Source organism: Pseudophryne corroboree, chromosome 6, assembly GCF_028390025.1.
Source record: "Pseudophryne corroboree isolate aPseCor3 chromosome 6, aPseCor3.hap2, whole genome shotgun sequence".
NCBI lineage: Eukaryota > Metazoa > Chordata > Amphibia > Anura > Myobatrachidae > Pseudophryne > Pseudophryne corroboree.
The window spans coordinates 18,203,432-18,275,520 of record NC_086449.1 but is presented as its reverse complement, the minus strand read 5'-3'; the positions used below and the strand labels follow the sequence as shown (position 1 = coordinate 18,275,520).

General features: G+C 42.9%; 2 protein-coding genes across 2 annotated transcripts; both read left to right on the top strand.

Annotated features, from left to right (window-relative positions):
• Positions 1-29,915: 29,915 nt before the first annotated feature.
• On the top strand, positions 29,916-31,863 carry LOC134934077 (olfactory receptor 1468-like). The gene is made up of 2 exons (XM_063929586.1): positions 29,916-30,826; positions 31,794-31,863. The coding sequence occupies exons 1-2, from the start codon at positions 29,916-29,918 to the stop codon at positions 31,861-31,863; spliced, it is 981 nt and encodes a 326-aa protein (XP_063785656.1).
• A 1,721-nt stretch (positions 31,864-33,584) lies between these two features.
• LOC134934076 (olfactory receptor 10A7-like) lies at positions 33,585-67,064 on the top strand. The gene is made up of 3 exons (XM_063929585.1): positions 33,585-33,693; positions 49,635-49,771; positions 66,141-67,064. Exons 1-3 carry the CDS (start codon positions 33,585-33,587, stop codon positions 67,062-67,064), a joined length of 1,170 nt encoding a protein of 389 aa, XP_063785655.1.
• Positions 67,065-72,089: the final 5,025 nt, after the last annotated feature.

Here is a 72,089-nt window from a genome sequence, read left to right as displayed (position 1 = left end):
CCGCAATGCTGACACCCCTGCACTGAGGACACCACCGGTACTCAAGCAATGCTGACACTTCCAGCACCCCTGCAATGAGGACATTGCTGGCACTCCTGCACTGCTGACACAATCAGCACCCCCACACTACCAACACAGCTGACACACCCCGGCACTGAGGACACCACTGGCAGTCCTGCTTTGATGACACTGTTGGCACCCCTGCAATGAGTACACTGCCGACACTACCAACACACCAGCAGTACTGACACCACTGGGAACCCGTCACTGAGAACACTGCCAGCACTGCCAACACTGTTAGCACCCCTGCAGTGAGGACACCCCTGGCACCCCTACACTGCCGACAAAGCCAGCAGTATCGAATCTGCCAGCAATTCTGCACCAAGGATCCTGCCGGCATCCCCACACTGAGGACACCACTATCACTGCCAACACCGCCAGCACCCCAGCAGTATGGACACCACCAGCAACACCACCCTGACGACACTGCCAGTGATGGCGATACTGCTAGTTCCCCTGCAGTGAGGACACCCCTTGTACCCCCACACTTCCAACACCGCTGACAGTACTGACACCCCAAGCAACTCTGCACTGAGTACACCACTGTCACTGCCGACACTGCCAGCACCCCAGCAGTACTGACACTGCCGGCAACCCCACACTGAGGACTCTGCCAGCACTCCTTCCCTGCTCACACTACCACAATGAGGACACCACTGGCATCCCCTGTCACAGTAAATGCACTATTGGTGTATCCACCCTGCACTGTACCCTGCATTGTATCCGACGCACACTGTATCCCGCACTATACCCATCCCACACTCTATCAAACCCACACTATATCCCGCACTGTATCCAACCCACACTGTATTCAACCAGCAATGTATTCTGCACTGTATTTTGTACTGTATCCAACCAGCAATGAATCTAGCACTGTTTCCGACCCAAACTTATCTGACCCACACAGCATCCAACCCACGCTGTATCCGACCTGCAGTGTATTCCGCACTGTATCTGACCTTCAGTTTAATCTGCACTGTATCCATCCCTCACTGTATCCAACCTGCACTGTTTCAAACCAGCACTGTATCCCACACTGTATCCAACCAGTAATCTATCCCACACTGTATCCGACCCGCACTGTATCCAACCCCCACATAGCATCCAACCAGCACTGTATATAAACCACACTGTATCCCACACTGTATCCAACCTGCACTATATCCTGCACTGCATTAAATCCACACAGTATCCAACCAGCACTGCATCCAACCCACACTGTATCCCACATTGTATCCAACCTGTACTGTATCTGCACTGTATCCAACCCATACTGAATTCAAGCTGCATTGTTTCTGAACTGCACTGTTCCCCACACTGTATCCAACCACTATTATATCCCACACTGTATCAAACCCACATTTTATCCAACCAGCACTGTATCCAATCCACAATGTAACCCACACTGTATCCAACCTGCACTGTCTCCAACCCACACAGTATCCAACCAGCACTGTATCCAACCCACGCTGTATCTGACCCACAATGTATGCAACTCATACTGTATACCACAGTTTAGCCAGCCAGCCTTTGGCCAATATTGGTGAAAACAATATTTTGAACTGTGAGGTGGTCAAAATTGAGTGGAAATTACTGGAAATCAATGTTATTGAGATTAATAATACTCTAGGAACACAAAAAGGCGCAAATTAAGTAATTGTAGCTTTTTTGTCAATTTTTTCACATAAATCCAAATCCAAACCCAAAGCCAGTCTCGGCGGTTTGGCAAATCTGAAGCCGGCTGATGAACCAGAACCGGATCCAAATCCAGCAAAAAATGGCCTGGCACACATCTCTACTACTGTATGAGTCTGCCTTCTGTCACTTGGCAATTATTGCAGGGGTTCATAAGGAGGCATTTGTAAAATATTTTGTAGACAGCTATTTCATAAGCCTGCTCCGGTATAACTGAAAGACTGGTCTAAATCAATATAATGAATCTTTTTTAAAACATATTCAGTAGGTTTCACCCTGGGATTGGTTATGCATTTGATATACAGTATTGATATACTGTATGTCAAGTTTGCAAAACCATTGAAAAATGTTTAACAATCTGATACATGAGTTCTAAATCTAGGAGAAATTGTGTATACAGTACATGGGTAGAGAGGAAAAGGTCAGGATTCCAAGAGTTGGGATTCTGGCAGTCAGAGTACTGATGCTGGAATACCAACACTACTTGGAATGCTGACACTAGCATCCCAAATAAGGTCACCAGCCCCGCACCTGAATTCTGACTGCTGTGAACCTTAATGATCATCTACCGAACCAGCTGATAGGTAAGCAGCGGGGTGCTGGTGGGGGGAGGGTTAGGGTTAGGCTTCAGACCAGGGTGGTTAAGTTTAGGCTGTGGGGAGGAAGGGTTCATTTTAGGCACCCTTGTGGAGGGTTAGGGCTGCTAAAAGGGAGGGTTAGTGATTCTGATCATTGGTCTAATCAAGTTGGGATTCTGATCATTTGTATGCCGTGGTCAGTATTCTGTCCGCCGGCATCCCAACTGCCGACATTTCAATTCCAACCCAGTTAGAGGAATGACTGGAGGTGCCATGACTATGTTATGGATCCATCACGAGATATTAGATCTCATTTAAATCTTTCAGTTTATTAAGTGTATTTATTTTCATTACCAGCATGGTGACCTGAAAATTCACCTTTAGGTGGATTTACTTTTAAAAATTATTGTATCTCTCCCTTGGCCTGCTTGGAGACAGGGGTTCGGGCAGATGTAGTGAGAAACTCACATCAAGGAACAGATAACAGTTTATGGGAAGGTCATAAAGTTTTGTATGGTGACTCTTGTTACTATTACAGATGTGTCCTCATACAAAAAACTAAGGTAGATGTTCTCAAACGCGGTCCTCAAGGCACCCAAATGGTCCAGGTTTCAATTATATTCATGGCTCAGCACATATTATTAAATCAAATTGACTGAGGTGCTAATTAAGTCACCTGTGGAAAAGCATGGATAAACTTAAAACCTGCACCACTGGGGTGCCTTGAGGTCCATGTGTGAGAACCTCTGAACTAAGGATCAAATAGGGTTGAAGTTACCAAAAGGTAAAAATGGGACAGACTTGATGATCCAAGTGGTTCTTATCTGCCATAAATTCTAAGTTTCTATATGTTTTCTATATGTATCACTCCTGCAATCATGCCATACAATCCCCCTAGGCACGACAGGTCCCATGAGTCTCTACTAGCTTCAGGCAACATTTTAGAATCTTTCTTGCCAAAAAGGTTTCTTACATGCAATGTGATGTGACAAGGTCACCCCAGGAGACTATGCTAATTAATTCAATGTGTGACACTGGTATATTTGTGTGTGACAAAGTCTCTAAATCTATGGGCCTGATTCAGACTTGATTGCTGCTGTTCATTTTTGCGTGGTCTGCGATCAGATAGCCGCCGCCCCATGGAGAGTGTGTGCAAGTGTGCAAATGCATGTGTACGCCACGCACAAATTCCACCAGACAGCGGACATCTGCAAATCCGTTCGCAACTCACTCATCTGCAAATCCGTTCGCAACTCACTCACCATCTAATGTTTTTTCCAGTATGTGCAGTGTGTACGTAGCCCAGGACTTACTCCTACAGTGCGATACAAACAGGCCGATTGTGCCAGAGTTGACATCACACACCAGCCCTGAAAACGCTTGGGAACGCCTGGATTTTCCCTGACACTCCCAGAAAACGTCCAGTTACCACCCACAAACGTCCTCTTCCTGTCAATCAACTTGTGAAAGCTGTGCACCATTCTGTCGCTGTTTGGCAATGCGCCTGCGCATTGTGCTGCATACGCATATGCAGTCATTAGATAATCGGCCGCTGTGCAATTGCACACAACAGTGATAAGGTCTGAATGAGCCCTATATACAGTACAGTATGAAATGCTACAAAGTAGCAGCAGCAGCTTTTTTCTATACAAGTCTCATTGTGCTCCATATACAGACTATGGGGGTCATTCTGAGTTGATCAGTCGCTAGAAGTTTTTAGCAGCCGTGTAAACGCATAGTTGCCGCCCACAGGGTAGTGTGTTTTCACTTTCCAAGTGTGTGAACGCCTGTGCAGCAGAGCGCCTGCAAACACATTTTGTGCAAAACAAGACCAGCCCTGCAGTTACTTATTCTGTGCGATGATTGCTGTGACGAGTGACACGGTAATGACGTCAGATACCCGCCTGGCCACGCCTGCGTTTTTCCAAACACTCCCAGTAAACGGTCAGTTGACACCCATAGACGCCCTCTTTCTGTCAATCTTCTTGCGTTGGGCTGTGCGATTGGAATCGTCGCTAGAACCAGTGAAAAACCACAATAGACTTCGTACCCGTACGATGCGCATGCGCATTGTGGTGCATACGCATGCCCAGATTAGCCGTTTTTTTCACTGATCGCTACGCAGCGAACAAAGGCAGCTAGTGATCAACTCGAATTGACCCCCAATATACAGTCCTAGACTCTATACCCAAAGAGAACTCCATACAGCATTCTCTGGATAAAGGGCCATAAGACCTAATTTGCGTTGACACAGAAAGCCAAGGAAAGAAGGGGGGCTGGGTAACAGTGCAGGCTGGGAACAAATCCAATTCCCACTCTGAAACTGTGTACAATTTTTGGTAAGCCAATCTGACATTGCAAATTGCTCCATCTTTTAGCTTCTCCACACAAATGTATTCATGTAAGTGACAAGGGCCCTCATTCCGAGTTGTTCACTCGTTATTTTTCTTTGCATCGGAGCGATTAGTCGCAAACTGCGCATGTGCAATGTTTGCAGTGCGCCTGTGCCAAGTAAATTTGCACAAAAGTTTGGTATTTTACTCACGGCCTAACAAAGTTTTTTCATCGTTCTACTGATCGTAGTGTGATTGACAGGAAGTGGGTGTTTCTGAGCGGAAACTGGCCGTTTTATGGGAGTGTGCGCAAAAATGCAGGCGTTGCAGGGAAAAACGCGGGAGTGGCTGGAGAAACGGGGGAGTGTCTGGACGAACGCTGGGTGTGTTTGTGACGTCAAACCAGGAACGAAACTGACTGAACTGATCGCAGTGGCAGAGTAAGTCTCGAGCTACTCAGAAACTGCAAAGAAATTTCTATTCGCAATTCTGCTAATCTTTCGTTCGCAATTCTGCAAAGCTAAGATTCACTCCCAGTAGGCGGCGGCTTAGCATGTGCATTTCTCTAAAAAGTTGCTAGCGAGCGAACAACTCGGAATGAGGGCCAATGTGCATTTTAACCCTTTTTGTTTATAACAACATAATTTGCCTAAGGCGATCTTTGCATGTCATTTCTAATAACTGTGGGGTTTTTTGTACATGATATCATTTAAACATTGTATGTTTCTTATATTAAACTTCGTTTAATAAGATTGAACTCTGTGCTTCTTTTCAGATTCGTTTTGCAAGTGTACTACAGTTTATTGTTTGTTTAATGATAACTTGGCCTTAATTGTAAATGCATACTGTAGTTTGCTCAGAAACAAAGTCCTACTTTCATAATTTCTGCAGTGGCAAATAGTGGGAAATTACTAGTGATCAGGAGAGATACTGGTGATAGTAATCATGTCTGCAAACAGAACAGTATGTTGTTTTTAATTAACTCTGTGTTAAACCCATGGTAAGCAGGATCAAGTGAGGGCAGATCTTCACAAAGTTAAGGTCAGTGGTTACAGAATAGAGGGGCAGATGTATTAACCTGGAGAAGGCATAAGGAAGTGATAAACCAGTGATATGTGCAAGGTGATACACACACCAGCCAATCAGCTCCAATATGTAAATTAACAGTTAGGAGCTGATTGGCTGGTGCCTTTATCACCTTGCACTCATCACTGGTTTATCACTTCCTTATGCCTTCTCCAGGTTAATACATCTGCCCCAATGTATCTTGGAATCAAATCCATGCCATGAGGAACCAAGATAAACTCACTGGAGAATAACTTGGAAAAATAGATTAAGCCTTTGTGGACACAATATACTGTATCTCTTATGACAACAGTGAGCTAAAGAAGAGGTTATTTTTTCAGCAATCTGTATATTTAGTTGTTGTTTTTTGCAGACATTTATTAAGGTAGGCAGGTACAGAGATACGAAAAAGGAATTGGGAAAGGGGGCAGTGGAAACATTGAATAACCCAGCCAAAAGCTTGAACTTTGTACACAGCTAATAATGACTAACAAACTTTGTCCTAAATATTAATCAGAGAAAGCATTACCAGCAAGATATCAGTAAAGAACCCACACAGAAACTCATGTTTTCTTCCAATCTGGCTCAATATCAGGATAGAACACCAAATCAGAATCCAAAGGCCGGCAGTTGGTAATGTAAACATATGATAACAAAGTTGTCTGTTTCATGTTATTGGTCAGTGGTTCTCAACCTCGTTCCTCAAGTACCCCCAACAGTTCATGTTTTCCAGGTCACTTAGCAGTTGAACAGGTGTATTCATTACTCACTGACACATTTTAAAAGACCCACAGGTGGAGCAAATTATTTCACTTGCAATCCTGTGGAGAGTCCTGGAAAATATGTACTGTTGGGGGTACTTGAGGATCAAGGTTGAGAACCACTGTTATAGGTGAACCAAAGATCTTCTTTAATAAAGGAGATATAGGTATACAGTAGGATAGGGTTGCAGTCTTCCAACAGGACATGATCTGACATTTTGCTTTATTTAATAGTTCGCAATCAATCAGGATGCTGACACCAGAATTTCACTGTGATCTCAAAGTCGACATGGTCAAAATGTCAACAGTGAAATGTCAACGTTCACAATGTCTACATGAACATAATGTTGACTTCATCATTATTTTGACATTGTGTATAGTGACAGTCATAATGCTAACTGTACATATCATTATCAGGATTCAACAGGGTTAGGTGGTAGCCAAGGTTGGTATTAGGGTTATGTTTAGTTTCAAGGTAATGGTTAAGGTTAGGCTACAGTTAGGCTTAGGGTAGAGTTAAGGACCTAAACACTGAAAAAACACTATGTTGACAACTGATTGCCAACTGTTGACATGCACAATGGGCCTTATTGGTTTGCTTGTTGGTTTGCATAGAACCCCAATGGTGGATGGACTGTTTGTGTACAGGACCCATGGTGTGCATGTGCAATATGGATACTATGAGATCACTCACAGTTCCCCCTAAGACACAGCATGATTGCGGACATTTGGGGGTAGGACAGGTTGGCCATGGGGACCATCTTACAAAAAGAGGGATTTTCACACCCCTGTTTTGTAGGCATGCTAATACCAAGACCTACAAATTCCAATGCAGATTTCCTGGCTCCAGCAGGTAAGTTCCATTGCCCATTCTGAGTTTAGACTTACTCATATGGCCATGACTAGATCCAGATGCAGAACTTGAATCTGCAATGCAGACAGAAGGCACCTTTTCTTCACATTTTGTTTGAGGAATTAGCACATTTTAGTATAAAAAAGTATCCATCTCTCAATCACCCCAATGTTGACATGATGATCATGTCAACATACAGTAATGACCATGTTGACATTCTGAACATTTTAGTTTCATAGCACACTTATTTATCATATGCTATTTAAATTTCTGAGTGTTTGGACATCAGGAAAATGACCTGGTAGAAAGACGTTTGAGAGTAAGATAGAAACTTGAATATTATTGATTAGGAATATAGGGTCTATGTGCTAAGCCTTGGAAAGAGATAAAGTGGATTGAGATAAAGTACCAGCCAATCAGCTCCTAACTGAAAAGTTACAGGCTGTGTCTGAAAAATGACAGCAACACGAGAACAATCTGCATTGTTTCAGAAATAAGGCCACCCTTAACCGAAAGCCGGTAATCATCCCTATTTGTAACTCGGATAAATGGGCCCTTTTGCAGACGTCAAATGTAGGAGGGGATCATTGTGGGTGCAGGGTCAGAAAAAGTTGATATGTAAAAATCCAAACAATCCACAAACTGGGGCTTGCAGGGATAAACCAGCACACCTTCGAAATAGCCAAACACTTATTTAATCATCCTGTTAGCAGCATCAATATATAGCAGCATGGATATAGTCATCAACTTGACTCAGGATAAACATCATATACTTGCAGCATATCACAAACTATGTGGGGAGCCGTGCTCTGTGTCCTCCATGTTAAAGCATTTCAGCATGTCCCTAAAAGCTTCCCTGATGACGGTGGGAGCCAAAACGGCAGTTGGGAGCCGAATCTGGGTTGGACATATGTACCAGGTAATATTTGATATGTAAGATTATCATATATGCTGTGTATGCTATGTCTTACTATGCTGAATTTGCACTAATTTACACATACAGTATGTCATGGATGACATTAAAAATGGTTGATATAGAGTGCTGGTCTTGTCTTCAATATAGGGGCTGTCCACACCATGAGGCTGGACCCTCATGGTGTGGACATATTGATATTTTATTTTTCTGACCTGTCACCCGTGATTGGAGGATCTTGGTGTTGTGTGGTTTACATGAATTCTCTCTCTCTCTCTCTAAATAAATATATATACAGAATATAAATCACAGAGGCCTCTGTGATTTCTTTTAAACAATGTGGTCACCCCAAATCTAGGAATAGGTTTGTGCATGGATTAGTGTTTTATATATATATATATATATATATATATATAGATACAGTATATATATATATATATATATATATATTTATTTTAGTTATCTGGAAAAATAAAAAATGTTATTTATGTATTTGCAACTGGAAAACAGCCTTTAAAATATTCCCCTGTAACACTGCTCATTATCTCTTTGTGGCATCATTGATTTTATATATTCCCCACTGTCCTGGTTGATTCTGATAATGTCTATAAATTGTGAGACTTTACCATGTACAATTTTAAATGGGCACAGACAATTTAAACAAATGTTTAAAGCTGTATTTGCTAATTTTCGTATGGTAAAGTATATTGTTTTTCTTAATAATAGCAATACAAATGCATGTTCTGAAATGCTGACATTTAGACTAAAAAGTATTTTTTATTTTATTTTAAAAACAAGATGTGTTTTGTTTTAGTAACTTATACATTTTACTCAACTTTTACTAAGCATTTATAGTTATTAATTGTAATAATTAATAGTTATTCATTTTTATATTTTTTAATAAAGTAAAGACCAAGCATAAAACAAGGTTTAAAAAATATGTATATCTTTTTCCTTCATAGACATTACACAGGATAGGAAATTCCCCAATTTTTTTTTTTCAAAAATGCTTTTCTTTTTAAGTCTTTGGTTATTTAAATTTAAAGTTTGATTCCACCCACAAAAATATAAGCCTGAGTAAATTCTTTGACTTTCAAAAGTTTCACAGGTAACAAACATGTGTATCCTGTTCCTTTGGAACACCTTATTCTTTTGAAAAATGTTACTCCCTGTCTGACTGTATTGATAACTGTGCCCATTTTTATGATTATGTCTCCAGATCTTACCCAATCATGACCACTGGTGCCTTCTCTATATGCGTCTGATGAGGTACAACAGCTTAAACATCGGTAACATTGATGCAGATTGGGCAGCCATGCAGTCTCTAAGTTTGACCTCTCTCATACTCTGCGGCTCACCTGACATGCAGAGAGCTCTCAAACTGTGAAAGATATTACAAAGGCTAATTCATGCATGCCCATGAAATGGTGTTTCAAAGGCCCCGACCAACCCCCCCATTACCTCTTCCAAGTGATGGCTACCTGTCACTCACTTTTCAACTAATTCGGCAGAGCACGTTGCATCACAAATCATTCGCTGCACAATATGAGTCATAATAAAGTTTCTGTGGAAAGCTGTGTGTATGTGGTTTGGTTTCAATAGATTTTCCCCATGAAGATTACTGCACTTTACATCAGCACTGTGCCACTCCTAACCACATAATTTTATTTTCTCACAAATAAAATGCAGCTGTGTGAAGTCAGATGTAAATTACAAGGAGGTTCAAGGGTGTTGGTTCATCTAGTACTAGGCTATTTCGAAGGTCTACTGAAACACCAGGTAAACACTTTAGTGTTGAATCCACACTAGATCACACTTAAAATTATTAAAGAACAATTGTTAACTGCCCAACATTTCAGTTGTTGTTCTGATCAATTCTTAACAGCATTTAGTTGGTGGTGCTCCCAGAATTTAAGTATTGAAATGTCTACTACGGAATTGTGAAAAATAAAAAAAAGACAAAAATATCTATTTCTGGGGCATACTTCATGACAAAACTATAATATGATTATAGTGTTTTACAACATAAATTTGAAAGCATAATATTCCTAAGAAAGACTCTCAAAGTTTAGAGTGAGGTGTATGTATTTTATCAAAATGACAATACAAGCATATTAAATAAAAAATAGGGAGGAATTGGTTTTATATTGCCTTATATTTTACTTAGAGGGAACCCCCATTTTTTTGCCTAATGTTTTCTTTTTGAGATGTAATTGATTGCTGTAAAGAATAGGAGACAAAAATAATTGAAACACACCATATAAACCCTATTCCTCCCTATTTTTTATTTAATACAATTTTATTGTCATTTTGATAACATACATAAACACCACTATAAACTTTGAGTGTCTTTCTAGGAGCTGTTTTATTCTGACAAGACCCACAGACTGTCACTGCTGCAAGATCAACAACACTGATAAATTTATAGCTGGTGTCCATATATGAGACAGAGTAATCAGGACACATACAGATGGAACCATGCTCATCTATCCCTTTAATAGGAATAACTGAGCAAGGGCAGTTAGACTTAATCCCCTGCTGTAATGACTTAATCACCTGCTGTATAGTTCTCTCTGTATTGTATTGCAGCTGAGACCAATAGATGAAAGGCTTATGCTAATAAGCCTTGGTGCACCTAGGTGCAGCAGATAAGGCTAGATGAGCAAGGCTCCATCTGTATGTAATATCATAGTGATAGTGTTTTTGTGTAACGGAAGTAATGTGGTGTCCAGAATACAGCCAATGAATAATCATATTTTAGTTGTATATGTTAAATTATTTATTCATTTTGCTTTATTATGGCTGCATTTGAGTCTCATTGCCAGATCTTTTAATTTTATGTAATAAAACTTACTGTTATCTTGTTGTTGATAAATTTTGTTTAACAATTATTTTGTTTATATATTTTTTAATAAATATCTTTGAATATCTTGAGTATGTTTTTTTGGGATGTGTAATCTGTACAAAATAGCAAATAATAGGTGTTTGTCATTGTTAGGTGTTTGTGTCTTTGGATTTAGGGCTTTCAACATTGTACAAGTTGTGTGTTAATGTATCATGGAGAATTTCCAACAATTGTACTATTTTACTAGTACTCACTTTCCTCCATGTATGGTTGAAAAATGGTCCACTACTGTGACTTTATAATGGCTGAATCTCATGGAAGAAAATTTTTGAAAACTTACTCCAGTAGAAACATTTTAAAAAAATTGCACCAGTAGTTCATGCATTGTAGTTCTTTCAAGAGCAGTGATTTACATAAAAACATAGAATTTGACGGCAGATAAGAACCACTTGGCCCTTCTAGTCTTTTTTACCATATTTACTGTATATCTCAAACCTTATTTGATCATTATTTCATTGTAAGGAGATCCATATGTCTATCCCATGCATGTTTAAATTGCTCTACTGTCTTAGCCTCTACCACCTCTGATGGGAGGCTGTTCCACTTGTCCACTACCCTTTATGTGAAGTAATTTTGTCTCAAATTTCCCCTGAACCTCCTTCCCTCCAGTCTCAGTGCATGTCCTTGTGTCCTATTGCTTCTCTTCATTTGGAGTATGTTTCCCTCCTGGACTTTGTTAAAACCCTTGAAATATTTGAAAGTTTATATCATGTCCCCCCTTTCCCTTCTCTGCTCCAAACTATACATATTGAGATTTCTTAGTCTTTCTGGGTATGTTTTGTGATTTAGGCCATGCACCATTTTAGTTGCCCTTCTTTGTACAGTCTCTAATGCATTAATATCTGTCTGAAGCTTTGGCCTCCAGCATTGTACACAGTATTCTAGATGAGGCCGTTCCAATGACCTATACAGTGGCATTATTACTTCTTTCTTTCTGCTGCTGATTCAACTCCCAATGCAGCCATGCATCTGACTAGCCTTCCTCATTGCTTTGTTACATTGCTTACCTGCCTTTAAGTCACCTGAAATAGTGACCCCTAGATCCCTTTCCTCCTCAGTAGTTTCCAGTATTGTGCCATTAATAAAAATTTGGATTTTTGAGACCCAAGTGCATGATTTTGCATTTTTTGGCATCAAACTGTAATTGCCACACTCTTGACCATTCCTCTAGTCTACCTAGATCCTCAATCATTTGTTTTACCCCACCTGGTGTGTCTACCCTGTTGCATACCTTTGTGTCATCTGCAAAAAAGCATACTTTCCCTTTAATGCCATTTGCAATGTCACCAATAAAGATATTGAAAGCACTAATCCAAGTACAGATCCCTGGGGTACCCCACTGGTAACATTTACATGTCACAGTACAAGAAAAAAGCCTGGCTCCAAAACAGACAGCAGTAAAAATCAGTCTTCAGACAAGCACTAGCAGGAAATCCTCTGGAAGGAGGAAAGAGTTTGGGGGGAGTCTTTTACTTACTCCATATTGCCCTGTAAAAACCAACAAGCAGATCATAAAACACATGGATGTGCTGTTTTATATTTTTAGATAAAGTATTTTCATACCAAGAAACTATTGCCCTTAAAAATATTGAATTTTCCAGAAGCATTAAATACTATAAGTAACATAAAAATTAAATTGTTTTATGTCAATTGTGAACTTACTGTAGTGTACTAAAAAGTTACACTGAAAAATTCATTGACTGAAGATGCCAAAATTTCAGAACAGTTTAAAGAGTTTTAGACTACTTTGCTCAATTACAGTATGCAGATATGGAAGGAAATTATAGTAATTACAAGAACTATATAGCAATATGAGGATTACAAAAGAGTTGCATCCATACATGCATGGCCTCCAATGGTTCATGGCCTACATCACAAAACATACCCAGAAAGACTAAAAAATCTCAATATGTATAGTTTGGAGCAGAGAAGGGAAAGGGGGGACATGATAGAAACTTTCAAATATACCAAGGGTTTTAACTAGAGATGAGCGGGTTCGGTTTCTTTGAATCCGAACCCGCACGAACTTCACTTTTTTTTTCACGGGTCCGAGCGACTCGGATCTTCCCGCCTTGCTCGGTTAACCCGAGCGCGCCCGAACGTCATCATGACGCTGTCGGATTCTCGCGAGACTCGGATTCTATATAAAGAGCCGCGCGTCGCCGCCATTTTCACACGTGCATTGAGATTGATAGGGAGAGGACGTGGCTGGCGTCCTCTCCATTAGAATAGATTAGAAGAGAGAGAGAGAGAGAGAGAGATTGTGCAGACAGAGTTTACCACAGTGACCAGTGCAGTTGTTGTTAAGTTAACTTTTATTTAATATATCCGTTCTCTGCTATATCCGTTCTCTGCCTGAAAAAAACGATACACAGCAGTCACACAGTGTGACTCAGTCTGTGTGCACTCAGCTCAGCCCAGTGTGCTGCACATCAATGTATAAAAGCTTATAATAATTGTGGGGGAGACTGGGGAGCACTGCAGGTTGTTATAGCAGGAGCCAGGAGTACATAATATTATATTAATTTAAAATTAAACAGTGCACACTTTTGCTGCAGGAGTGCCACTGCCAGTGTGACTAGTGGTGACCAGTGCCTGACCACCAGTATAGTAGTATATTGTTGTATACTATCTCTTTATCAACCAGTCTATATTAGCAGCAGACACAGTACAGTGCGGTAGTTCACGGCTGTGGCTACCTCTGTGTCGGCAGTCGGCACTCGGCAGGCAGTCCGTCCATCCATAATTGTATAATTATATACCACCTAACCGTGGTATTTTTTTTTCTTTCTTTATACCGTCGTCATAGTCATACTAGTTGTTACGAGTATACTACTATCTCTTTATCAACCAGTGTACAGTGCGGTAGTTCACGGCTGTGGCTAAATCTGTGTCGGCAGTCGGCAGGCAGTCCGTCCATCCATAATTGTATTATTATAATATATACCACCTAACCGTGGTTTTTTTTTCATTCTTTATACCGTCATAGTGTCATACTAGTTGTTACGAGTATACTACTATCTCTTTATCAACCAGTGTACAGTGCGGTAGTTCACGGCTGTGGCTACCTCTGTGTCGGCAGTCGGCAGGCAGTCCGTCCATCCATAATTGTATTATAATATATACCACCTAACCGTGGTTTTTTTTTCATTCTTTATACCGTCATAGTGTCATACTAGTTGTTACGAGTATACTACTATCTCTTTATCAACCAGTGTACAGTGCGGTAGTTCACGGCTGTGGCTACCTCTGTGTCGGCAGTCGGCAGGCAGTCCGTCCATCCATAATTGTATTATAATATATACCACCTAACCGTGGGTTTTTTTTCATTCTTTATACCGTCATAGTCAGTCATACTAGTTGTTACGAGTATACTACTATCTCTTTATCAACCAGTGTACAGTGCGGTAGTTCACGGCTGTGGCTACCTCTGTGTCGGCACTCGGCAGGCAGTCCGTCCATCCATAATTGTATTATAATATATACCACCTAACCGTGGTTTTTTTTTCATTCTTTATACCGTCATAGTGTCATACTAGTTGTTACGAGTATACTACTATCTCTTTATCAACCAGTGTACAGTGTGGTAGTTCACGGCTGTGGCTACCTCTGTGTCGGCAGTCGGCAGGCAGTCCGTCCATCCATAATTGTATTATAATATATACCACCTAACCGTGGTTTTTTTTTCATTCTTTATACCGTCATAGTGTCATACTAGTTGTTACGAGTATACTACTATCTCTTTATCAACCAGTGTACAGTGCGGTAGTTCACGGCTGTGGCTACCTCTGTGTCGGCAGTCGGCAGGCAGTCCGTCCATCCATAATTGTATTATAATATATACCACCTAACCGTGGTTTTTTTTTCATTCTTTATACCGTCATAGTCAGTCATACTAGTTGTTACGAGTATACTACTATCTCTTTATCAACCAGTGTACAGTGCGGTAGTTCACGGCTGTGGCTACCTCTGTGTCGGAACTCGGCAGGCAGTCCGTCCATCCATAATTGTATTATTATAATATATACCACCTAACCGTGGTTTTTTTTTCATTCTTTATACCGTCATAGTGTCATACTAGTTGTTACGAGTATACTACTATCTCTTTATCAACCAGTGTACAGTGCGGTAGTTCACGGCTGTGGCTACCTCTGTGTCGGCAGTCGGCAGGCAGTCCGTCCATCCATAATTGTATTATAATATATACCACCTAACCGTGGTTTTTTTTTCATTCTTTATACCGTCATAGTCAGTCATACTAGTTGTTACGAGTATACTACTATCTCTTTATCAACCAGTGTACAGTGCGGTAGTTCACGGCTGTGGCTACCTCTGTGTCGGAACTCGGCAGGCAGTCCGTCCATCCATAATTGTATTACAATATATACCACCTAACCGTGGTTTTTTTTTCATTCTTTATACCGTCATAGTCAGTCATACTAGTTGTTACGAGTATACTACTATCTCTTTATCAACCAGTGTACAGTGCGGTAGTTCACGGCTGTGGCTACCTCTGTGTCGGCACTCGGCAGGCAGTCCGTCCATCCATAATTGTATTACAATATATACCACCTAACCGTGGTTTTTTTATACCACCTAACCGTGGCAGTCCGTCCATAATTGTATACTAGTATCCAATCCATCCATCTCCATTGTTTACCTGAGGTGCCTTTTAGTTCTGCCTATAAAATATGGAGAACAAAAAAGTTGAGGTTCCAAAATTAGGGAAAGATCAAGATCCACTTCCACCTCGTGCTGAAGCTGCTGCCACTAGTCATGGCCGAGACGATGAAATGCCAGCAACGTCGTCTGCCAAGGCCGATGCCCAATGTCATAGTACAGAGCATGTCAAATCCAAAACACCAAATATCAGAAAAAAAAGGACTCCAAAACCTAAAATAAAATTGTCGGAGGAGAAGCGTAAACTTGCCAATATGCCATTTACCACACGGAGTGGCAAGGAACGGCTGAGGCCCTGGCCTATGTTCATGGCTAGTGGTTCAGCTTCACATGAGGATGGAAGCACTCAGCCTCTCGCTAGAAAACTGAAAAGACTCAAGCTGGCAAAAGCACCGCAAAGAACTGTGCGTTCTTTGAAATCCCAAATCCACAAGGAGAGTCCAATTGTGTCGGTTGCGATGCCTGACCTTCCCAACACTGGACGTGAAGAGCATGCGCCTTCCACTATTTGCATGCCCCCTGCAAGTGCTGGAAGGAGCACCCGCAGTCCAGTTCCTGATAGTCAGATTGAAGATGTCAGTGTTGAAGTACACCAGGATGAGGAGGATATGGGTGTTGCTGGCGCTGGGGAGGAAATTGACCAGAAGGATTCTGATGGTGAGGTGGTTTGTTTAAGTCAGGCACCCGGGGAGACACCTGTTGTCCGTGGGAGGAATATGGCCGTTGACATGCCAGGTGAAAATACCAAAAAAATCAGCTCTTCGGTGTGGAGGTATTTCACCAGAAATGCGGACAACAGGTGTCAAGCCGTGTGTTCCCTTTGTCAAGCTGTAATAAGTAGGGGTAAGGACGTTAACCACCTCGGAACATCCTCCCTTATACGTCACCTGCAGCGCATTCATAATAAGTCAGTGACAAGTTCAAAAACTTTGGGTGACAGCGGAAGCAGTCCACTGACCAGTAAATCCCTTCCTCTTGTAACCAAGCTCACGCAAACCACCCCACCAACTCCCTCAGTGTCAATTTCCTCCTTCCCCAGGAATGCCAATAGTCCTGCAGGCCATGTCACTGGCAAGTCTGACGAGTCCTCTCCTGCCTGGGATTCCTCCGATGCATCCTTGCGTGTAACGCCTACTGCTGCTGGCGCTGCTGTTGTTGCCGCTGGGAGTCGATGGTCATCCCAGAGGGGAAGTCGTAAGCCCACTTGTACTACTTCCAGTAAGCAATTGACTGTTCAACAGTCCTTTGCGAGGAAGATGAAATATCACAGCAGTCATCCTACTGCAAAGCGGATAACTGAGGCCTTGGCATCCTGGGTGGTGAGAAACGTGGTTCCGGTATCCATCATTACTGCAGAGCCAACTAGAGACTTGTTGGAGGTACTGTGTCCCCGGTACCAAATACCATCTAGGTTCCATTTCTCTAGGCAGGCGATACCGAAAATGTACACAGACCTCAGAAAAAGAGTCACCAGTGTCCTAAAAAATGCAGCTGTACCCAATGTCCACTTAACCACGGACATGTGGACAAGTGGAGCAGGGCAGGGTCAGGACTATATGACTGTGACAGCCCACTGGGTAGATGTATGGACTCCCGCCGCAAGAACAGCAGCGGCGGCACCAGTAGCAGCATCTCGCAAACGCCAACTCTTTCCTAGGCAGGCTACGCTTTGTATCACCGCTTTCCAGAATACGCACACAGCTGAAAACCTCTTACGGCAACTGAGGAAGATCATCGCGGAATGGCTTACCCCAATTGGACTCTCCTGTGGATTTGTGGCATCGGACAACGCCAGCAATATTGTGTGTGCATTAAATATGGGCAAATTCCAGCACGTCCCATGTTTTGCACATACCTTGAATTTGGTGGTGCAGAATTTTTTAAAAAATGACAGGGGCGTGCAAGAGATGCTGTCGGTGGCCAGAAAAATTGCGGGACACTTTCGGCGTACAGGCACCACGTACAGAAGACTGGAGCACCACCAAAAACTACTGAACCTGCCCTGCCATCATCTGAAGCAAGAAGTGGTAACGAGGTGGAATTCAACCCTCTATATGCTTCAGAGGTTGGAGGAGCAGCAAAAGGCCATTCAAGCCTATACAATTGAGCACGATATAGGAGATGGAATGCACCTGTCTCAAGTGCAGTGGAGAATGATTTCAACGTTGTGCAAGGTTCTGATGCCCTTTGAACTTGCCACACGTGAAGTCAGTTCAGACACTGCCAGCCTGAGTCAGGTCATTCCCCTCATCAGGCTTTTGCAGAAGAAGCTGGAGGCATTGAAGAAGGAGCTAACACGGAGCGATTCCGCTAGGCATGTGGGACTTGTGGATGCAGCCCTTAATTCGCTTAACAAGGATTCACGGGTGGTCAATCTGTTGAAATCAGAGCACTACATTTTGGCCACCGTGCTCGATCCTAGATTTAAAGCCTACCTTGGATCTCTCTTTCCGGCAGACACAGGTCTGCTGGGGTTGAAAGACCTGCTGGTGACAAAATTGTCAAGTCAAGCGGAACGCGACCTGTCAACATCTCCTCCTTCACATTCTCCCGCAACTGGGGGTGCGAGGAAAAGGCTCAGAATTCCGAGCCCACCCGCTGGCGGTGATGCAGGGCAGTCTGGAGCGACTGCTGATGCTGACATCTGGTCCGGACTGAAGGACCTGACAACGATTACGGACATGTCGTCTACTGTCACTGCATATGATTCTCTCAACATTGATAGAATGGTGGAGGATTATATGAGTGACCGCATCCAAGTAGGCACGTCACACAGTCCGTACTTATACTGGCAGGAAAAAGAGGCAATTTGGAGGCCCTTGCACAAACTGGCTTTATTCTACCTAAGTTGCCCTCCCACAAGTGTGTACTCCGAAAGAGTGTTTAGTGCCGCCGCTCACCTTGTCAGCAATCGGCGTACGAGGTTACATCCAGAAAATGTGGAGAAGATGATGTTCATTAAAATGAATTATAATCAATTCCTCCGCGGAGACATTGACCAGCAGCAATTGCCTCCACAAAGTACACAGGGAGCTGAGATGGTGTATTCCAGTGGGGACGAATTGATAATCTGTGAGGAGGGGGATGTACACGGTGATATATCGGAGGGTGAAGATGAGGTGGACATCTTGCCTCTGTAGAGCCAGTTTGTGCAAGGAGAGATTAATTGCTTCTTTTTTGGGGGGGGTCCAAACCAACCCGTTATATCAGTCACAGTCGTGTGGCAGACCCTGTCACTGAAATGATGGGTTGGTTAAAGTGTGCATGTCCTGTTTTGTTTATACAACATAAGGGTGGGTGGGAGGGCCCAAGGACAATTCCATCTTGCACCTCTTTTTTCTTTTCTTTTTCTTTGCATCATGTGCTGATTGGGGAGGGTTTTTTGGAAGGGACATCCTGCGTGACACTGCAGTGCCACTCCTAGATGGGCCCGGTGTTTGTGTCGGCCACTAGGGTCGCTAATCTTACTCACACAGCTACCTCATTGCGCCTCTTTTTTTCTTTGCGTCATGTGCTGTTTGGGGAGGGTTTTTTGGAAGGGACATCCTGCGTGACACTGCAGTGCCACTCCTAGATGGGCCCGGTGTTTGTGTCGGCCACTAGGGTCGCTAATCTTACTCACACAGTCAGCTACCTCATTGCGCCTCTTTTTTTCTTTGCGTCATGTGCTGTTTGGGGAGAGTTTTTTGGAAGGGCCATCCTGCGTGACACTGCAGTGCCACTCCTAGATGGGCCCGGTGTTTGTGTCGGCCACTAGGGTCGCTAATCTTACTCACACAGCTACCTCATTGCGCCTCTTTTTTTCTTTGCGTCATGTGCTGTTTGGGGAGGGTTTTTTGGAAGGGCCATCCTGCGTGACACTGCAGTGCCACTCCTAGATGGGCCCGGTGTTTGTGTCGGCCACTAGGGTCGCCAATCTTACTCACACAGCTACCTCATTGCGCCTCTTTTTTTCTTTGCGTCATGTGCTGTTTGGGGAGGGTTTTTTGGAAGGGACATCCTGCGTGACACTGCAGTGCCACTCCTAGATGGGCCCGGTGTTTGTGTCGGCCACTAGGGTCGCTTATCTTACTCACACAGCGACCTCGGTGCAAATTTTAGGACTAAAAATAATATTGTGAGGTGTGAGGTATTCAGAATAGACTGAAAATGAGTGTAAATTATGGTTTTTGAGGTTAATAATACTTTGGGATCAAAATGACCCCCAAATTCTATGATTTAAGCTGTTTTTTAGTGTTTTGGGAAAAAAACACCCGAATCCAAAACACACCCGAATCCGACAAAAATAATTCGGTGAGGTTTTGCCAAAACGCGTTCGAACCCAAAACACGGCCGCGGAACCGAACCCAAAACCAAAACACAAAACCCGAAAAATTTCAGGCGCTCATCTCTAGTTTTAACAAAGTCCAGGAGGGAAACATTCTTCATATGATGAGAAGCAACAGGACACAAACACATGCCCTGAGACTGGAGGGGGGGAGGCTCAGGGTAAATTTTAGAAAAAATCACTACACAGAAAGCGTAGTGGACAAGTGGAACAGTCACCCATCAGAGATGGTAGAGGCTAAGACAGTAGAGCAATTTAAACATGAATGGGATAGGCAGAAGGATATACTTACAAATAAATAACGATCAAATAAGGTTTGGGATTAAAATATGGTGTAAAAAAAAAAGGGGCAAACTAGATTGGTAAAGTGGTTTTTGTCTGCCGTCAAATTCTATGTTTCCATGTTACATCGATGAAACAAATGCAAAAACTGTTAATATTTTTCCACTGACTAAATTATTTCTCACTATTTGATAGGAATCATTGTCATTTTTGGGTATTCTTGTTATGAGGCAATGTGATGAAATCATAACTTCCCAGTGCCTATAGATTTCAAGCCTATCCTGTTGAGTGCAAAACCATATTAATACTGTAACAATTTGTCTGGCTAACAATTGCAACAGTTGTGTAATATTTTCTTTGGTTTGCACCTGTGGTAATCCTGACAACTCAGAATACCGGTGTCGAAACACCAAATGCTGACATGTCAAAGGTAATTATCGCAACCTACTGTTAGAGTTAGGAACTGGGGTGGTTATGGTTAGGCACTGGAGGGGGTTAGCCCTAGCTGCCCCCATTGTTTTAACCTTAGCCACCACCCCGACTATCTTAACCCCAGCCACCACCCAAGGCGGTTAGGGTGGGGGACAGGGGAGGATTAAAATAATTACCCAATCCCCTGTCAGCATTTTAGTTGTTGGAATGATGGTGTTGGCCATGTGACTGCTGGCATCCTGACCTACTGGGCTCATGCATCACACCCATTGGAATACCTCTGCCTGTAGGCATACATTGACACTATAACATTTTTTACAATTATATATATATATATATATATATATATATACATACATATGATATATTCATATGATATTTGATCTAGAAATAGGCCAGGAAAGCACAGTGTCAATCTTTGCAGATGATACTAAACTGTGTAAGGTAAATAATTCAGAAAGCAATGTAGACTCTCTACAGAATTACTTATTTAAGCTTGAAACCCGGGCGTCTGATTGGAGAATGAGGTTCAATATAGAAAAATGCAAAGTTAAGCATTTTGGGACAAAAAACAAACATGCATCCTACACTCTAAATGGGGAAAATATAGGGGTAACTGTGGTAGAAAAAGATTTGGGGGTTCTCATAGATAATAGGCTTAGTAACAGTACACAATGTCAAAATGCAGCAAAAAAGGCAAATAAAGTGCTTGCATGTATAAAACGAGGCATTGAGACAAGGGACGAGGATGTAATCCTGCCACTGTACAAATCATTGGTGCATCCGCACCTGGAATATTGTGTTCAGTTTTGGGCACCATATTATAAAAAAGATATCGGGGAACTAGAAAGAGTGCAAAGGTGAGCTACTAAATTAATTAGAGACACTGGAGTATGAGGAAAGGCTTATGAGGTTAAATATGTAAACACTAGAAAAGAGGCGTCTAAGAGGAGACATTATTAATATCCTCAAATATGTAAAGGGTCATTATAAGGAGTTAGCAGGGGATTTGTTAATTAAAAGAACTCTGTATAAGACACGTGGGCACTCGCTGAGGCTAGAAGAGAGAAAATTCCACACACAACGTAAGAGAGAGTTCTTCACGGTAAAGGTCAATAAAGATTTGGAACTCCCTGCCGGAGAAGGTAATAATGGCAGACTCAGTAAATGTATTTTAAAACGGATTGGACAAATTTCTAACTGGAAAAAGTATCCAGGGCTATAGCATTTAGCATAGTGACATTAATATCTGGGAGTGGTAAGAATCAGAGTTGTCAATTGGTACTAAACCATTACTTCAGCAGGTGCATTATATTAGGAATAGCATAACACAGAATACAGGTTGAACCCGATGGGCATTTTGCCTCTTTTCAACCTCACTAGCTATGTAACTATATATATATATATATATATATATATTAGTGATGAGCGGGTTCAGTTCCTCGGAATCTGAACCCCCCCGAACTTCACCCATTTTACACGGTTCCGAGGCATACTCGGATCCTCCCGCCTTGCTCGGTTAACCCGAGCGCGCCCGAAAGTCATCATCCCGCTGATGGATTCTCGTGAGATTCGTATTCTATATAAGGAGCCGCGTGTTGCCGCCATTTTCACTCGTGCATTGGAGATGATAGCGAAAGGACGTGGCAGGCATTCCCTCAGTTTCTGTGTTCAGTGTGCTACAAATATCTGTGCTCAGTGTGCTGCAAATATCTGTGCTCAGTGTGCTGCAAATATCTACGTTCTCTGCCTGAAAAACGCTCCATATCTGTGCTCAGTGTGCTTCAAATATCTGTGCTCAGTGTGCTTTATTGTGGGGACTGGGGACCACCAGTATTATATAGGAGGATGACAGTGCAGAGTTTTGCTGACCAGTGACCAGTGACCTCCAGTATTATACGTTCTCTGCCTGAAAAATGCTCCATATCTGTGCTGCATTGTTGTATATAGGAGTACAGTGCATCGTTTTGCTGACCACCAGTATATAATAGCAGTACGGTACAGTAGTCCACTGCTCTACCTACCTCTGTGTCGTCAAGTGTACTATCCATCCATACCTGTGGTGCATTTAAGTTGTGCGCAGTATATATAGCAGTAGTCCATTGCTATTGATATATTACCGGCATATAATTCCACACATTAAAAAATGGAGAACAAAAATGTGAAGGGTAAAATAGGGAAAGATCAAGATCCACTTCCACCTCGTGCTGAAGCTGCTGCCACTAGTCAAGGCCGAGACGATGAATTGCCATCAACGTCGTCTGCCAAGGCTGATGACCAATGTCACAGTAGAGAGCATGTAAAATCCAAAAAAATAAAGTTCAGTAAAATGATCCAAAAATCTAAATCAAAATCATCTGAGGAGAAGCCAATTACCAATGTGCCATTTACGACACGGAGTGGCAAGGAACGGCTGAGGGCCTGGCCTATGTTCATGGCTAGTGGTTCAGCTTCACATGAGGATGGAAGCACTCATCCTCTCGCTAGAAAACTGCAGTGCCACTCCTAGATGGGCCAGGTGTTTGTGTCGGCCACTTGGGTCGCTTAGCTTAGCCGTCCAGTGACCTTGGTGCACCTCTTTTTTTCTTTGCATCATGTGCTGTTTGGGGACTATTTTTTGAAGTGCCATCCTGTCTGACACTGCAGTGCCATTCCTAGATGGGCCAGGTGTTTGTGTCTGCCACTTTGGGTCGCTTAGCTTAGTCACACAGCTACCTCATTGCGCCTCTTTTTTTCTTTGCATTATGTGCTGTTTGGGGACAATTTTTTTAATCTGCCATCCTGTCTGACACTGCAGTGCCACTCCTAGATGGGCCTTGTGTTTGTGTCGGCCACTTGGGTCGCTTAGCTTAGCCATCCAGCGACCTTGGTGCACCTCTTTTTTTCTTTGCATCATGTGCTGTTTGGGGACTATTTTTTGAAATGCCATCCTGTCTGACACTGCAGTGCCACTCCTAGATGGGCCAGGTGTTTGTGTCGGCCACTTGGGTCGCTTAGCTTAGTCACACAGCTACTTCATTGTGCCTCTTTTTTTCTTTGCATCATGTGCTGTTTGGGGACAATTTTTTTAATATGCCATCCTGTCTGACACTGCAGAGCCACTCCTAGATGGGCAAGGTGTTTGTGTCGGCCACTTGGGTCGCTTAGCTTAGTCACACAGTTACCTCATTGTGCCTCTTTTTTTCTTTGCATCATGTGCTGTTTGGGGACAATTTTTTTAATCTGCCATTCTGTCTGACAGTGCAGTGCCACTCCTAGATGGGCCAGGTGTTTGTGTCGGCCACTTGGGTCGCTTAGCTTAGTCATCCAGCGAACTCTGTGCAAATTTTAGGACTAAAAATAATATTGTGAGGTGTGAGGTGTTCAGAATAGACTGGAAATGAGTGGAAATTGTGGTTATTGAGGTTAATAATACTATGGGATCAAAATTACCCCCAAATTCTATGATTTAAGCTGTTTTTGAGGGTTTTTTGTAAAAAAACACACGAATCCAAAACACACCCGAATCCGACGAAAATTTTTCATGGAGGTTTTGCCAAAACGCGTCCGAATCCAAAACACGGCCGCGGAACCAAATCCAAAACCAAAACACAAAACCCGAAAAATGTCCGGTGCACATCACTAATATATATATATATATATATATTGTTACATAGTTAGTGAGGTTGAAAAGAGGCAAAATGCCCATCGGGTTCAACCTGTATGGGCATATATATATATATATATATATATATATATATATATATTTTATTTTTTTTCAATATATGAGAAACTAAATTTGCCTTGGAAAAATGTCCTGCAGTCAACAATTTATTGTACTTTGTAAATGTAAAACTTCAGACACAAAAACGAAAAGGGACAGCAATTGACCACATCAAATATGTGCCGAGTGATGATAATAATAATAATAATAATAATAATAATAATAATAATAATAATACTACAGTATGATGCAACATATTTGCTGATATTCTAACTCTCCCGTCTGAGAGGGGACAGGACGGTCATGGTGAGAGGAAGCAGAGCACAGCTAAGTGGGTGGTGTGAGGTACTGTAGTGGAACCATGATTGCATCATCGTGTCCTTAACCCCACTATACAAAGCTGTAATTCAAGGCACTGTGACGTGGGATCAGGTCTAGAATGATGCAATTCTGCACAACTTGCCCTCTTCACTTGGGAGTGAGAGGCAGCAGCAGGTGGCCTTCGGGAGACTCACCTACTTTTCCTGACATCCAGCAGTGCCATCCAAGATTTGAGCGTGTCCCAAACATTCTGTCAGAATAGTCAAGTGTGTGCGATGGAAAGATTATTGGATTTGCAAAACAAAAATAAATACAAATAAACTGTATGTAATAAACATGGTGTTTCCAAGTGTTTAAATAAACTTTTTCATTTTTATTGTTTTTAAAGTGTCTACAATGTCCTTTAAAGTGGTGGAGAACCAGGTATGTACTGTATTTTGCCTATGATATTGATTGGCCATTTTGTTTTACTGTCATTAAAAAAAATGTTGCCATGTTATTTGCATTTCTTTTTTATTTTTCCTGTTTTTTTGTACTGTTACTGTATCCAATTTGCATGACAGTATTAATTTTTCTATTTTTGGGAAGTTATTCCTAAAATAAATAGTTTTCAATATGATCATGTTATTCTAACAATTTGGTGCAATTTATGATTAGTATTTTTTTTTTAAACTACAAAGTTTGATTTTACTACTGTTGTTGTATAAACAATTATTTTTTACTGTTTGTTTAGTTTGATTTGACAATAAGATATTATTTAGTCAATACCTGTTTTCACATTTCTATTATTTACTTATATTAAGAGAGGATTACATCTATACAGTGCCAAACTCCTCTAACCCCCTGTCTATAAGACTTCAACCACTGCATCCCCCTTTCCTAGAACTCATTGCCTTGCCACCTCGGACTTTATGCTAATCTTAAAGCTTTAAACATGCTATTCATTATAGGTTAAATCTCTGCTTGTACCACCACACTTGATCTGCCGTTCTTCCCAGTTTACACTCCAAGATTTTTACTATACCCTTAATATTTAAGCAATTTTGTCAAGTCATTCTTTCCTCCAGGTCTTTCCATAGAATTACAGTATTCTTGCAACTTGTGGGTCTTGTCTTTTATCCAAGGGCATCACTACCATCGGTGTAGAGAGTGCAGCTGCTATGGGGCTCAGAGCTAAGAGGGACCCCATTCCTGGTCAAAGTTACATGTGTTATATTCAGTTTTCATGATTGGGTGATATAAACTTTTGATTTGGGGCCTTCAATATATTTAGCTATGCCTCTGGAACTGCTCATTGTAATATGGTATAAAATGAACTGAAGGGCATTATAATGTTACACAATAGGAAATGAGACACTGTAACGTGGCACAATATGAATTGGAGGCAATATAGTGTGGCATAAAATGAACTAGGGGCACTTTAATGTGGCATAATATGAACAGGGTACACTGTCATAATGTCAAATGTGGGTACTGTGTGGCATAATGATTACTGGCAAGTCTATATTGGGACATAATTTGACCTAGGGCACCAACTATGGGGCATAACATTAAATAAGACACAACTATGGTTTAGAAATGAACTAGGGCACTGCTATGGGACATAAAATTAATAAATGCTGCAAAGAGGTGTCTCTGTAGAATCATTGGAACAGGGGCCCTTTCAAAATGTTGCTATTGGGCCTACAAAGAAATGGTTATGCTCTGCTTTCATCTCTAAATCCATTAAGCAAGTATGATATTGTTCACTATCCCTTACCTTCTGCACAGGCTCCTCTAATATTTAACTGTCTCCCCTCCCTGAGACTTACTTGTCCTACAAGATAGGGAGTTGCCCAAACCATCACTCCATGTCCTAGTCCTACCTATTATTTTTTGTGCAGCAATTTCCATCTTGCAGAACCAAGTATTTTTTATTCACACTAATAAACAACAAACTGCCATGTAATGTGTCAGATTTTATGGCTGCCATGTCTAAAAATCCAGATTGTTATTTTAGCCATGGTAGTTTTGAGAAGTATGGCCTTCAATGGATTTCAAAGGTGTCAAATTACTAATTGTCATTTTTAGTTCTAAACCAAAACCGACGGACAATGATGATAGATATACTGTAGCCATCATATAGACATGTAAAAAATAATTGTTTACTATACATTGGATTTTAACTTCAATTGAAACCAGATGGCAATGTATTTTTTTTACTGCACAAAATACCATTGGTTTTAATCTTTCAGTTCAAAACTGATGGCAAATAGTAATTCAAAAATGAAGGTATCTTCATGAAAAAAGAAACATTTCACAGATCAGTATGAGGAAATCAGTGTTAGGTGTAAAAACAGTGTTAGGTGTAAAAACAATGAGTTACATTTTTTTAAAGTGTGTGGTGGCCCCAAAAAACCATAAACATCCCTGGACCGCCCAACCTGCATTGGTATAAGAACATAGGCATAAAAAATGGCATGAGGTTCCCCTTATTATCCTAAAAACAGCAACAGGATGAACCAGCCAGGGGCTGATGCTATAGCAGGGGAACACACAGTGTGGGGTCCCTTTTCCATAGTGGCAATAAGTCCCAAACTGGTCTACCCAAGTCCCAGCTCAGTTCTGGATTTCCTTGGAAAGTTGGAACACCACAAATATTGAGTCCTCCCATCCCATGGACCAACCAGCCCTGGGCTGAAATCTCATGACAATTCCCAGCACCCCTGGTTGAGGTGGGTTTATGGTTAAAGAATACATACTATTGTTTGTTACAGACTGACTACAGGTCCCAGCCTGCCTGTCCCAGCATGTTGGCACTTATAGAACAAAAAGTGCTGACATGTCTAGACATTAAGTCTCACCTGTTGTCTTTCTGTAAGGAAAACATTAAATTTACTACAAGACTAAGACTGCCAGTGCTGTAGTATTCATTTAAAAAAAACATACTTAACAAATGCTTGGATTGCCCCCCCTCTTTGGTACTTGTAGGTATCCAATGTCTTGGTATAATACAAACAGACACTGAACCTTACGGCAAACACTGTACACTGTGTACAGTACCATCCCAATAGGTCAGTAACAGAATGTAAGGGGAAGAGCTGATTAGCTAAGAGCATACGAATAGTTGCTATGGCTCTAATTTTTCAGATTTTATTGACCGCGAGTAACCTCAACCGCGCTGGTCCGCAAAGTTCCCACCATTGGATACAATGGAGCGCCTATGCGCTCCATTGTATCTTCAGTGCGCAGCCTGACAGCTCAGGAGCACACAGCCAATCAGGAGAGTGCCACGACGTGGCGCTCCCTGATTGGCTGAAGGGACCCTTTTTGACAGGAATCACGGGGGGTCCCGCCAGTCAGGGAAAGGGGTCCCATGTGTAAACATGGGACCCCTTTCAGTGCGTGGTTCGGGTTTTTCGGTTTGTTTTTTTGCCGAGTACGTGGATTACAAAGAGGACAGAAGCTACCCTGGATTAGGTGAGTATAATTTTATTAACAGGTACCCCGTGGATTCGTCATGGAGAAGTGGGCCGAGCCTCGTGTGAACATAGGTAAGTATGTGTGTATGTAGGTGTGCATGTATGAAATAAAGTTTTACTGTCACGGTGTGTGTGTTCTGTTTTTTGTTGGGTATTTTTTTTTGTAGTAGTACTACAGGTACCAGCGGGCCCAGTTTGCCACCGCATGCTGGTACTTGTGGTTCTCCAAGTACCAGTTTGCAGGGGAGACTTGCTGGGACTTGTAGTACTGCTACAAAAAAACAATATTCTGATTTTTACACTTGGCTATCAGCCCCCCATCCGCTGCCCTTGGATGGGGGGACAGCCTCGGGCTTCACCCCTGGCCTTTGGGTGGCTGGAGGGGGGATGCCTTGATTTAAGGGGTTCCAACTCCTCCAGGGTACCCTGGCCAGGGGTCACTAGTTAGTGATTTAATGCCAGGGCCGCAGGGACCAAGATAAAAGTGTCCCCCGACTGTGGCATTATCTCTCTGACTAGTGGAGCCTGTTGCTGGTGTTAAAAATACGGGGGACCCCTACGCTTTTTGTCCCCCGTATTTTTAGCACCAGGACCAGGCGCAGAGCCCGGTGCTGGTTGTTCAAATATGGGGGAACCCCTGTAAAATTTTCCCCCATATTTTTACAACCAGGACCGGCTCAAAGAGCCCGAGGCTGGTTATGCTTAGGAGGGGGGACCCCACGCAATTTTTTTCAGAGTTTTTAACACTTTAAACAATTTTTTAAGGTACACAATGAAGCCCTGCATGGATCTCACAGATCCGGCCGGGATTCCTTGTGTTTTGTCAGGGAGTGTTTTACTTATCACTCCCGTAAAACACTGCCTGACATTACGAATCACATCGACATCGGAAAAAATGAATGTGCAAAATTTGTCAGCTTAGTAAATGACCGTATCAGGATTCAAAAAGTTGCAGGAAAATGCACCCGATACCATTCGAGTTTAAACACCCTTAAAAACGGCAAAAACACGAATATTAGTAAATAAACCCCCATGTCTGGATTCTCACGGCCATAGTCTTGCAGTTCTAAACCCCTGTCAGATTTGTGCTGTCTTTGTCACAGGGGGAACACCAAAACAGTATTATTATTATTATGATTATTATTATTTGACCTTTCAATATAATATGTATAGATGAGAAAACATTCATTGAGAGTTTTGAAAGATTATGACATTTAAAATCTCTTCCAAACCCCTAAGACTGGTGTTTAAAAAAAGAGAAGGAATAAAAACAGTTCTACTACATTGGACGATGTTGCTAGTTTCCTTCCTTTTTACAAATTAAAATGTTTATTAAGTAGACAGAGTACAGAAGTGAAGAGGATCAACAATATTCTTGGATTTACTGTAGCATCTTTGATTCTGAGCTATAGTTATTTGGGTTACACTTATAAACACTAGTATTAAATTGTTTCACTGCTAAAATCATACAGTTGTCATTTCACAGTGACATGAAAGGTGCAGTATAATAAATGATTCATTGTTCCTCATCTTCTGTTTCCAGATGATGCATCAAGCAAATGTGACCACAATTACCACCATCTATCTTTTAGGACTACAGATCCCTCAAAGTGTGACATTTTTAGTTTTCTTCCTTCTCTTTACCGTTTACTTTATGACAATTTGTGGGAACCTCCTGATCATCGTTTTGGTGTCACACAGCAAGAACCTCCATTCTCCAATGTACTTCTTCCTCACACATCTATCTCTATCAGACATCTTAATGGCAACAGATATCCTTCCTAGTATGCTTCATGCTGCTATGGTAAAACCCAACAAAATATCATTTACCGATTGTATCACTCAGTTTTATTTCTTTGATGTCTCGGAAACCTCAGAGTGTCTTCTTCTGACTGTTATGAGTTATGACAGATATTTGGCCATCTGTAAACCACTGCATTATCATTCTCTAATAAACACTCAACTTTGCCTGAAAATGGTTATTGTAACTTGGATTCTGAGTTTTTCAGTTGTACTAATCCACACTCTAACAATAACCAAATTACAGTTCTGTGGACCAGATATCATTGACCACTTTTTCTGTGACCTTGCTCCACTTCTAGAACTGTCTTGCTCAGATACCAGCTTAGTTCAGTTAGAGGTGACCTGTTTGAGTGCCCTCTTGGTTGTCATACCATTCCTGATTATCATTATTTCATACGTCTATATAATAGCTGCCATTTTACAGATCCCATCTATTACTGGCAGACAAAAAGCTTTCTCTACCTGCAGTTCCCACCTCGCTGTTGTGTCTATGTATTACGGAACACTGGTTTGTGTTTATTTGGTTCCAGACAGAAGATACTCATGGAAGATCAGCAAAGTGCTTTCCCTGCTGTACACTGTGGTCACTCCATTGATGAATCCGATTATATACAGCCTGAGAAATAAGGAGTTAAAGAAAGCTGTTCACAAAATAATTGATGACTTCTAAAACTGTCATTTAAAGCTATTGCAAGAACCTTGATGAATGACGTCATTAAAATAATTTCTAAAAAAAACCCCACTTTTTTTAATCCAGGAAGTTTTATGAAAGCTGATATGAAACAACTGAATTTCAAGTTACTGTATCTGATTTGTTAGCATTGGTTCCTCCTTACCTATATATGAATAGCAGATGGATGACTTTTATGTGTGACATATTTCTATAATGCTGTTTTCTGAGCAGAGCAGATCATATACCAAACTAAAGGTCTTGGGGGGTTATTCAGAGATGGATGAAGATCTTCCTTCCACAGCAAGATCAGCGTCCATTTACTCACATGCTAAGGGCTGCGCAGCACAGGAAAAGGCAGACGAGCGTGTGTGTGGCCAAGTTCTACAATGCGTTCACAATTTAATTGCAAATGTATCAATTAGAGGACAAACCCTGCCTGTGCAGCATGGCTGCAGTGGTAGGTGGCCCGGCGACATTGCGTGTGACGTCCCGCAGCTGCCCTGAAACCGGTCTGGACATGCCTGTAATGCCCGGACCACACCCACCAAACACTGCGTTGACACCCCCCTGCTGACATTCACCTTGCGGCTGTATCCTTCCGAGATGTGACCGCATTGCGAAGGGTCGCGCACTATGACCAGTGTGCAGACCCGATGGATGCAGCCATTTCATGCGAACGCGGCAGCTGCGTTCGTCTCTGAATAACCATCTTGGTTAGTAGATTTGCACAAAAAATATTGGAATTGTAATTGGTTTCTTCTTTTCACAGTTATGTGGGAAAACGGCCACCTGCCATGTACAATGCATCACCATTGTGCTCTGGAAATTATGACAGTTGGTGAACTCTACCTGTGCACCTGCTGCGTGACCTGAAACATGTGACACAAGATGCCTCCTATGGCATTAGCATAATTTTCACACATTGCTCCTTTGTGAACGGCATCCACCTCTGAATAAGCTCCATGATGCTCCACAGTGCTTGGGAGTTGGGAAATTGGGGGATATACTGTATATATAAAGCAGATACATACTGTACAAGATATGTATGATAAAATAAGATGTAAGAACTAAGGGTATTGTATAAAGCTACCTGCTTGTGAGAGAGTGGGGAAAATGCAGAACTCAGATAAGATTAGTCAACATGGTCTAGAGTGAGTATTGAAGAATTGACTAGCCCGAGTAGTACAGGTGGTAGTAGAGTATTGTCTAGTAAAGAGGTGGCTTTTCACATGTGTTTAAATAAGGAGATTGAGGAAGCATTTGATCAAGTAGTGAGTTCCCATAAAGGGAAAGAGAAGGGAATGATTCTTTTATGGTGCACTGGAACCTTTAAATAATATTATTTTTCTTCATGTAGAATTTGCATTTCCAATTCGGCAGAATAACTTACCCCTTTTTTATGTATATAAAATATAACTTTTATTATTCTTTGTTACAAAAAAATAATTTGTTATAGACGCAATAAAGCAAAATATTAAAATGTTATCAGCAGGAAGTAATGTCGCCTGAGTCTGGCGGCAGTGCAGGGTCTAGCCGTACTCTGACATTTTTTTAAAGAAACATTCACTTATAAGGCATGGTTTTGCCTTGTAAGTTATTGCTCCTTTAAAAAAAACATCCGAGTTCAGCCAGAATCCCGCACTGCCGCCAAAAATTGGGCGCCAATACATCCCGCCGATCATCTGAGAAAGTAAGGATAGGCATGGTCTACAAAAATCATTTAAATAAATGCCCACAAAGAGCACTTTCTTATTTATTCCTCCAATTATTTACTATGACAAATTCAAAGTTGCAGAATATGGTCACTTATGTACAGTACTAAGCTGAATGGAAACAGCAAGTACTCACAATGCACAAAGCCCAAAACCTAATAAATATTTAAGTATAGTAACCAATAGAAGTAAACTTGAAATAATTACTGGAGTTTGCATCTGGTGGGGCTATCAGAGTCTTTAGAACATTGAGCCTAATTCAGACCTGATCTTAGCCCTGTAAAATTTTGCCGGGCTACGATCAGGCACACTGACATGTGGGGGGACGCCCAGCACAGGGTTAGTCCGTCCCGCATGTCTGACCCGACCCTTCCGCAGAAGTACAAAAGCATTGCACAGCGGTGATGCTTTTGTACTTCAGGAGTAGATCCCGGCCAGCGCAGCTGGCTGGGAGCTATTCGTCGATGTCCGAGTTGCAGCGGCTGCGTGTGATGTCACGCAGCCACTGAGGCCCACCCCCAGCATGGTCTGGCCACGCCTGTGTGGGCCGGACTGCGCCCACAAAATGGTGGCCTAACACTTCCGTGCCGCCCCCTCCTGCCCAGCACATGCCTCTGCCGGTGTAGAATGTTGGTGGGTGGGAGTGCGTAACAAAGCCCCTTGCGAGCTCACTGAACTCACCATGCTGCTTGCTCATTGGCGAGCAGAGCTCACCATAGTTTCTGTTCCCACTCTATGGGTGTCGTGGACACCCACGAGTGTAAATAGTCCCTTCTAGTCGGCATGCCAATTGTCTGCATTTTTAGTGTTCGGGTTGCAGGGGAAGGTATTGTGACCGTCAGTCTCCTGACCATCGGTCACATAACTACATCCCGTTCATAACATTCCTGTCTAAATTAAAACTCAAAAAGGAGGAGTGATAAGAGAGTACACCCAAGTCAGATACACTGCAGGCTGAGGCAATAGCAAGGAGGAAAAGCGTTTTTTGCTTTGAGCTACTTGAGGTTAACTGAATCCAAATGTTCAAATGGATGTGTCTGTAGAGCCCAAAGTACCAAAGAAAAGTCCCACAGAGCCACCAGAGGAAGAGGTTGAAGGTGAAGAATACCCTGAAGGAACATTCTACCATCAGGCAGGTGAGCTATCCTTCGCTGGAACCAGATGGACAGAGCTGATACCTGAACTTTGAAGGACGCCAGACAGAGGCCTAGGTCCAAACCAGCCTGGAGAAAGGCAAGCACCTGAGAAACTGTGAAAGCTGTAGGGATATAGCTTCTTGCAGAACACCACTGAAAGTAAGATTGCCAGACTCTGTAATAGATATGGGATGAGGGAGGCTTATGAGCCTTGAGCGTCATCTGAACTACTGAGTGGCAAAAACCCTTGGATCTTAAGAGGGATGAGTCAAGAGCCATACCGTCAAAGACAGACAAGCTAAGTCCAGGTGTAGATAACGAAAAAATTAGTGAGTGCGCTGTCAGCGGCAGCCTGTATAGGGATGGTTAGTCCCAAGAGGTTAAAAAACAAAGCAGAGAGAGATATATACTGGCGCCGGCTGGATCTCAGAATAAAGAACGGATACAATTGTATCAATTAAAAAGTCATACATTTATTAAAATAAGTCTAAGAGGTGTATAAATGACACGTGAATTGACAGAGGGGTAATAATGAAAAAAGTTGAGAGTCTCTCAAATTGACTAAAGACCACTTAGATTTCAAATAGGGCAATAATCACTGATGATCTGGCTAGAACTCAGTCCTCCAAGATGTCCTCATATATTTGGGATTGTAAATATTACCATGGTCTCAGGAGAGGGTCCCCTTGGTTCTCAATTGCAGATCGAGGTCCAATAGCAGCAGGGGAATAGGCAGAGACTCCAAAGCAATGCTGTGTAAAGAGGTCCTGGAGGATTCAAAAGTCCAGAAATTGCCAGAGGGTTCAAATTGAAAGCCGATGTAGTGCCCGTGGTCAAATGACCGCATATGCTCCTGAGGAAGCTGGCGGTGATATAGACCAGCGAAACGCGTTGAGCCCCCCTTTTCATTTGACCACGGGCACTACATCGGCTCCAGAGGTTTAAATTTGAGGACAATGGAACGTAGAGTTTCCATGCAAAACTTGGGCACTCAGATAAACCTGTTGAGTGATTTAAGCTTGAGAATAGACCAATGGAAACCATTCGGCATCTGAACCAGAAAAAGTGTGGAATATGGTGGGTGGGACCAGTATAATCACTCCTGAATGTAGTTGGGATTGAAAGGCTGTTCAGGGTCCAAGGGCGTTGATTGGATCTGATGGAGGGACAGTACAAAAGAACTGCTGGGGGTTGTCTTAGGAAGGTGAGAGTGTATCCATGAAAGACTACTTCTCATACCCGGGCATCTAAGGTTATCTGATGCCAGACGCTGCGAACTGAAGAATTTGGCCTCCCACCCAGGGGTACCCCAGGAGGATGCCTGTCTCTTCGGTCTAAGGGTTTGTTTTCAGATTTAGCAGCTGGACATCTGGCAGCCCAAGCCTGTTTAGTGTGAGTATTGGTGGCATTCTGTGAGCTAGTCTGCTGAGGTACAGGATTGGCATTTTAGACTTACCCTGTGAGCTAAAGGACCAAAAGGAGGATGGTCTAGGCTTTGGAGTAGAAGCTGAGGGTAAAAAGGCAGATTTAAAAGCAGCTAGCGATGCCTCTATCTTGTACAATTCAGCACCAAACAGGATATCGCCAGCAAAGGAATGAGAATATTGCACCTTTTGGAGTCATTGTCTGCTTTCCAGAACCATAGCCTCAGGAGGTGGCAAACACTTCAGAGGCTAATAGTTAACTATCCAAGGTTGCTTCACAAACGTAGAAGGCTGCCTCCTGGATATGGGAGATGGGGGCCAGTTGTTCACTGGTAGCATCAGAAGGGAGGCTGTCCTCAAGAGCATCCGCCCAGGCTTCAATGGCCTTAGCTTCCCAGGCAGAGGACATAGCTGGACACGTAATAGAGCCTCCATGCAAAAATCTATAATTGAGACAGGTCTCAATTTTTCCATCCATGACCTCTTTAAGAGAAGACACTGTAAGTATAGGTAAAGTAAAGCTTCTGACTAGGTGTGCTACATGAGAAATGAATACACCATAGGGGGAACCTCTGCACATCCTGCAGGAGAGTATAGAATGACACTAGTCTGTGGGGTAAAACAGGTTATACACAGACCGATCCGTACAGAATCCTGAGGGGATAAACCCGCTGAACATGATTTACATGTAGCCAGCACAGTAGCCACAAACTCCTTATTACCTTTGCCCTTGGAAGACATGGCACAAAGTGAGTGTATAGCCAAAATGCAATGTGACTCCCTTCACAAATACAGTAAATGTGAGCTACTATGAACCCCTTGTCATGACTGAGGTTTTTGTGAACCCGGTGTAGTGAAGTCTGTGCGGGCGACTGGAGGATTATGTGAATACTACCACTGACCTGGTTTGGAAATGTTGTGGACTCGAGTATTCTTTCGATGACTGGGAAGAGGAACCGCGGCAGAGATGGCCGAATCTAGGCTTTCCTCATACAGGATTAGGTCGGCAGACAGGAAGCACGTGGGGGCGCTGAAGGTCTCCTGAAAGACAAAACTGGAAAGGCGCTGATGAATCAGTGAAGAATATCAGGTTCAACTGTGCTAAAGGGCACGGGGTGCTTGGAGACACTGAGGTGCTTGGAGACACTGAGGTGCTTGAGGACACTGAGGTGCTTGAGGACACTGAGGTGCTTGAGGACACTGAGGTGCTTGAGGATACTGAGGTGCTTGAGGACACTGAGGTGCTTGGGGACACTGAGGTGCTTGGGAACACTGAGGTGCGTAGAGGCACTGGGATGCGTGGAGGCACGGAGGTACTAAGGCACGGAGGTGCTGAGGCACGGAGGTACTGAGGCACGGAGGTGCTGTAAGCACGGAGGTACTGAGGCACGGAGGTGCTGGAAGCACGGAGGTACTGAGGCACGGAGGTGCTGGAAGCACGGAGGTACTGAGGCACGGAGGTGCTGGAAGCACGGAGGTACTGAGGCACGGAGATGCTGAGGCACGGAGGTACTGAGGCACGGAGGTGCTGGAAGCACGGAGGTACTGAGGCACGGAGGTGCTGGAAGCACGGAGGTACTGAGGCACGGAGGTGCTGGAAGCACGGAGGTACTGAGGCACGGAGGTACTGAGGCACGGAGGTGCTGGAAGCATGGAGGTACTGAGGCACGGAGGTACTGAGGCACGGAGGTACTGAGGCACGGAGGTGCTGGAAGAACGGAGGTACTGAGGCACGGAGATACTGAGGCACAGAGGTACTGAGGCACGGAGGTACTGAGGCACGGAGGTACTGAGGCACGGAGGTGCTGGAAGCATGGAGGTACTGAGGCATGGAGGTACTGAGGCACGGAGGTACTGGAAGCATGGAGGTACTGAGGCACGGAGGTACTGAGTCCTGGAGATCCCAACTACAACAGTAGTAAAACTGAAACACGACTTCTGTGGTTTTCAGTGGAGAACACGGAATTCAGTACTGTGCCTTTAAGACGAAACATTGCAGCTGTGCCTTTACATTGAGACTCAGGGAAAATGATGAAATCAAATGGCAACACACAAGTAAACCAAACGGTAACAAGGGAACAGAGTTCCCACAGGAACTTAGGTACAAAGGTTACCTTAAGGGAGCTCAGCATAAGACTCACACAAGGCTGTATGTGACATGAGGAACTGGCCCAGATTCCAACTCAGCCTCCTGATTTATACTTCCTGGTCCCTGATGATTGGTGGGCAGGATTAGGTGATGTAGAGAGTCTCAGGCTGGCAGAGGATTGGACAACTCTGGGTCAGGTGAAGTCACTGTCATGTGACTACTCTAGAGGAGGCTGTGAAGTGCAGCGAGGCCTAGCAGGCCGAGAGAACACTGAAGCCTGAACTTCAGATTACTGAATTCAGCCTCACACAGGAGATCACCACAGGTGGAGCTAATTAACTATTACCTCTCAGGCAGAGAACTCAGGAAAACTGACAAGCTGTTTAACTCCGTGAGTGAAAAGACACAGGATCCAGGACAGATGGCAGGGGTAAGTCACCAAATATAAAACCTACAGTCAGGATTGTGACAGTATCCCCCTCTTCAAGGGTGGACTCCGGACACCCATCTTGAATCTTAGAGGAACTTGAGAAATTCATACAGAAGAATTTAGGACCTTCGTTGATGCAGATTCCAAAGGTTTAGGACTAAATTCTTTAACTACAGCGTTACTGAAAGTCTGTAAGTCATGGAACACAGGGTCATTACTCTCAAAGAGCATGTTGGCCCACTCCAAAGCTCTTCCTCTGAATGCCAGGAACAGATATCGAGTAACGTTGGAAAGAGTTACTGCACCTGAAGGATCAGACTCCATCCGAGAGAGAAATTGTTCAACCAGAGCGGCATATTGCAATAAATCTCCATCAAAGTAAATAGGTGGAAAACCATCAGACGAAAGCTTAGAGGATGAAACTGAAGAAAGCTTTGGCTGGACGAGTAGGACTGGATTGGATCCGAGGATACTTGGATTGGCTGGAGCCAAAGGAGACGGACCAGGCTGGTCCTGGAGTATTGCTGGACCGGCTGGAACCGGGACGGACTGACCAGGCGGAGCCTGGAGTATTGATGGACCGGCTGGAACCGGAACGGACTGGCCAAGCTGGGCCTGGAGTATTGCTGGACCGGCTGGAACCGGGACGGACTGACTAGGCGGAGCCTGGAGTATTGATGGACCAGCTGGAACCGGGACAGACTGACCAGGCGGAGCCTGGAGTATTGCTGGACCGGCTGGAACCGGGACGGACTGACCAGGCTGGGCCTGGAGGATTGCTGGACCGGCTGGAACCGGGACGGACTGACCAGGCTGGGCCTGGAGTATTGCTGGACCGGCTGGAACCGGGACGGACTGACCAGGCAGGGCCTGGAGTATTGCTGGACCGGCTGGAACCGGGACGGACTGACCAGGCAGGGCCTGGAGTATTGCTGGACCGGCTGGAACCGGGACGGGCTGAGCCCTTTCTTCACAGGGCTGGGCTGAGGCAAGAGCCCCCACTTCACGGGGCTGGGCTGAGGCAAGAGCCCCCTCTTCACGGGGCTGGGCTGAGGCAAGAGCCCCCTCTTCACGGGGCTGGGCAGCACTCTGTAGAATCTCTGGCTGGGCAGCACTCTGTAGAATTTCTGGCTGGGCAGCACTCTGTAGAATCTCTGGCTGGGCAGCACTCTGTAGAATCTCTGGCTAGGCAGCACTCTGTAGAATCTCTGGCTGGGCAGCACTCTGTAGAATCTCTGGCTGGGCAGCACTCTGTAGACTCTCTGGCTGGGCAGCACTCTGAAGACTCACTGGCTGGGCAGCACTCTGAAGACTCTCTGGGGCTGGGCGCTCTGAACCCCTCACTGGGGCTGGACGCTCTGAAGACGCCCCTCCTGGGGCTGGACGCTCTGAAGACGCCCCTCCTGGGGCTGGACGCTCTGAATACGCCCCTCCTGGGGCTGGACGCTCTGAAGACGCCCCTCCTGGGGCTGTGGACACGGACTCCTCTGTGACTGTAAATGGCTTGAACATTCTTCTCTGGACACCCAACTTGGGATAAGGTCTTTTAACCACCGGACCCCAGTCATAAATTTGAGTCTCTCTCAGAAGAGTAGCCTTCTTGATACCCCCGTCAGCAGCAGAAGGATCGGATACTGTGGATGACTTGTAGACATGAGCACTATGATACTGAGATTTGTCACTATTACCTGGCTTGCGAAGAATGCAGTCTTTAACAAAATGACCAGAATTTCCACAGTAAAGACAGAGATGTAGCTCCTTACGCCGCTGACGTTCAGCTTCAGAGAGCTTGGGCCGTGGATAGCTCTGATGAAAAACTTTCCCTTGCGCAGAGGAAGAGACTCTATTAACTGGATGGGACAAAACAGGATCAACAACGTTGGTAGTATTCCTGAGGAGATCAGGCATCACAGAGAGAATACTAGGCAAAAGTTCTTGTAACTGTAGTAACATCTGGTAAAAAATCTGCAGTTGGTCAGGAGTCTTAGAGCAGAAGGTCATAGAATCTCTGGAGGACGAATTCCGCTGCAGACACTGTGCCAATCGATGCTGAGTCGACTCCAGACCTTCCAAGCGTCCTGCAATATTGCTTAGGAGGTCATGCGTCAGACAAACACTTTCGGCCGGGTCCATGTGGCCAGTTCCTACTGTCATGACTGAGGTTTTTGTGAACCCGGTGTAGTGAAGTCTGTGCGGGCGACTGGAGGATTATGTGAATACTACCACTGACCTGGTTTGGAAATGTTGTGGACTCGAGTATTCTTCCGATGACTGGGAAGAGGAACCGCGGCAGAGATGGCCGAATCTAGGCTCTCCTCATACAGGATTAGGTCGGCAGACAGGAAGCACGTGGGGGCGCTGAAGGTCTCCTGAAAGACAAAACTGGAAAGGCGCTGATGAATCAGTGAAGAATACCAGGTTCAACTGTGCTAAAGGGCACGGGGTGCTAGGAGACACTGAGGTGCTTGGAGACACTGAGGTGCTTGAGGACACTGAGGTGCTTGAGGACACTGAGGTGCTTGAGGACACTGAGGTGCTTGGGGACACTGAGGTGCTTGGGAACACTGAGGTGCGTAGAGGCACTGGGATGCGTGGAGGCACGGAGGTACTAAGGCACAGAGGTGCTGAGGCACGGAGGTACTGAGGCACGGAGGTGCTGGAAGCACGGAGGTACTGAGGCACGGAGGTGCTGGAAGCACGGAGGTACTGAGGCACGGAGGTGCTGGAAGCACGGAGGTACTGAGGCACGGAGGTGCTGGAAGCACGGAGGTACTGAGGCACGGAGGTGCTGGAAGAACGGAGGTACTGAGGCACGGAGATGCTGAGGCACGGAGGTACTGAGGCACGGAGGTGCTGGAAGCACGGAGGTACTGAGGCACGGAGGTGCTGGAAGCATGGAGGTACTGAGGCACGGAGGTGCTGGAAGCACGGAGGTACTGAGGCACGGAGATGCTGAGGCACGGAGGTACTGAGGCACGGAGGTGCTGGAAGCATGGAGGTACTGAGGCACGGAGGTACTGAGGCACGGAGGTACTGAGGCACGGAGGTGCTGGAAGAACGGAGGTACTGAGGCACGGAGATACTGAGGCACAGAGGTACTGAGGCACGGAGGTACTGAGGCACGGAGGTACTGAGGCACGGAGGTGCTGGAAGCATGGAGGTACTGAGGCACGGAGGTACTGAGGCACGGAGGTACTGGAAGCATGGAGGTACTGAGGCACGGAGGTACTGAGTCCTGGAGATCCCAACTACAACAGTAGTAAAACTGAAACACGACTTCTGTGGTTTTCAGTGGAGAACACGGAATTCAGTACTGTGCCTTTAAGACGAAACATTGCAGCTGTGCCTTTACATTGAGACTCAGGGAAAATGATGAAATCAAATGGCAACACACAAGTAAACCAAACGGTAACAAGGGAACAGAGTTCCCACAGGAACTTAGGTACAAAGGTTACCTTAAGGGAGCTCAGCATAAGACTCACACAAGGCTGTATGTGACATGAGGAACTGGCCCAGATTCCAACTCAGCCTCCTGATTTATACTTCCTGGTCCCTGATGATTGGTGGGCAGGATTAGGTGATGTAGAGAGTCTCAGGCTGGCAGAGGATTGGACAACTCTGGGTCAGGTGAAGTCACTGTCATGTGACTACTCTAGAGGAGGCTGTGAAGTGCAGCGAGGCCTAGCAGGCCGAGAGTACACTGAAGCCTGAACTTCAGATTACTGAATTCAGCCTCACACAGGAGATCACCACAGGTGGAGCTAATTAACTATTACCTCTCAGGCAGAGAACTCAGGAAAACTGACAAGCTGTTTAACTCCGTGAGTGAAAAGACACAGGATCCAGGACAGATGGCAGGGGTAAGTCACCAAATATAAAACCTACAGTCAGGATTGTGACACCCCTGAACAACTGTATGTTAGTGATAGTTATAATTGACAGAAAAAAACCCAGAGACAGTATATTACAAACAGCAGACTGGAAAAAGTGACATACTATGCATATATATAAATTTACAATGAGCACTGAATCAGCTGCTCAAGCCTCAGTGGCTGGTAGTATTTATTGTTGAATAACCTGGCTCTGGGGATGAGTATACAGGGAAACAAGACACGATTCTCCTGAGACTTGCTTCAGCTAAAGCTTGTGGTAAAATGGCCACTGAGCATCTCACTGATGGAGGAGGGTGAGGAGTTGCAGCTCAGAGGTGGGAAGTTGCTGTGGAATTGCGCTCTGAACAGGGGGAGGGGCCTGTGCTGATGTTATCCCCTGGGCAAGCTGGCCTCATTAAGAGTCCCTGCTGCAAGCCGCTGGTGCCCTGGTGGTCTAGTGGGGTTGCGGATGAACCGGACACCCACATCAGCTGGATCTGGTGGTCTCTGCAGCCAAAGGCACAACCAGAGATGCAATCGGGGAATTATCTTACAGTACCTGTCCTTCGTGTGTCCCTATTTAGCCTGGTTCCCCAAATGAGCTTTGTCTGCCAGTAGTGCTCTGGTGGTGCCCACCTATATCCTGGACAACTTGCCAATGTGGCGGAGCCACTGTGTAGTTGTAGGACCAGCAGTACAGGCATCCTCTAGGACTGCCCATCACTGCATGCTCTGAGGAGAGAAAGAATAATAAAATAAAACAAGTCATAAAAATAAAAGCTTTGAGCTGCTCAAGAGCATCCCCCTACCGAAAGGGCATCCGGCTCCTGCCGGCACCCAACTAAAACTGTCTAGCTTGGGGCTAGCGGTGGGGTGTAGGGAAGTGCCTCCTGGGAGCTAAAGCTTTTAACTATTTGGTGCCAGAATCAGCTACAGTTACCTACGCCCCAGCGTAATCCCTGTGATCCCCTATGGACCCTGAAGAAGAATTGGGTTCACCAAATTATTCATAGTTTTGTTTCAACATTAGTTTATATAGAGAATGAATATATATCTTACTCTTAAAAGGGGAAAGTTCTCACAGTATATAAAAATTAATACATTTGGAAAAATGATTATATTTGTTTAAGATGAATTGGCTTCAGACTTATTTGGTTAAAGAATCTTGAGTCAGAAAAATGTTAAATATCTGGAAAAGTAACATAACTACGTCAAATAGACAATGGGGGTCATTCCGAGTCGATCGCTAGCTGCCGTTGTTTGCTGCGTAGCGATGAGTCTAAAAAATGGCACTTCTGTGCATGCGTAAGTACCACAATGCGTATGCGTGATGTACGAGTACAACGTCCTTTGTGGTTTTGCACAGGTTCTAGCGAACCTTTCATTCGCACTGGCGACCGCAAGAAGATTGACAGGAAAGAGGCTTTTCTGGGTGTTAACTGACCGTTTACAGGGGGTGCTTAGAAAAATGCAGGCGTGCCAATGAAAAAGCAGGCGTGGCTGGGCGAAAGCTGGGCGGGTGTGTGACGTCAAAAGCCAGCCCTCCAACGTTAGATTCAACGCACACATAGATTATGTCCAGGGCTGGTCTTGTTTTGCACAAAAAGGTTTTGCAGGCGCTCTGCTGCACTCCCCGTTTGGCGGGGGAACAGCATTTGCAGTGCTGCTAAAAGTAGCTAGCGAGCGATCAACTCGGAATGACCCCCCATGACCTTACAGTATACAGGGTCTCCTAGTTTGCACAGCACTTGTATCCAGCCCAATGTGTGTCTTTTGAATTTGACTTTGTGATCTTTATTACTTTACTAGGTATGTCATTGGCACATTTTATTGAATTTATTTATTTTTTGCTTTGGCACATTATTCATATGCCCTTTCCATAGGATACCCTCATGTGTTATCTCTGTCTTTTCACAATTTATAATTTTGACATTGTACTGTACACTGTTTCATTCTTTGAACTAAATGTTTCTGAACCAATAAAACAAACATAAAAAAAAATACATTTAGTAGTTTCATTTCAAATTATATGAACATTGTTTGTGATAACTGGTCAAGAGATTAAATGAGATATGCAAAAATAATTGGTGTAATTGTGTTTTATAGATTGCTGATATATTTGAGGTCAATTCAATATGGCGCATGGGGGCAAATTGTAATCGCAATGGCATTGAAATAAACTCCATCATCATTGTAGCACGACCTTGCCGAGGTTACTAATTTTTGGGTTGGGCTCATCCTCTGGATGTATAGTAAAACTGTGGATGACAACTTATCTTCGAGAATTAGGGGATAAGAAAAAAAAAGTTTTTACCTCACCTTCACAAGTTCTGATAACAAGTAGGAACTGTCTGCAACTGCCCGGCCACATTGTAAAGTAACATTGATGCTCATATCTACTGTATCTAGTGAAATAATGTGCTTACTGTAATTTGAAGTTAATTAGAGCCGGCTCTATGCATAGGCAAACTAGGCAAATACCTAGGGCATTTTGAATGTCTAGGATCACAAGCAGCTTCTGCTGATTAAAATTATATTCGGCATGCCTATATTCTGTTTGTGACTGCGGCTGTATCTGCATATGAAATGCTATGTTACAGTGTATTACTGGAAATCACTGTAACATAGCATTTCTTAATCAGATACAGCCACATTCACATACAGAATATAGACATGCCCCATATAATTTTAACCAACAGAAGCTGATTGTGCATCCTAGCCATGTAGCAATGCAAATAAGATGCATTTTCAGCAAAAAAGGCACCCGACGTTAGCAAAGCTGCCAGCTGATTCACGCCAGACATCTCCTGCTGCATGGCGTATTGAGGCATGATGTGTGAGGACACATCTGTATCCAAGTAGAGGCATTGGTGTCAGTGTTCGCGGCTGTGTGAGTGATGTGTGCAGGTGGGTTGGTTGTGCATTAGTGTTTGGCATATGTATAAGGGGCATTATATATGTCATGTCATCTGTATAAATGCATTAATGATGTGCGGTATATGTGTAGGGGGCATTACTGTGTGGTATTATGTTTATTAGGGCATTAATAATGTATGGCATTATGTGTATAAGGTCTTCTACTGTGTATACATTATGTATAGAAAGGGCACTACTGTGTAGTCTAATGTGAATAAAGAGCAATATGGTGTGGTGTGATGTGAATAAGGAGCAATTCAATGTGATGTAATATGAATAAGGGGTACTACTTTGGGGAGTAATGTATATAAGGTAAAGTGGTACTACTGTGTGATGTAATGGGAATAAGGGACACTCGCATTATATAATGTGAATAAGGTTGAACTACTGTGTGGTGTAATTTGAATTGGTGGTCATGCCTCTTCCCAGCAGGAACACGCACTTTTTTGGGCTGTGCACCGAATGAGTGCACTCTTCCTATTTAAGATATAGGGGATATCAGCACCAAAATGAGGACTTCTATGGGTGAGGGGTGATGGTGCTGGGAAAGGGAAAGGGTCAGAGGTGGAACTAGCGGTGGTACTAGGGGGCAGCAGCCAAAATCTTCCCTAGAGCATCATATTGGTTAGGGCCGGCTCTGAAGTTAATTCTTGATTATCAGTATAAGGGAAGATTTGCACCAACTGGCTTCCAAAAATGTATAGACAATGCATTAGGAAAAGGGGTCTACATATTCCATACATTGGTGAGTGGGTATTATGTACCCTACAAAACCCATAGTTGTAGCTGAAACCATGGGATCACCCACATTTCAAAACAATGGAGTCAACTCTTTCAAGTTTAAGGGCCCTGTAATAGATATTGCCTGGTAGTCACCTGTCATCAGCTGACAATATTATGCTGCACTCTGGAAAATAAATATTTTCCTTATATATAAGTGGGAGTGAATTAAATGCCCAATCAGGATGTAGCTATGTAACTGGTGGTCAGGAGACCTCTGGTCACAATACTGATGCCTACATCCTGACCCCTCAACAACCCAACAGTCAGCATGATGACTAACAGGGACTATTCCCACTTGTGGGAGTCTACAACACCCATAGATTAAGTCCACATGGGGCTTACATTGTGCTCTCCATCCCCTCCGGCATTCTAATCCCCGGGATCCCAGCACTGGTATGGTGACTGGCGGGATCCAAAGTGCCGGTTATCCATACCCAACCCACCACAACATATATCTCATATCTAAGTAATGGCTAGCCAGATGTATAGTTACATTAGGAAACATCTGTAACTAGGAACAACATACAACTATAAAATAAAAGACTACATATGACACTAGATGAGGGTAAGGCTACTGTCCATAATTCTCTGGGCGATAACTCAGTTGAGCAATTGATGAGCCTGTACACAAGGTACAGTAAGGGCAAGCATACAATTTCAGAATTATAAATGGTTGGTGACAAAACATTAATAGCATTGACAGTATGGATAGTGCTAAGGGAGGAAAAAGGGGAACAGGGTCCTGCATATGAAAGCTCACACACTAAGCAGAGGCAGATTTAGACCTCATGGGGCCCTAAGCAAGACACCAATTTGGAGCCCCCTTCATCAAACAATATATAGCCCCCCTGCTGATTTTAGCAAGCAGGCCCCCAGTCAGTGTATGCCTTCTATATTGATCGTAGTAGGCAGGTCACCAGTCAGTGCCCCCTTTACCATAAACTATAACAAATTGGAAATTGAACACGAACGTTCTTAATAAGCTCCCTGCACATGTATGAGGTAGTGCTAATAGAAGGTGTCACTCATGATTCCTCCTTCTCCTTCACCCCCCATGCTAAGTCTCTGGCTAAATCCTGTTGGCTCCAACTAGGAACATTGCATGTATCAGGCCATTCCTCTTGCAGGGTGTGGCTAAACTTATTATCAACTCACTGGTCATCTCACAGCTCAGCTATTGCTACATTTTCCTCACTGGCCTCCCATGCTCCCATCTCAATCCACTCCAATCTGTTCTCAACTCTCCAGCTCGACTTATCTTCCTCTCAATGCTCTACATCTGCCACTCCTCTTCGACAAAACCTGCACTGGTTCCCATTTTTCTGCAGAATCCACTTCAAACTCCTCACCCTCATGTACAATGCCCTCTCTAACTCCACTGCTATCTACATCTCCAACCTCATCTCCCTACATACTCCCGCCCACCCACTCCGTTTTTTGTTTTTTTTAGCAGGAGCTGGAAGACGAGTGAAAAGGAGGAGCAGTGAGCTGGAACAACTGCAACTGCTAAGTGGAGTATAGGTGCTGCAGGAGAGAGTACTACGGCAGCATAAAAGTGAAGGACCAAGAACCGCACAAAGATAGATAAGTATAAGCTAGCTTAATTATTGTATAAGTGAGATTGCTTGTCTTCTATTTTTTATTTTTGCCGCTTTTTCTTTGAGTGTAACAGGGAGTTAGACCTTGCAAACAATATGGGAGGGGCTGTGATTGAGGACCTCACTCAGTGCATGTCGTGCAAGATGTATGCACACCTGGAGCTACCGGACCAGTGTGAATACATCTGCACGAGGTGTGTGCGAACGGTTGCCCTGGAAGCCCAGGTAACTGATCTAGAGCAAACCGTTACGCGACTGAGGGAGATTCACAATCTCGAGCGTAGTTTAGACAGAACGGTGGAGGAGTTGCGGGAGGGGTCACTGGTAGAAGAGGATGATGATCAGGTTGCCAGTTGGGTCACAGTTAGAAGGAAGAAAAAGAGGGGGAGGCACGACATCTCCAAACTATCAAACCCGAACAAATTTGCCCGATTGGACGAGGAATCGGAGGATGATAGTGAAGAAATGACGGTGCCGGAGGAGACTGCTCCCTATAGCATCCAGAGGTGCGGTCCCTCTGGCGCGGTTGGGATAAAAGATAGAGAGGTACCTAGTCAGATGGTGGTGGTAGGGGATTCTATCATCAGGAAGGCAGATAGGGCGATCTGCTACCGGGACCGTGATCGCCGTACAGTCTGTTGTCTCCCGGGTGCTCGGGTATGGCACATCGCGGACCGGGTAGATAGATTGTTGGGAGGGGCTGGCAAAGACCCGGCGGTCTTGGTGCACGTTGGCACCAATGACAAAGTTAGCGGAAGGTGGGATGTCCTTAAGAAAGACTATAGGGACTTAGGAAAGAAACTGAAGGCAAGGACATCTAAGGTAATATTCTCGGAATTATTACCCGTGCCACGCGCTAGTCCAGGGAGGCAGAGGGAGATTAGGGAGGTAAATGTGTGGCTTAGGGATTTGTGCAGGAAAGAGGGGTTTGTGTTCCTGGAACACTGGGCGGACTTCTCAGTCAGGCGCCATCTCTTTTGTCGTGACGGATTGCACCTGACTGAGGAGGGGGCAGCGGTGCTGGGGGGAAGGATGGTTAGAAGGTTGGAGGAGATTTTAAACTAGGAGCCTGGGGGGAGGGTTTAGCTAGAAAATACGGGTCATGCAGTGAGAATAGTGGGGATGGTGGTAGTAAATGAAATGGGGGAGAAGTTGGGGGGAGGGTAAGAGCAGGAGGTAAGGTTACTAACATGGGTACTAAAAGGGATTTTACCAAAGCACTAACCAATGACGATTACAGGTCATCCTTGCCACATAAGTGAAAGATGTCCCTAACGCAATGGGAATATACTTATCTTAGTTGTATGTATGTAAATGCCAGAAGCATTACTGGTAAAAAGGGTGAACTAGAAATACTTGCAGCAAGCAAACAGTATGATATTATAGGCATTACTGAAACTTGGTGGGATGAATCTAATGATTGGACAGTCAATCTAGAGGGCTATACACTGTTTAGGAGAGACAGACTAAATAAAAAGGGTGGAGGGGTGTGTCTGTACGTAAAGCCGTTTTTAAAACCTAATATATGGGAAGATATTCAGGAGGGGACTGTAGACACTGTTGAGACATTATGGGTAGGAATTGCATGCGGGGAAAAAGGAATAAAAAAGTTAGTATTGGGTGTATGCTATAGGCCGCCTGGTATCAACGCATCTGATGATGAATTGTTACTAAAGCAAATTGAAAGAGCAGCAGGAGTAGGAGACATAGTAGTGATGGGAGATTTTAACTATCCAGAGATAAACTGGAAAAACGATTCATGTGATACTGCTAGGGGCAATATGTTTTTAAACACACTAAATGATAACTACTTAGTCCAACTAATTGAGGAACCAACTAGGTACAATGCAATCTTAGACCTGGTATTAACAAACAATCAGGATTTGGTATCGGGTATTATAGTAGGGGAACACATAGGAAACAGCGACCACAATATGGTCACATTCAATATCAGTTTCTACAAACAGCCCTATACTGGCTTAACAAGGACTTTAAACTTTAGCAAAGCAAATTTTTAAAAGATGAGGGTATTTTTCAGGGATATTGAATGGGAAGGTTTGTTTTTAGGAAAAAATACTACGGAGAAATGGGAGGTACTAAAATTCCTGCTAGCTAAAAATACACTCAAATATATTCCTATGAGTAGCAAAAAAGGGAATAAAAATCATAAACCGATGTGGCTTAACAAAAAGATTAAGGAACTTATGGGCAAGAAAAGGCGAGCATTTAAAAAATACAAATCTGACGGGGAAGCAGAGTCATTTCAGCACTATAAGGAATGTAACAAAAATTGCAAAAAGGAAATAAGAGCGGCTAAAGTAGAAACTGAAAAACTAGTAGCAAAGGAAAGCAAAGCGAATACCAAAAAATTCTTTAAATACATTGATAGCAAGAGATTAAAAAAGGAGAGTATAGGCCCTTTAAAAGACAAGTTGGGAGTCTTAAGCAAAAATGATAATGACATAGCGGACACACTAAATGAGTTTTTTTCAACAGTATTCACTAGAGAGGACCCAATTCAGGGACTGACGCACAATCTCAATAATGAGAATATCACACTGATAGGTACTTATTTAAGCGAGGAAGTAGTCTGTGACCGATTAAAACATTTAAAGATTAATAAATCACCAGGGCCCGATGGTATTCATCCAAGGGTTCTAATGGAGCTTCACTCTGAACTGGCAAAACTGCTATCTTTGATCTTTGAGGATTCAGTTATATCAGGTATGGTTCCCAAAGACTGGCGTATAGCGGAAGTAGTGCCTATATTCAAAAAGGGAAGTAAAGCTGAACCAGGTAATTATAGACCAGTTAGTCTTACATCTGTAGTGGGGAAAGTATTGGAAGGTATTCTAAGAGATAGTATTCAGAAGTTCCTTGAAAGCAATAAGGTCATAAAAAGGAATCAACATGGGTTTATGAAGGACAGATCCTGTCAAACCAACTTACTTGGCTTTTATGAAACAGTAAGCGCAAACCTAGATCAGGGTAAAGACGTGGATGTAATCTTTTTAGACTTTGCCAAAGCGTTCGATACTGTACCACACATAAGACTTAACTACAAGCTACAAGAATCAGGGCTATGTAGCACAATATGCACTTGGGTCAAAAACTGGTTAGATAATAGGAAGCAGCACAAAGTACCCAAAGTAGGACTGCAGCAAAGAAGGCTAATAAGATATTAGCATGCATAAAACGGGGTATTGATGCTAGGGACGAGAGTATTATACTCCCATTGTATAAATCACTAGTGAGACCACACCTTGAATACTGTGTACAATTCTGGGCACCGTACTACAAAAAGGATATCCTGGAGCTTGAAAAGGTACAGAGGAGGGCGACCAAACTAATTAAAGGCATGGAGACGATGGAAAACAAGGAAAGGCTTGAAAGACTAGGCATGTTTACATTGGAAAAGCGGAGACTAAGAGGGGATATGATCAACATCTACAAATATATAAGGGGACAATACACAGAGCTTGCGCGGGACCTGTTTATGGTTAGATCAACACAGAGGACTCGTGGACACTCGCTCAGGTTATAGGAGAGGAGATTCTGCACAATACGGCGTAAAGGCTTTTTCACGGTAAGGACAATACGTGTTTGGAATTCCCTGCCCGAGGGAGTTGTAATGGCGGAATCTGTCAACACCTTTAAGAATGGGTTAGATAAATTCCTAATGGATAAGGATATCCAGGGGTATGGTGCATAGTCATGCATTATAGTTACTATAAATAGGGATAAAATGTAACGGCTGACAGCAGCATCAGTCAGAAATTTTAGTCAAATCATCATGCATAGGAGACCACAAATAGGTTGAACTCGATGGACAATTGTCTTTTTTCAACCTCAGATACTATGTTACTATGTTACTATGTTAGGGTGTGACTAAACTTATTATCAACTCACTGGTCATCTCACGGCTCAGCTATTGCTACATTTTCCTCACTGGCCTCCCATGCTCCCATCTCAATCCACTCCAATCTGTTCTCAACTCTCCAGCTCGACTTATCTTCCTCTCAATGCTCTACATCTGCCACTCCTCTTCGACAAAACCTGCACTGGCTCCCATTCTTCTGCAGAATCCACTTCAAACTCCTCACCCTCATGTACAATGCCCTCTCTAACTCCACTGCTACCTACATCTCCAACATCATCTCCCTACATACTCCCGCCCACCCACTCCGTTCGACCATTGACCGTCGCCTCTCCTCTACCCTGGTCACTGCATCCCATGTGCGAATCCAAGATTATACCCGTGCTGCCCTTTTTCACTGTAATGAGCTACATTGCTCTATTAGACTCTCTCCAACCTTGCAAAGCTTCAAATGGGCACAAAAAAACAACCAGTTCATCAAAGTGTACCCTTCCGCATAACAGGCCACTCTCCTAACCCACTACCTCATGCCTTGGCCATCTATGCCTCAATTACTTCCTACCATCAGGCCACCTTTGCTTGCTCGCACCTCATGTCACCTGTCTGTCTCCACCTAAAGCCTACAGTGTGAGCTCGTTGGGGCAGGGCCCTCTTCCCTCATGTTCTCACAACCCTCTTCTATCACACTTCAATTAGCCTATGTTGCAAATGCCTGCATCTCCTCTAGCTCATTACTGTTCATCTCTTCTACTGGCTGCCTGTCCCCAGTACTATGACGACTACTCCTTTGCTTTCTTTCTTTTGGCTTTAGTGAGTACTGAGAATTGCGTCGCTAATTGTGCTCTGTTTTAGTTTTTTTGTTACTGTAATGTTGCAGTAAGTTCTGTGTACCCTGTATTGTTCTAATGTATGCTGTAAGTACGTCACTGCAAAACACTTGTGGCGCCTTATAAATAAAATGTAATAATAATAATAATAGTAAAAGGCTGGTATTACTGCACATCACTGGGCAGGCATTACACCCATTCTTAGTGTGCATGCTCAGAATACCTGGCTAGCTCCAGTGGTAGTCACCTTTGTAAAGAAAAAAATAATGTGAGTCTGTCTCACAAATAGGGGCACATAAACAATTAGTTAACAGACCATATGCCGGGCATAAAATATCCAAAATATATTCAGTTTCATTAATTAGATATATAAATATCACATTAAAACAAAAAATTTAGATAAAGATCAAATTTATGCGACTATCCCTGCAGGTAATAATCACAATTAATCCCCCTTTTTGACTCCCTGCAAATATTCCAAGATAAACTAATTAATCCCCAACTATATATGAAGACACTACCCTTGCACACATTGAATAGTCACAATTACTGATGGTCTTTAATTAAGCAAGAGATTAATCTACTATTTCCTGTTCCGTACTCATCTGCTTTGAATACATGAGGCCTTCTCTAGCCTGATTGCAAAGGACTGTCATTAAACATCAGGCTGTATTGAGGAGACCCAAAGGTGCTTGGTACTACCTCCTCATACAGGACTCAGTGGAGGCAAATAGTTTTATAAATGACAAGTCCTTCTACAAGGAATTGCCAGGGCTCAACCAGATATAATAAGGAAACAGTAGATATTATATCCAAGTGGGCAAAAACACCTCTGATGTCACAACCATGTGACCCGCATGACCTGGGTCCTCATGAACGTGAGGATTGAGCACACCAGGTGCACAGTTAGAGTTAGGCTACAGGGGGTGGAATGGTTTTGATTAGGCTGTGTGGGAATTGCATAGGCTGCGTTGATGGGACAGTTAGGGTTCGGTGGTTGCGAGGGGCAGGTGGTTACAGTAAGGCTGCAGGAGGGGATTGTTAGGGTAAGGGGAGGGGGAGAGGAAAAGGTTCTTTAGTTCACTTGAATTTAGATTCAACAGAAAGGAAACACCAAGATGTTTATTGCTGCTTTGGTGCGCAGAACTGAATAGGAGACAATGAAGCAAAGCAAAAAGGGTGTTCACGCATCCATCTGTGGCTACTCACTTTCCTGGCATTAAGATGGTGCAGACAGCAGTCCCCATGTCTGGCTTCCCTAGATTTATGTCCCGGCTGGCTAGTGACCTTAATAGAAAAACCGTCATAGATAATCCAAGTGCAGTACTTCATAAAGAGCACAGTACCTAATGGGATTTGTAGTTTATCTTTTACCGATAAGAGTCTGAGCAGTCTAAGTTAAACTACAAATCCCAAGCCACACCTCTTTCTTCTCTGGCTGGCCAGGAGCCTCCTGTATGCTGGAGTGTATGTGACCGGTGTGACTAATTCCCAGCTGGCACCCACAGCTCTTCCTTGCCTCTGCTCTGCCCAGAGCTGCACTGCTGCCTTTGGGATCAGTAGGTGGGCAGGGTTGTGGCTCTGTGTTACTGGGGCTCACTAGTATCTTCTGGGCACTAAGAAGCTGCTTTTGTTGCCTAGTAAGGTGTGAACATTTGGCAAGTAAACTGAAGAAGAATATCAGTCCAATGACAGAGAAGTATTTTAAATGGATATAAGAAGGAGGGCTGGTTGGCTTTAATGAAAAGGTGTGTTTTGAATACACATTTCAAGCTTGTGACACTAGTAGAATATCTGACTTTATGAGTGAGAAGTCTTATTGGTGTGTTTGAGAGGATGTAACTAAGTTAGGGTTTAGGCAGTGATCAATGGAAAAAGAGGGATGGAGGTGGTGTGGACAGAAAAGGGGTTGACAATATATGAGATGGTGACAAAGACTCAGTAAGCTTTCTAGATGCCTAGGATTTGTTCACAAGGTTTGAGTTGGGAATTAGGAAGTGGAAGAAAGCAGTGTGTTAACACTGTTTTGCTGGCCAAATATCCAGTAAAAGAGCTCCAGCTACAATTATTTGTGCACCCTCACTGTGAAAATAAAAATGAAAGTAAATTAAACATTCAATGCAAGTGAAATAAAAGTTGCATTTATGGGAGCACCAAAAAAGTGAATCTAACCTGGTCTAACATTAGGCAGCAACCATAATAAAGTATTTTATAAAATGTGTGGAAATATTGATCTTTCTAAAAATGTTCATAATTTTCTGAATCCTGTATTGTTGTTATTATTATTATTATTATTATTATTATTATTATTATTATTATTATTATCTTTTATTTTACACAATTACGTTTTGTAGTGCTGGACATACAGTAGGCAATAGGGCATAAAGCAAAAAAATTACATACTGTAAGGACATTAGGCAGAGATAAAATTACAAATTTGCAAGTACATATTTTCCTAATTACCAACCTGCAAGTTCCATAATTACATAGGGGAGTCAATAGGAGGTAGGTCATTAATTGTAAGATTTTCCATTCTAGAGGAGATGTGTGTGGACACAAAGGTGATCAGATTATGGGAATGCTTAATATATACGGTATATTTAGGAGTAAGGGTGTTAGACTTGAAGAAATTAAGGTCATGCTTACTGGCCAGAGGCTGGGTAGAAGTGTAACTGAGTAATGGCAAAAGTTTCAGAGGGTGGCAGATCATAAGGGTGGAAGAGGGAAGAAATAATCAGTGAGGAGTCTTACCACCTGGCTGGTTCCATCCAGCTGATACAGCAGCATACTCAAGTTACAGATTCACCTGCTACAACTACTGGCATGTTCCTCGGCTATCTCCACTACTACAACCAAGCCTGGTAAGGTGATTCCATCAAAGGACTTTTACATATGTTCTATACCTACCAGTGCTCTGAGATACCTCCTATGGTTATGTGATCCAGGAACTGTGTGATTTGCCACTGTCTTTGATTTACTTTGAATGCTGCTTGTCATTTCACGGAGTCTGTTAAATAAACTTTTATTTTGAATTTTAAACTGGTTGTCATGGTCACACCTTCGGGTAATCAATCTGCACTTACATGTCCAGGGGTCTGATTTAACCTCCCAGGTTTAACTTCATCTCAGCACCTACAACTGAGGCTTCCTCCCGTTAGCCTAAACCCTCAGTTGTGACAGTAAGCACTGACCATATGAATCCAGCCGGAGACCAGGATCAAGGGGCTAGACCTATGCAAGAACTGGCAGACAGACTCGAACATCAGGAGGCTGCACAAGGTCACACCATCTGCTGTCTCCAGGATCTCTCTACTCAGCTGGATGGAATTCAGACGACCCTCCGTGGACTTGGCACATCTGGTGTGTCCACCACAGTGACTCCAGCTGTAACCCCACCCACCTTACCCATTTCCATACCACGTCTTCATCTTCCAACACCAGCAAAATTTGACGGATCTCCAAAGTTCTGCAGGGGATTTCTCAACCAATGCGAAATCCATTTTGAGCTTCAACCTGGCAACTTCCCTAGTGACCATACCAAAGTTGCTTATATTATTTCTCTTTTCAGTGGCTCAGCCCTTGATTGGACATCACCGTTATGGGAGAAATCTGATCCCCTGCTGTCCTCCTATACTGACTTTGTAGCATCATTCAGGCGCATCTTCGACGAGCCAGGCTGGGTATCCTCTGCTTCATCTGAGATTCTCCGTCTACGCCAGGGAACACGTACTGTGGGACAGTATCTTATACAGCTCAAAATCCTGGTATCTGAACTGGCCTGGATCGACGAGGCCCTGTATGCTGCATTCTGGCATGGCTTGTCAGAACGCATTAAAGATGAGTTAGCTACCAGAGACTTGCCTTCTAAGTTGGATGAGCTAATTTCACTATGCACGTAGGTTGATCTACGGTTCAGAGAGAGAGCAACCGAGCGAGGAAGATCATCCGTTCATAAATCTTTTGCTCCTCCTCCTCGTCAACCATCTCCATCTAAGGATGAGTCTATACAAATTGGTCGTTCCCGTCTATCTCCCGCTGAGCGCCGAAGATGCCTCTCCGAGTCTCTATGTCTCTACTGTGCAGCTCCGTCGCACACTATCAACACCTGTCCCAAACATTCGGGAAAACTCCAGACCCTATCTCGCCAAGGAGAGGGCCGGCTAGGAGTAATGATCTCCTCTCCATCTCCTCATGATTGTAACCTCCCAGTGTCGCTCCAAATTGCTCAACGTTACAGGAACGTCATTGACCTCCTTGATTCCGGAGCAGCTGGGAATTTCATAACCGAAGCTTATGCTAAACGGTGGTCCCTACCCACCGAGAGACTGTCCTCATCCATCTCTTTGACTGCCGTGGATGGCAGCAAGATTTTTGACACAGTCATTTCCTTAAGGACTCTTCCAGTTCGTCTGAGAGTGGGAGTTCTTCATTCTGATTATATTTATTTTCTAGTGATCCCAAGAGTCACACATCCAGTGGTTTTAGGCCTTCCATGGCTCCGTCTCCACAACCCTTCGATTGACTGGTCAACTACGCAAATACTGGCATGGGGTCCCTCCTGTACTGAGACTTGTTTAGCCAAAGTTCTTCCTGTTTGTTCTTCCTTCCCCAGGTCATCTGATGTTCCACCTCCTCCATATCAAGACTTCACGGACGTGTTCAGTAAAGCCTCTGCTGATATCCTTCCTCCTCATAGAGAATGGGAAGGGTTCCACCGCGAGGCTGAACTTATCCGTTTTCTCTGCCTTAGACACAGTCCATGGAAGAGTACATCAAAGAGAACCTGGCGAAGGGTTTCATTCGACCATCTTCTTCTCCAGCCGGCGCATGCTTCTTCTTCGTTAAGAAAAAAGACGGTGGTCTGCGTCCGTGCATCGACTACAGAGGTCTGAACGACATTACCTTCAAGAACCGATATCCTTTACCCCTGATTACAGAGCTCTTTGATAGAGTTAGTGGTGCAACCATTTTCACAAAGCTGGACTTGAGGGGTGCCTACAATCTCATCCGAATCCGTGAGGGTGACGAGTGGAAGACCGCCTTTAACACCCGTGACGGACATTATGAGTACCTCTTCATGCCCTTCGGATTGAGCAACGCTCCAGCAGTCTTCCAGCACTTCATGAATGAGATCTTCAGTGACATCTTATACCGCCATGTCGTGGTTTATCTAGATGACATCCTCATCTTTACAAATAATCTAGAAGATCATTGTATCTGGGTAAAGGAGGTTCTTTCCCGTCTCCGTGTCAATCACCTCTATTGTAAATTGGAGAACTGTGTATTTGAAGTTAAAACCATTCCGTTTCTAGGTTACATTGTGTCCGGTTCCGGACTAGAGATGGATCCTGAGAAACACCAAGCAATCCAGAATTGGCCTATACCCTTAACCCTCAAAGGGGTCCATAGGTTCTTAGGGTTCGCCAATTATTATAGAAAGTTTATACGAGACTTTTCCACCATTGTGACGCCTATCACTGCATTAACCAAGAAAGGTGCTAATCCGTCCAAGTGGTCCGAGGAAGCTACGCAGGCCTTTCACCTTCTGAAGCAATGGTTCATCTCTGCACCAGTTCTGAAACAGCCCGACACCGACTCTCCTTTTATCTTAGAGGTAGATGCCTCCTCCGTTGGAGTAGGAGCGGTGTTATCTCAGAGGGCCAAAGATGGACATCTACATCCTTGCAGTTTCTTCTCTCGGAAGTTCTCCCCAGCTGAGCGCAACTATGCCATTGGCGATCAGGAGTTGCTAGCCATCAAGCTCTCTCTGGAGGAGTGGAGATACCTGTTGGAGGGAGCTTCCCACTCAATCACCATACTTACCGACCACAAAAATATTTTATATTTCAAAGGCGCACAATGTCTGAATCCTCGTCAGGCCAGATGGGCACTTTTCTTCTCTAGGTTTGACTTTAAACTCCAGTTCTGTCCGGGTTCTCAGAATTGTCAGGCCGATGCCCTTTCCCGCTCATGGGAGCAAGAAAATGAGTCCGAGTCTGCAGACAAGCATCGTATTATTAATCCGTTGGCATTCTCCACAGTAGGGATGGACTCTACGCCGTCACCAGGGAAAAGTTTTGTTAAGCCAGTTCTAAGGAAGAAGCTCATGCATTGGGCCCATGCTTCCCGTTTTGCTGGACATACAGGCATTCAGAAAGCCCTTGAATTTATCTCTAGGTCCTACTGGTGGCCAACTCTGAAGAAGGACGTTATGGAATTTATTGCCTCCTGCCCAATGTGTGCCCAACACAAAGTCTCCTGCCAGTCACCTGCGGGGCAACTGGTTCCATTATCTGTTCCCCGTCGACCATGGACCCATTTGTCGATGGACTTTGTTTCCAATCTACCTATCTGCAACAAGTTTAATACCATCTGGGTGGTAGTTGACCGGTTCACCAAGATGGCACATTTCATCCCTCTCACCGGTCTTCCGTCAGCTTCCAAGTTGGCTCAAGTGTTTATACATGAGATCTTCTGACTTCACGGTCTTCCTGAAGAGATCATCTCAGATCGTGGAGTACAATTTGTAGCCAAATTTTGGCGAAGTTTGTGTCAAGCCCTCCAAGTCAAGTTAAAGTTTTCCACAGCTTACCATCCTCAGACCAATGGTCAAACCGAGAGGGTGAATCAGGACTTGGAGGCCTTCCTCCGTATATATGTGTCTTCCTCTCAAGATGACTGGGTTCAACTCCTTCCTTGGGCCAAGTTCAGCCATAACAATCAATACCATTCCTCATCTTCTTCGACACCATTCTTCATCAATTATGGATTCCACCCTAAAGTCCCAGAATTTAAACTGCTTCCCGCAACTTCTGTTCCAGCAGTGGATGTCACCTTGCATCAGTTTTCAAATAACTGGAAGAACATCCGCGCAGCCCTGCTTAAAGCCTCATCTAGGTATAAGAAGTTTGACGATAGGAAGCGTAGAGCGGTTCCTGCTCTCAAGGTGGGTGATCGTGTGTGGTTGTCCATGAAGAATTTGAGGTTGAGAGTTCCCAGCATGAAATTTGCACCTCGCTACATCGGTCCCTTCAAGATTGAACAAGTCATCAATCCTGTTGCCTACAGATTACAGTTACCACCCTTCTTGAATATACCCAGGACATTTCATGTTTCTTTGTTGAAACTGCTGATCCTGAATCGGTTTCATTCCGCACTTCCTCCAGCTCCCAAAGTTCAGACTCAACGGAAAGTCGAGTACGAGGTGGCCAAGATTTTGGACTCATGTTTCCGTTACGGTCAGTTACAGTATCTCATTGACTGGAAGGGCTATGGTCCTGAAGAACGCTCTTGGACCAATGCCTCAGACATCCATGCTCCTGCCTTGGTCCGAAATTTCCACTCAAAGTTTCCTTTAAAGCCTGTCCTGGGGCCACTCCTAAAGGGGGGGGTGCTGTCACATTCTGGGTATCTGGACGCCATTACCTGCCATTTAGGTGTCTTCTGAGACTGGCCCAGCATTCCAAGTCTGGATCTCATCTGTGTCAAAACTCTGCACATCCCTCCTGTCATTCTGAGACACTATCACAGCGGCGCCATGTTTGAATCCAACATGGCGTCTCCTGTCCTCTGCGGCCTCTGCCGCCGTTCCTGTGGTATTGCTGCAGGTTCTCAGTATAGTGTATCATGCCTGCCGCGGCCTCTGCTGCCCTCCAAGTGTCTCAGCATATAACAGTCATCTGGCGTCTCCTGTCCTCCGCGGCCGGCGCCGCCATTATCACTATGTTTGCACATTTCATTTCAAACTAGTTTTCCCTCCAGGTTCCAGCATGGGTGCAGCCATGTTGGATTTGATCACATGCTCCAATTCCTCCAATCCACCGTCTCTGGAATCTGCATCATTGCCTAGCCAATGCCTGCATATAAGCAGGTATAAGTATCCTGTGTCTAGGCCAGATAGATGTCAGTGCTTTGAATGTCACACCTTGTTCCAGTCTCTATTTCCTGTGGTTTGTTTCTCCAGGTTCCAGTTCCTGTCTCCAGCATCCACAAAGAGACCCGCACCTGCTTTCCATCTTGCGGTGCAGCCTGACTCTACAGTCTTCCGTGGCTGTCCAAGTTTCCAGCTATCTACAATCTGTTTCCAGCAGCCAGCTTTCAACAGATTTCAGCTTCTACTAAACACCGGTGCTGATCCAGCGGATCCTATCTTACCAGCAGTATCCACTACCACCGGTAATCATTTATCAGCTATTCAGTTTCTACGCTCCCTAGCATCTCACATCATTCACTCTGTGTTCATCACCTGGCTGGTTCCATCCAGCATCCACTCCGTGACTAGTACCTGGCTGATTCCATTCAGCATCCACTCTGTGTTTCATCACCCGGCTGATTCCACTCAGCATCCACTCCGTGTCTTACCACCTGGCTGGTTCCATCCAGCTGATACAGCAGCATACTCAAGTTACAGATTCACCTGTTACAACTACTGGCATGTTCCTCGGCTATCTCCACTACTACAACCAGGCCTGGTAAGGTGATTCCATCAAAGAACTCTTACATCTGTTCTATACCTACCAGTGCTCTGAGATACCTCCTATGGTTATGTGATCCAAGAACTGTGTTATTTGCCACTGTCTTTGATTTACTTTGAATGCTGCTTGTCATTTCACGGAGTCTGTTAAATAAACTTTTATTTTGAATTTTAAACTGGTTGTCATGGTCACACCTTCGGGTAATCAATCTGCACTTACATGTCCAGGGGTCTGATTAAACCTCCCAGGTTTAACTTCATCTCAGCCCCTACAACTGAGGCTTCCTCCTGTTAGCCTAAACCCTCAGTTGTGACAATATACAGTAATTGTATATAGAGTCAAAGGGGAATAGTTGATGTAGGGGGGGTAGTGGGGAAAGTACCTTGGCCAGAGGTAAGACAATTATTCCATTCTAGATATAATGAGGTAAATTTGATAGGGTCTGAGTTTTTAAAATGTGTGGGACTAGCAATAAACTTGCACATTTTAAAAACTCACACAATGTAACAGGATGCAGTAACATGCAAACGCGCCTGTTTCCTGCAATCCCATAATTCGCACATACCAAATTTGCATCCAGATGTTTACCTGTGGAAAACATACTACATGACCAATGTAACAGGGTGCAAGTTTTAAACTTGCAATACAAAACCCTCAACAAAAAACTTGCCAATAAATAGACCAGTTTTTTATAGGCGAGCTTGACAGAAGCATGCGCAGATCAGTGAGATCTGTGCATGCTCCTGTCTGTAAAGGTCAAGGGATGGTAAAAAAAAATGATGTAGGGTCTGCCCCTCAAAGCATAACAAGTCCCAAGCTCTTTGAGCCAGCCCTGGTTAAAAAAAATATGGGGAAAATATGTATGAGGTCCCCCTGTATTTTAAAAACCAGCACCGATATCTTGGACTGGTCCAGGTATGAAAACTATGAGGAAAAATAGATGTAGGCCCCCCTATCTAGGCACCCTAGGTCTGTGTTGAAACTTGGAGCTATCCCCAGCACCCCTGGGCTGCCTGTTCCGAGTTGATAGCATTTAAGTTTTCACTTTAGAAAATAATTGTGTTTTTTTACAGGAGGACTGCAGGTCCCGGCAAACCTCCATGTATGCTGATATCTGGAGAATAACATGTAGCAGCATGTGGGGTATTGAAGGGTCTGCTGGTACCTATAGTCTCCCTGTAAACATTTGTTTTTAAAAATAGAGTACGTACACACTGTGATAAACACCCTTGCACACTCACACATACAGTACTTACCTACACTCCCTGTAGCCATTCACGTCCTGTTCAGTAGGATCCATTATACCTGTAAAACGTTTTTGTGTAGATCAGGTCCTCGTTGGTCCATGTAGGCATCCACAAACAAACTGAATCATCTGAACCAATGGACTAAGGAGCCCTATGTTTTAACATATAAAGATGGAGCCTCCATTATTCAGGCTCCATCTGTGACTAGGCGCACCCATCTGGGCACACCTAGTCACTGTGGGCGTCTCCATCTGGACGGTTGCACATGCCCGGATGGAGACGCTCCCCATTCACGTGAATGGAGAGCGTCTCCATCTGGGCGGGTGTGCAAGCCCAGACAGAGTCGCTGACAATGGGAAGCGGCTTGTGCACTCCCGGTGGGACTAGGCGGGTGGATCGCCTTGTCACACTGGGAGTGCACACCTGAGCCTTGGCTGGGTGAAATGAAGGAGGCTCCACCAGTAGGTCTCATCTCAGAAATGACGGTCTCCACGTGACTTCTGACAATAGGAGATCTAGCAGCCAATCAGCAGCCAAAACCATAGCAACAGACCACTGATTGGATGTGTGTGGCTAGGCTGTAAATATCCGCTTCCCCCAATGAAGTCTATGGAGCAACTTTGCTACATAGACTTTAATGGTGAGAACCACTACATTGTACCCTACGACGAGAGCCACAATGTTGAACTCTAGTAACTTAGACTTTCAGCCCAAGCCTTGGGTGCCTGGAGTGGGGACCCCTTTATTGGTAGTTTCCCAATCCCCCAGGGAACCCCCAGCCTTTGCTGACAAGTTTGATTCGGTAATGCTTCAGCCATGGGACCCCATCAAGTTTGTCTCCTGGCTGTGACATTACCTCCCTGGCTAGTGGATCCCGGTGCTGGTTCTTAAAATACGGTGGACCCCTATGTCTTTTTCCCCCCTCATATTTTTAGAACCAGGATTGTTCAAAGAGCCCGGTGCTGGTTCTTAAAATACAGGGTGACCTCACACATTGTTTTCTCTTGGTTTTTTTTTCAGCCAGGACTGGCTCAAAGAGCCCAGGGCTGATTACACTTTGAGGGAACAACACATTCTTTTTTTAGTTAATAACTATTTTAAAGCTTATACAGACAGAAGCATGCATGGATCTTACTGATCTCTGCATGCTTCTGTAAAACTCGCACCTTATAATGAAACTCACATAACAAGGTATATTGAACACTAAATTAATCCTGCACCAGTATCTCAAGAGCTCAATAGATAAATATTTAAATATATTCTGGTTCCTTTTACTTTTTTTTTCATTATTGTGTCTAATATTACAAATCTAATTATACTTTTTAGGTGCTATCTTAACAAGGTGCTAGTTTGCATATAAAAAAATCTTGAACACACTTGCACTTCTAATAGCTTGAACTTTAAAACTCTGGGGCTATAAATTTGTGAGTTGCGGGTCAAACTCGCACATTCAAAATGTGTGAGAAGGTGCGAGTTTGACCTGTGCAAAAAAGTTGTACCCTATTACATTTACCCCAAAAGGTTTAAGGAAGTGCTGTGTCATCCAGTAGAGCATGACTATAAGACAACTGATGACAAAGGAGAGGACTGAAGGGGAGGTCAGTGAAAGAGATTTACATTTGAGTGCCACTGGTAAAGTGGTGGTTTGGAGGGTTGTAGGAGCTGATAAACTCACAAAAGGAGGAGGTGAGGAGTGAGAGCAGAAGTAGATCAAGGACATGACCTTGAGGATACCTGAGAGGAAAGAAGATATGGAAAGGTATAGGTAAGTGTAGACACAGTGAAGGAGGGGTTAGACAGGTAGGAAGTGAAACAGTTTACTGCAATGTCCTAATGGGTGATGGATTGTTTGCAGGAGGAATGAGAAATTAAAGAGATTAAATAGGACAATGACATCAAGGAGGATTGGTGTTAAGAAGTGAGCCTTGGATTTTATGTGTCCCTAAAACTAGACATGAGCGGGTTCGGTTTTACTCGGTTTTACTTGGATTTACTCGGTTCTCAAAAAGGCATCTTATTGGCTCACGGATGTCACATGTTTTAGATAGCCAATAAGAAACATCCGGATAAAACCAAACTGGCGTTAATTCTGGCGTTACACCCAAACACGCTCATCTTTACCTAAAACTGACCTAACTTTTAGACAGACTGCAGTTATTTACTGGCAAAAATCAAATGTCTAAGCCTTTAACAACCCATAACAATCAATAAGCCAGTATTATTAAATGGACTAGTACAATGATAGGCAACAGTAGGCCAAACTCTGAACAATGAAAGCCAAGGAATATTTTTGTATATTTTACTGTATATTCATAATGTAACTGTATTTTACTGTAGGTCAATAAATAACTTCTAAAGTGTTTTTTAGGTAACCAAAAATTACTTGCCACAAGGGTTTCATTAAATGATTAAAATATAACAGTCTCCTCCAAATACTCCAAAGACTAATCAGTACTTTTTTTTCAGTGAAGATCTTGGCTAATGTATATAAAAGGTGCTGAGACAATGTATTATGGCAATGTTGCAGATTGCAGCCCATTGTGCTGCATGTAAATCTGTACAAAACTTTATTTGTAGAGTGCCTTGGATATACAGATGTCTCCACATACACCTTTCCACAATTTAGCCATATGGACAAAATAGCCATGAAATCTAAACTGCAAATTAGCCACAATTTATGATTTTTCTGAATCTATGCTACTTTAATCTGCAACTTTCTAAGATTTTTTTTTTTGCTGTAAAACAAATTGGAAATACAGCCAATCTCTACTCACTTTGTAGCATCTTAGCCATGTGAAGTATTTCATGCCAAATAAAGCAAAAAAGGAAAGGTGAATGAGGTCACATCTGTATACCAGAATTTTGTTTACTGTCATATTTATTATATGCATGATGAGTTTTTCTTATGTTCACTATTCTAACAGAATTACAGAATAACTCTATCTGAAAAATAAGCATCATAGCTCTTGTATTTAAGCATGATCTGTTAGATATACCTTATGTTTTTTGTGTATTTAAAAAATATATGAACACTTTGAAGCCTCTCTATCCTTTTGTGATCAGTCTCAATAGTCAACAGAAATTTTTGGGGGTATGTAAACTTTGTTGATTTTGTCAGTACTCAGATCTTGTGCCATAATAATTTACTCAAACATTATTTTTTTATGTGTCTTTAATGATAGACAAAAGTTAATATTATGTCTTATGTTTACAACGTTGATTTTTTACAAGCTTTCTGTTTCATTTCATGACATTTCAACAACTTTTGTCATTAATCCTTGGACAACATACTGATGTTTTTTCAATCATATTCATGTTACAGAAAATATACTGTAATTATGCTGGCTAGACAATGTATACTGGTGAATTCAAAGTAGAAGCATTTTTTTAATTCATCAATAGACATGAGCGTATGAACTAAAAGTAAGATATTTTTTTAGTTTATAAAATAAAATTATAATCCACCTTTATGTGTCTACTGTCTGCATGTAGGCAGTAGGTTTTTCTTCAATAAGTGCTTTGCCCAATAGTGTGTCTTACATGATAACTTATTCTGTTGGGTTTCTGTACAGCACTGTGGAATATGTGTGTGCTATATAAATAACTGATAATAAATAAATAATAAATATGTACTATTCTGAAAATAAATTTTACAAAAAACAAGTACAGTAAACTTAGCAACTGTACTTATAATGACACAAATGGGTCACTTTAGACTTGCTAAGGATGCTACTGTGTGAAAATTGAAAGCTACATTTTTTTTCTTGCGCTGCAATTTCTTACGCTATAAGTTTATACAACAAAAATTTATTTTTACCAACGAAAATTGTGTTTGTGTTTTTTTTTTCTATTTGCAGAAATCTAGTTGGTTTTCTAAATAAAGCTCTAAATTTCCAGTCAAGATAATGGTGTCTATGGAGGTGACTAAAATGTTGTAATTGAAGTCAATAAGTGTTGGTTATGCGTAGTATAGCTCCTAGTTTTTCACTCAAGTGTAACTGAAAATGTAATTTTTTGGGGACAGGATTCTTTAAAAAAGCTGTTGGGGGCAAGGAAATACACTTGTGGGGCATTACATGGTTTGCAGATGGGTACAGAGGATTTTTTGCAAGCAAAAAAATGATAGAACTCTACTTGTGCTCAGAGCTGATGTATACTTGTAAAAAACTTGTGCTTTTAATAGAAAACTTTTTTTTTTCAACTTGCCCTTCTGTACTTAATTAATTTAAAATATAAATGATAGTCAACCTTGCAGTATTTTAGGGGAACAACTGAAATATGTAAATATATAAAGGGGTTTAGGTATGAATTTGTAATCAAATTTTTACACTGTTCACAATTTACATTTTCAATTGGATTGCAAATCATGCAGCTACAGTATGGGTCTGAATCAATTTTCTTGGTTGGTTTCAAGGACCAGTAAACTGGCATGCATCCAGAAATATGCCTGGAGTACATCTTACTAAATTAATTGTTAACTGTTCCACATTTTTTAGTCAAATACTGTTTTACGTTTTTTTTAGTTAAATTATTATAAAATATGGAGTTAATTTGTTTTTTTATGGTACATTTATTAGTCAACTAGTTAAAAGAAACATTGTTTGACATATCTCTCCCCCCAAAAAACATATAGTCTAAGATTATGCAAACAATGTTATGATATTTTACACTAAGAGGTGATTCTGATAAAATCCCTAACTAGTAGTTTGTCTTCCCTTCTTAATTTCATCTAAAAATGTACAATTGTTATTTTAAAATCATCTAGAACAGCACCAATTACCAGTGTTAAAATGTTTGCTTAATAGTAAAAGAAAGTTATTGTATTTAATTTGGATGCACATAATACAATCAATCATCTTACATACAGAATAATAAATAACTATGTGTCACTATATTTTTTATATCTATAGGTAAACGCTACTCTCGCTACTGAATTCATTCTCATGGGATTTGAGAAGTTACACAAACTACAAGTTTTAATTTTCCTTCTAGTTCTTATGATTTACTGCATGACGATATGCGGGAACCTCATGATCATCACATTGGTGTGTTACAGCAAGAATCTCCAGTCCCCCATGTACTTCTTTCTCACACAGCTGTCCCTTTCTGACATCTTACTGACAACAGACATAGTGCCTAAGATGCTTGAAGTTGTTCTAAATGGGGTGAGTGCTATATCTTTCATAGGGTGTATTACTCAATTTTTTTTCTTCTCATTTTCAGAATGTTTACAGTGTTTTATGCTGACAGTGATGTCTTATGACAGATACTTGGCAATCTGTAACCCTTTGTGCTACGTTTCTATAATGAACCATAATTTATGCCTGAAAATGGTCATTATGTCTTGGTTATTAAGCTTTTCTGTAGCACTGATGAATACAGTATCTGTTAGTTCATTGCAATTTTGTGGGTCTAATATCATTGACCATTTTTTCTGTGATTATTCTCCTCTGTTAAAACTGTCTTGTTCAGATACATATATTGTTGAATTAGATGGTATGATTTCTAGTTATCCTGTAATTGTCTTCCCATTTGTAATCATCATCATATCCTATATTAACATTATTTGGATTATAATAAGGATTCCTTCAGCTTCTGGAAGACAGAAAACCTTCTCTACCTGTAGCTCCCACCTGACCGCGGTGTCCTCTTTTTATACAACACTAATATCTATGTATGTTCTTCCAGCCAGGGAACAATCAATGTCCATGAGTAAAGTTAGATCATTACTTTACACAGTAGTAACACCATTATTGAATCCCATCATATATAGTTTGAGAAATAAAGATATAAAGAATGCTTTCAATAAGGCCATTAATTATTTCACAAAATAGCATTCTCATATCTGTTGATTAAATAATACATTTACACTGTAGTTTCATTATTTTTAATCCTCTCCTTTTTGCCACCAGATATGTTAGTTTGAATATAAATATTATTCATTAACATCTTCAACATCATAACAATAACAATCATACTTATTATTATTATCATTATTATTATTATTATTATTATTTTTCATCATTGTAATTGCTCCATTTGAATATCAAATGTTTCAGTAGAATGTCAGCCATGCAGGACACATTTTTTTTTTAAAATATGGTTTTGCTAATACTGGAAAACTGATTTCACGTTTAAGACAGTTGATGTTGTTTGTCTTTTCATATATTTTTACTGTACGTACATTTTTCTTTACATTTGTAAATTCTAAATCTTTATGTTATTTCCTTATCATAAAAAGTCAAGTATTTGTGTAGGAGTAGAAAATGTTAAAATATGGAGTCCCATTTTGTCTGTATTGACAAATAAATGGAAAAACAGCAAACATTTTATTGCTAAAGCTGAACATTAAAGTAACTTTTCTAAGCAATGAGACATACAGTTGTAAACTGAAACAATATTAACACAGATAAAGCACTACACCCAGACAACATACACTTACAGTATTAGTGCTAAGGGAGCTATGAATTTTATAGGCTCGCATTTCCTAAATTTATGATTTTTCTCATAGCAGTGATATTGCCACACGACTTGTGGGTATAAGGTGTGCCAATTGTCTTTTTGAACAAAAAAAAAAAAACAGAAACAAGGACATTTTTAACCTGTCATTAGCAAATTACTTGAAAATTCAGTGGTACATGAGTTTAGAAATTTGTTTGTTTCCACTGTTTCAGCGTGATTTTATAAAACTATGGCCATGCATAACAAATATGATTTCATTTTAAGTAGAGGTACAGTAATTTCATACTGTATCTTGGGAGAAGTAAATTAAACTTTAACAAAGCAGTCAATAATGATCACTAAACAGTAGAAGTGAAACATGTATAATAGGAGTAATAATTGAGGAGAAAAATATGTACACACATCGGTACAGAACTGGTTAAAGTTAATGGATAATCATAAATGTAAAACAATTATATTGGATTAAAATTATTATGGTGGAAGGACATATTTCAGATGCTGTCCTTTAACTTTCTATTATTGAGCTTGGAATTGGTCTAGAACACTCATTCTCAAACTATTTCATGCTGCGGCCCACCAATCCCCATCTACCCTTTAAAGCTCCCATACATTTATTCTAGAACCCTCCACCCAATGCGGCCATTACTCAAAAAAAGTTATTCAAAATGGTCTCTAATCGCCACATAGAAAGAAGCTCCTGTGCAGATGTACACAAATTGGAGGACAACATACTTCCACAGCTGGCAATTTGCAGCCTACAGTATAATTATCTTGTGTTTGGTCCTAGATGTTAAAGGTGTGATATTCTTCCTAAACCATTATGGATTTATTGAGAAAGCAAGATAATCGCTGACCTTCTCATGCCTGGATATCAGTGCACAAGTTGCACTTTTATTGACAACAATTGTCTGTAATTTGTAAACAAATTGAGATGAACCCCTTAATGAAATTTCTTGGAGATGAAACATGTAGGTTAACAGTTCACTGGACCCACTCTAAGAACATGAAATTGTGGATATTAACGCCAACAAAAGGGTGAACTGTACATGCTTAGATGTGGGATTCTTTTATGTATGTATCATTCATTGATTGCAAATTGTACTTATTAAGCTGACTAAGTGCAAGTGTTTCATAAAATAAATACTATTTTGTTTTTATAAAGGTGTCATAAATATTATGTCAGTAACCTTTTAAAAGGATTATTTCACATAAGATTGTAACCATAAAAGTTGTTAAAATATTTTTCGACTTTGACTATCTTTAATCTAGAATAGTGCCCTCTCTTAGACATTTCACCCATTTTATTCAAAATAGTGATTATGTTTAAAATAAAAACAAAATAATTACATAATACTATTTAAAAAATATTTTTTATTACATTTATAGCAAACATAGCTATTCACATTTTTCAAATAATACTTTGAAAGAATGAATTTGATTTCTTCACAAATTTAATTTAACATTACCAGTTTATCAATGTTTGATTTAAAGTTACTGAAAAAGGAGCCTGATCTTTGTATTATCAAAAGTAAGAAAATAAATAATGCTATAAGCAGGCTGAAAAATTGATAAAATTATAAAAGAAATACTAAAAAAAAGTCTATGGCAGCTCAAAAATTTGCTATTAGAGATACATGTAATCTTTTTTGCTTCAACAATTATAATTGACATTATTGTCATTGTAAGTGCTCCCTTTCTCCACGACATGTGTCAGTAGAATGTCAGCAATGTAAGACAAGTTTTTTTTAAGTTAAACATTTGTTTTCTGTTAATACTGTAAATTAAATATGATAAATACTGTATAAGAAACAAATGTCAAACATAAAATTTAAAACTGGTCGGATATTTATGACATTATAAGTACTTTGTCTTTTAACATATATTTTCACTTTATGTATATTGCTTTACATTTTTTAATTATTAATCTTTATGTATTTCCTTATCTTAGAAAGTCAAGTATTTGTGTATGATTACAAAGTGTTAAAACATGGGGTCTTATTTTGTCTGTATTTACAAATAAAGGGGAAAATGAAAAGAATTTATGTAGCATCACTAAATCTGAACATTAAAAGTAACTTGTCTGGGGGCGTGGCCTGGAGGCTGAACTGAGCAGCAGCACGAGCACTGAGCTCCGTTACTGTAGAGGGGATATTTATTTTGTTTCCCCCCCCTGCACCTCAGAATCCCTTTATTATTAGCCCCAGTAGTGGAAGTGTGTCCTTACAGTGGTGGGCTAGCGCTGCGGAATCAGGGAGCCGGTATTCTGGCTCCTGCGGGTTGCGGCTTGCCCACCACTTAGAAGCCAGGGCCTCGATTTGCGGCCGGCGCCGCCAGCCCGAAGTGTCTACCTGAGCTCCTGTCAGGGACCCTAGTTCCAGACTTCCGCGGCCAGACTGCCTCGCCTGAGTCGCTGGGATCAGCGGCACTGCAGGACGGAGCAGTGGCCGGCTGGACACCGGAGCGGGCGGTCGGGAGCCCCGGCGGCGGACATCTTGGATCTCGGGAGCAGGGGGGACGCGGCGGATGCTTGGTGCGGAGGATCTCCCTCTCCTGATAAGGTGAGACGCTCCCCTGGCCCAGTTCACTGGCTGCATCTCCCTCCTCTGAAGCCTGGCACTTGTTGTATGCAGGCAGCCATCATTAGCAGTCCTGACTGAGACTCTGGGTTGGAAGCAGTGCCAATCCTCCTATGTGCTTGCCCTGGGGCTGGCTCTTAGTCTCCCCTGGGTCTGCTTTATACACTCAGCTCCACCTGGATCACTCAGTCAGACCTCCTCTTGCTCCCTGGCACATACTATCTGGCACATATTATTTGGAAGCAGGGAAGGGGCCCTTCAGTCATGGACTGCAACTCTGACCCTGTCTACAGCATCATTTACCGCTGGGCCCTGTGCAGCAGTCGCTCCACATTGAGCGTATGAAACAATGGGTGCGGGGATAAGCTGCTTTCCATGTTTTAGACCCTTTTGATGGGGATGATTCCTATCCGCCCTCGAGAATTGGCCCTGTCACTGCTGTGCTGATATGTGACCCCTCTTGCATTATGATCTCCTAGTGCCTCCCCGCAATTACTCTAGCCGATACATTCCTACACGTGGCACAGTTGTTATTCTATTGGATTGAGGCCCGCTGTACCCCCTTTCTACTGTAATAGGTGCTTCTCTGGGAAGTCTGGAGTCATGCCTCTGAAGAAGCATAAAGCCTCCAAACCGGTCTCTCAAGTCGCCTTTTTTAAGCCTTCTCCCTTCCGTAATAGACCTCAGGAGGCTGGAGCTCCTGTGGCTGGCTCGTCACCCCAGAATATGCTTCCCTCTCCTCTGGCACCAGATTACCCTTCCATTGACCCACCCTCTCCACCACGTCTTGAGGATAGTGAAGCTTTGACAGTGGGCAGTATGAAGCTTTTGCTACATCAGTTTAAAGTCGAAGTTACATCTGAGTTCAGAGCCATGATGAAATCCTGCCAGAGCTCCATTGACGAATTGGGCAAGAGGACCGGCCAGCTGGAAATGAAGATGGGTGAGGTAGTGGTCTCGCATAATTCACTCATTGACTTCCATGATACCCTCGAGGGTGAAGTGGTTGCCCTGCGCGATAAAGTAGCGGATTTGGAGGATCGCTCGCGCAGAAACAACCTTAAACTCAGAGGGGTCCCCGATTCGGTTTCTAATAGCAGTCTTCATTATTACACTATGGAGATCTTCAAGAAATTGCTACCATCTACCAGTTCCTCGGATCTGCTTATAGACTGTATTCATCGGATCCCGAAGGCCCATAGTGCTCCAGAGGGATCATCTAGGGATGTTCTGATGCGAGTTCACTTCTTCCATATTAATGAATCACTGCTCAAAGCGGCTCGATCTTCTGACTCAGCAAAGGCTTTGGGCCAACTTCAATTATTTGGAGACTTGTCGCAGTACACTCTTAACAAAAGACGCTCTTTCCAACCTGTTACTACAGCTCTTCGGAAGGCTGGCATTCTCTATAGATGGGGCTTCCCCACTGGTCTGTTGGTTTCCAGAGATGTCTCCACTATTGCTATCTCTTCAGTGGACGATAGTATGAAGCTTCTCTGTAAATGGAATCTAGGGGCCGATCGCGGGTCTGGCTCTCCTGACCGCCGACTTCAGCAGGACTGGTCGACGGTCCAGAAGTAGAGTTATACCTCCATAACTCCTATTTGTCATGAGCGACCATTGTTTGGAGGCCATTTTGTTTACAGGATGTTTATTGCAGAGACTGCTATGGTTATTATGTATGTTGATTACTACCATTGAGACTATTTTTTGATGATCCTTTTCTTAGGTTGTCATGACTTATTTTATGCCTCACTCTGATTTCTTTTTCCTGTTGTCTTTTGTTAAATCTATTTACTCTAGATCTCAAAGTTTCATTTA

Excerpts from the sequence above, each read along its gene's own strand:
- LOC134934077 (XM_063929586.1), top strand. The coding sequence starts at position 29,916 with ATGCATCAAGCAAATGTGACCACAATTACCACCATCTATCTTTTAGGA. Across the intron at positions 30,827-31,793 it reads AAGAAAGCTGTTCACAAAAT|TCTGAATAAGCTCCATGATG; the intron begins AATTGATGACTT and ends ACGGCATCCACC.
- LOC134934076 (XM_063929585.1), top strand. The coding sequence starts at position 33,585 with ATGGATGTGTCTGTAGAGCCCAAAGTACCAAAGAAAAGTCCCACAGAG. Across the intron at positions 33,694-49,634 it reads AACATTCTACCATCAGGCAG|TGGGGAAAGTATTGGAAGGT; the intron begins GTGAGCTATCCT and ends TTACATCTGTAG. Across the intron at positions 49,772-66,140 it reads TACTTGGCTTTTATGAAACA|GTAAACGCTACTCTCGCTAC; the intron begins GTAAGCGCAAAC and ends TTATATCTATAG.